We start from the raw sequence: 72,089 nt of genomic DNA on the forward strand, positions 1-72,089 counted from the left end.
TGAATTTTTTCTGAGCAAATTCTATTAACATGATTGGTGGTTAATAAATTAAAAAAAAATTAAATCCTAATCATATACTAACATTAAAACACATGTGGCATAAGATCTGTAAAAAATTAAAAGTGATCAGATCAAAAGAGGATTCTAATTCATAGTATATTTATCCTCTAGTATATTTAAACTTTTATTTTTCTATATTTTCTAGTTTGATATCATTTTACTAAAATGAGAAATCTCTTACTCAAAAAGGACTCTAAAAATAAATAAATTTTTGGATAATTTTAAAACTATTAATATCCAAATGATTGTGTTCAATAATATAAAATTTATCCTTAAAAGGATTGCTTCATAAGTTTTTGGATAATTTTGAAAATATTAATAATCAAATGATTGTTTTCAACAATACAAAATTTATCCTTAAAAAGATTGCTTAATTGATAGCCAATTAGTTGTAAAGGTAAAAACTCAAATATTTAATGTAGAGGGATTTATTTTAATATCAATGAATTAGTCTATAATTTATAAATTCTAAAAAGCATTAGTATTTGATGAGCCATAAAGTTTTAGGATATCTTCTGTCATTAAAAAAGAAAAAGTTGTTAATTTAGTAGTTTAGCATTGTAGCACTAGCAGTAAAGATGGCACAATAGATTATGACATGATTATACGAAAATAACTTTTTTCGCATTCATGTTGACAAATATTGACACTATTAACATAGGTCGACACAACACAACATAATAAAAAATCTTATTGAATTTATATTGGACCATCTCATCACGATTATACGTTCACTGACACAAATTTCAATTTACATAAGATAATATATTATTGAAAAAAAAATAATATACAATATACTAAACACTAAATTAATTATTTGTGTCATATTTATATTATATTATAAATTTATTCATGCCACATTTATGTCTTCTAAACTTATTTATGCCTATTTTCTAAGAATAATGTTGCCGTATTTTTTATTTTTTAAATTAGCTTTTCATTTTTTCTATTAAATGATTGCTCTTGTAGGGATCTATATCACAGAAATATAAAATATATAAAATTATTTGTAATTTCAATAAAATCATGGGGCCCAAGTTGTTACCCCACATTAAAGGTGGCCAATGGGCCAGACGGCACGAGGCACAGCACGGGCACCGCACGTGTCCGTACAGCACGGCACGGCACAAGCACATTTCGGTATAGCACGCGGCACGACATGTCACGCACGTGGACTGGGTCAGGCTTAGATTTTAGGCACGTGGGCCTTAAAAGCACAACACGATTAGAAATAGGCTAAAGTACGGCATGTAAAAAAGCACACAATAAGCACATTTCATTTTTTAATGAAAGTAAACTTAAAATTTTATGATTTTATAAATAACTTACAATTGAATCTTTTAATATATTTTATTAGCTCAAGTTTTTAAAATTTATTTAAATCTTAGTTTAAAAAAATGATTTATGTTTATAATTTATTAAATAAATAATTGATATCATGATTTTATAAATGTGTTTTAATATTATTATAAACTATGATATATGACTCTACGTAATTTCAAGTTAACAATTAAGTTAACCCTTAAAAAAAATTATTGTTGTTGTTGTTGTTGTTAAGTAATAAAAAAGAATTCTAATATAGAGTCAAACTTAGTAATTAATATTACATTCTCCTATTATTATTAATTTATTATTATTGAATATGAACTTGATTTTTGAATTCTTTATTCTATTAAATTTGAATAAAGGCACATGGATGCAAAAAAATACATAGACTTGAAAAAAATAAGACAACAACTTGGTATTAGGAAATAGTTAGCCTTTTTCTAGCGTGTATTGTAATTTTTGCGACTGCTTTAAATTACAGTGACTAAATTTGAGTAACTGTTTGTTTAGTTTTTGTAATTGTAACTATTAGAGTGTGTTAAGAATCATCTTAACTATTATCCGTATTACTACACTTACAAAGTTGAGATATAGTGTAAACAGACACGCATGTATGAGAAAGAACTGTAAGAAATACAGAGTAAAGAATGCAAGAGGCTGTCTTTTTTTTTTTTAATGGTAATATGGTATAGGCAAGCTATTTTTATTCTGCTTGTCTCTTCCTATCTTGCTCCTACACTTGGAAACGTTGAAAGTTGGCTAGTTCGAGGAAGCCAATCCCTCCCAGGTGAAATACAAGTATTTCTTTTATTAAAATGATTCCCCTTTTATTAATCAATCATGGCTTATTTATACAAGCTGAACAAAATAGAAACATAAACAAATAATCCCAACAAATCAGGAACTAGATACTAAGTTGATAATATCGCAACTAACTTGGACTTATTCAACTACTACTTCATTCAATTGGACCGAACATGACCATCAACTCAATAAGCATATCAACTCCCTCCCCCTTAAAATTCTCCTTTGTCCTCAAAGGTGATGTCTGGAAACTGTTCCTTGATAAAATTTCGATCTTCCCAAGTTGCTTCAGCTGGAGACATTCCTTGCCAGTGGACAAGAACCTCTTGCTTCTTCTTTCGGATTCGTCGATCAAGTATTGCTTGCAGCATAGGCATAATTTTCTCTTCATTAACTATCATCTTAGGCAACGGTTGTTGCACCTTTTTATGCTCCCTAATCTTCTTCTTAAGGAGTGAAACATGGAAAACCGGGTGAATGCGAGAACCCAAAGGCAACTCTAGCTTGTAGGCTACTGCTCCAATTCGTTGCAGTACTTTATAGGGACCATAATACCTGGGAGCTAATTTGAAATTTTTCCTCATAGATACTGAGAGTTGTCTACAAGGCTGCAGCTTCAGATACACCATATCTTCGAGTCATAGATGCGTTTCATCCTAGCCTGGGCTTTTTTAATCATCTCCTTGACTTCCTTGATAACTGCATACCTTTCCATCAACTCCTGTTCAACAGATGCGACTCTAGCTGTCCCTGCAACATAAGCCAATAGAGATGGAGGAGCTCTTCCATAGACTACTTCAAACGGCGTTTTCCAGATTGATGAATGATAGCTAGTATTGTAACAAAATTCTGCCCATGTCAACCATTTTACCCAATTCTGTGGTCGTGAGCCCGAAAAACATCTTAAATACATCTCAAGCGTACAATTCACCACTTCACTCTGCCCTTCTGTTTGAGGATGATAGGCGGAACTGTAGTTGAAAGAGGTGCCTTGAAGCTGAAATAGTTCTCTCCAAAATTCACTAGTAAAAGTTGGATCCCTATCACACACTATAGAATGAGGCATACCATGCAACCGAAATACTTGATCGAAGAAAATACGGGCAATACCCACAGCAGTATAGGGATGAGAGATGGCGATAAAATGTGCATATTTTGACAACCGATCCACAACAACTAATACAGTCGATTGACCATGAGAAAGTGGCAGCCCCTCAATGAAGTCCATGGCTATATCCTCCCATATTTGAGCTGGTACTGGAAGCGGCTGTAGAAGTCCCGCAGGCATCACTTGCTCAACCTTATTTTGCTGACAAACATCACAATTTCTAATGAAGGTTTTGATTCTATTTCGCATTCCCTTCCAATAGAAATTTGCACGAATCCGGTGGAAAGTCTTCAAAAAACCTTCATGTGTGCTGCTGTGAAATTGCCCCATGATGTCAGGAATGAGAGCTGAATCTTCTTCTAAATAAATATTTTCCTTAAAAAATAAAACCCTATCCTGCAACTTCCATGGACCTATGGCCTCACCATCCTTGACCCTATGCAATAGTTCCCGGAGAGAAATTTTAGATTGTATTCTTCTTTGACAGCTTCAACCCAATTAGGTAGCGGTTTAGAGATAGTATGATTTTCCCCTGAAACTTCCTCCTCCTCGTTTCTTCTAGAAAGTGCGTCAGCTACTGTATTTTCTTTTCCTCGTTTGTACTCAACTATAAAATCAAATCCCATTAATTTATAAAGCCATGTTTCCTACGCTCGGGTGGTAATCTGCTGAGAGCAGAGATGCTTAAGGCTCCGATGATCAGTACAAACTATAAACTGCCTACCAAGCAAATAAGGCCGCCATTTTTGTACGGCCAAGACAAGTGCTAGTATTTCCTTTTTGTAAGTGGACAACAATAAATTTTTCCCTTGGAGTGCCAAACTATAAGAGGCTATGGGTCTTTCTTGCAGCAACACAGCTCCTATTCCGGATCCGGAAGCATCACATTCAACAATGAATTTGTTTGTGAAATCTGGTAGCGCCAACACTGGTGCTTGTGTCATAGTTTTTTTAAGCCTCTGAAATGCTTCTTCAGCTGGCAGATCCCGTTGGAATGAATTTTTCTTCAACAGCCTTGTTAGTGGTCTAGCTATCTTTCCGTAATTTTGTATAAACTTACTGTAATAACCAGTTAATCCTAGAAAACCTTGAAGAGCTTTAAGTGTTTGAGGTTTGGGCCAACTCAACATTGCTTCTATCTTCTCATAATCAACAGCCACACCTGCATTTGATATTACATGACCGAGGTACTTGATTTGTTCTTGGCCAAAGCTACACTTTTCCATCTTTACATACAAAAGGTGAGATCTTAGAACAGAAAATACAATCTTTAAATGCTCAACATGATCAGCCCATGAGTTGCTGTATACTAAGATATCATCAAAGAAAATTAAAAAAAAATTCTTAAGTGAGCTTTAAATACCTCATTCATGAGGGACTGAAATGTTGATGGAGCATTTGTGAGACCGAACGGCATTACCAAGAACTCGTAGTGGCCCTCGTGACTTCTAAATGCAGTCTTTTCGACGTCGTCAGGATGAACTCTGATTTGATGGTATCCGAATCGAAAATCTAGCTTTGAGAAAACTTTTGCACCATGTAATTCATCCAAGAGTTCTTCAATTACTGGAATCGGAAATTTATCTTTGATAGTAACTCGATTCAAGGCCCTATAATCAACAAAAAAACACCAAGACCCATCTTGTTTCTTCACTAAGATAACTGGGGAAGAGTAAGGGCTGTTACTTGATTAAATGACACCTGATCTCAACATCTCAGCTACCATTTTCTCTATTTTTGCTTTCTGAAAATAAGGGTAACAATACGGCTTTACCGATACTGGTCCTTGTTTAGGTTGTAGTGGTATCTTGTGATCATGGGCACGCCTTGGAGGAAGGTCTTTAGGTTCTGAAACTACATCTCTGTAAGTGCTTAAAATTTGTTGCACTTGTTTCAACACTGGAAGGGTTTCATTTTGAGTGTTGGAAACATTTAGCTGTAGTAAAAAACCTTCTTTCTTTTTCCTCATTGCTTGTTGACATTGAAGGTGACCCACCAATTTATTTTGTGGAGTAGATAAACCCTGCAACACCACATCTTTCCCACCTACCTTGAACTTCATTAGCAGCTTAGAAAAATCCCATTCAATAGGACCCAATGTACTTAGCCACTGAGTGCCTAAAACAACATCATAGCCTTCAAGGGGTAACAAATAGAAATCCACAATTAATGGAACTCCTTGTAATTTAATTGGAGTTTGCGTACATGTACCTGGGATGCTCAATCTTTCACCGGATGCCACCATTGCATTTAGTTGCTTGATTGGTATTGGTTGCAGCCCCACCCTTTCGGCTAGCTCTTGTCGAACAAAATTGTGGGTGCTTCCGGAATCAATAAGTACTGTCACCACCTTTTGCACCAGCCTTCCCATAACTTGCATCGTTTCGGGAGTTTGAGTTCCAACCATGGCATGGAAAGAAATTTCAGGTGCTGTCTCAGTTTGTTCAACAGCCTCATCTCCCTCAATCTCCATCTCGACATCTTCATCACTATCTTCAAAGCTTGCTTGAATTAGGAACAACCTTTTGCAGCGACGGCCAGGGCTGAATTTTTCATTGCATTTGAAGCATCAGCGTTTCTTTTTCTGCTCGTTCAACTCTTCAATTGTCATCTTTTTCATTGGCACACGAGGCAAGCTTGTGGGTGCCACACTGCAAGATTGGGAACCCCCTTTTGCAGCAATAGAGGATTTGTGTCTAGAGATTTCTCTTGCTTTATATAACCGAGCCAACCCAATAGCCGAAGTCAAGTTGTCTGGCCGATTGGCTTGTACATCGGTACGAATTGATTCGCACAAACCGCTAATAAAACAGTTCACTTGGCGTGCTTGAGGTAGATGCCCGACTTTAGCTAAGAGTTTCTCAAATTTACTTTGATATTCCTCTACACTTCCAGTTTGCTGCAATTTGGTTAGCTCTCTGAAAAAATCAAGAAATTTGTTAGGACCATACCTTGAGTGAAGCCCTTCTTTAAATTCATTCCAAGATATGTAAACTGCTTCCTGTTTCAGCAGTTGGTACCATAGTTGTGCATCGCCCTCCAAGTGAAATGAAGCTAAGGAAACTCGATCGGCAGCAGGAGTTTCATGGATTTCAAAGAACTGTTCAGCTCTGCATAGCCAGCTTGTTGGATCCGCCCCACCATCAAATCTTGGAAAGTCCAATTTTACTGGTTTTGGTGCATAGTAGTGGCTGGAACTAGCTTGAGGTGTGTTGTCGTTGCCATTGCTATGTCCTCTTTGGACTCGCTGAGGCATCGAAGAATCTTCAACCTTATCGTTAGCTGCTTGAATTGATATTTGATCTATCCGTGCATTCACCCTTTCAAACATTAAGCTAATTTGGCTGAGGATTTCATTTTGGCTAGTCGTTAGTGACTCAATTCCTTTTTCAATCTGCTCCACTCTTTGATCCATAGCCAAGCTCTGATACCACTTTGGTACAGGCAAGCTATTTTTATTCTGCTTGTCTCTTCCAATCTTGCTCCTGCACTTGGAAACGTTGAAAGTTGGCTAGTTCGAGGAAGCCAATCCCTCCCAGGCGAAATACAAGTATTTCTTTGATTAAAATGATTCCCCTTTTATTAATCAACCATGGCTTATTTATACAAGCTGAACAAAATAGAAACATAAACAAACAATCCCAACAAATTAGGAACTAGATACTAAGTTGATAATATCCCAACTAACTTGGACTTATTCAACTACTACGGACCGAACATGACCATCAACTCAATAAGCATATCATAATATAAGACAGAAGATGACAACAGTTGCAAAAAGAGAGAATAACAGCAAAAGACACAGAAATTTTAACTGGATTAACAAACAAAAAAGTTCCAAAAAAAAGGCAAGGCAGAGAGATTCATGTGCAAATGGTTACACAATTACGGCACTCCCCACTTAACGAAACAAAAAAAAAAAGGAAAAAAAGAAAGGAAGTCAAAGCCAGCTATTTATCTCTAGTTCAGTTTTAAAGCAAAAGGAATATAAACAAACGATAAACCTGGCCACCGTGGCTCAAAGTCTTGAGGCGATTTTGTGGAGTATTGGCTGGCAGTGGCTGTGGCTCGATGCTGGGGCGCTAACTTGTGACAGCGTGAAAGAGGCTTGACGGCGTGAGATGGAAGAATCATTGCAGTCAAGAAATCCAAATTAACTGTAGATGATGAAGAATTATTAAAGCTCGAAGAATTCATTAACGAGATTGTCATTCTTTCGCAAATTAATCACAGGAATGTGGTTAAGCTCTTAGGATGTTGTTTGGAGACCGAAGTTCCGTTACTAGTTTATGAATTTATCCCCAATGGAACCCTTTACCAGCATCTTCATGATCGTCATCAAAATGAAGAGTTTCCGCTAACGTGGGAAATGCGTTTGCGGATTGCCACAGAAGTTGCGGGAGCACTTGCTTATTTGCACTTGGCAGCATCCTCTCCGATTTATCATCGAGACATCAAGTCGACGAATATACTCTTGGACCAAAGATACAGAGCAAAAGTTGCAGACTTTGGGACTTCAAAATTTATTGCTATGGATCAAACTCATGTGACAACAAAAATACAAGGGACCTTTGGGTACTTGGATCCAGAGTACCATCAATCAAGCCAATTGACGGATAAAAGTGATGTCTATAGTTTTGGAGTAGTTCTTGTTGAACTTTTAACAGGAAAGAAGCCAATATTTTCGGCAGGGAATACTTCACAAGAAAATGTAAGTTTGGCTGCATATTTTGTCCATTCTATGAGAAAGAATCGTCTGCATGATATTCTTGATGATCAACTGATGAAGCTGGGAGTGAAAAATCAGATCATGACATTTGCTAACCTTGCAAAAAGATGCTTAGACTTGAATGGTAAGAAAAGACCTACAATGGAAGAAGTTTCAATGGAGCTAAACGGAATTCGAGGATCTAGTAAAAAAAAGAGAGCAATGTTCAGTAAAATTATCCAGAGTTCTTGATTAATGAAAACATCCTTGGCAAATGCTTTCGCAGTTGTTCGTCTTTCATAAATCCAAGAATTTCACCTCTGACTATGAAATACAAAATGATTTACAGCACTGGTACCCTACTGAGATTGTTCTGGCTTATAAAATAAGCTCAGTTTAACTGTGTAGATGAAATAATTGCTAATGTATACAGAGCGTAGTGTTGCGGACCGCCCAATTCGCTAGCCCAATTGCCCACAATTTCGGGCTAGAGAGCCAACACAAGGCCAAGAGTGCTAGCTTGGCCCAATTCCGGAAGGTTCTAGGCAACTCTAGCACATGTGAACATGTAAATATTCTAGAATACTTTATACAATTCCAGCACATGCAAATAGCTAGGAAATTGTAAAATACTCTAGAGTTTGACCAAGTTTGGCAAAGTTAGGTGAAGTTAGGCAAAGTTAGGCAAAGCCTCCCCTATAAATATGGGATGGCATTAAGCATTTGTATCCAACAAACACTACAACAAGCACTGTAATCTCTCTTTGTGCAATACAAGTTTCTTTGGCTCAATTGCTCTCTTCTCTTGTTCGAGAATCTCTAGGCTTACTTAGCAACATTCGGCAAAGTTGTCTAAGTGCCGCACGGGTTAGCTGCGCAAAACACTCATCCCGTGACAAGTGGTATCAGAGCTAAGGTTTGCACGCACGCAAATTAGCTCACGAAGCAATGGCCAACCCTTCGAACGTAGCACAAGAGGGTGTTGTTGGTGTGGATGTTCCACCGGAACCAAGCCGTGGCCGAGAGGGAGAACGCGCCCAAGGCAAGACTCGCGGCAAGTCCAAGGCCCTATCCGTGGATGCGTTGGAGCCTCGTGTAGGCACTCTCGAAATAGCATTGTCCGCCGCTCAAGATAGCCTCGTGGGATTGGAGGAAAGAGTGGATGGTCTCGAGGGAGAATACGCCGAGTTCACGGTGGCCACAAAAGCTCTCATCCATGAGCAAGCGAACATTCTCCGAGGTGAGTTTCGTTCTTTCCATGATGAGTTGTTCAAACTTCGTAGTTTTGTTCAGGACGAACTACGTACTGTCCGTGCGGAAGTGGATGAAGTCCGCTCGGATTGGGCATGGCACAAGCGCACACTCTCCACAAGTCCAGCTTCCGCAAACTCGAGTGATGCGCGCCGCATTGACGTGCCAAAGCCTGACACCTACGATGGCACACGCAATGCCACCATCGTGGACAATTTCCTCTTTGGGCTGGATCAATACTTCGATGCCATGGGTGTCCGAGATGAGGCATCGAAAGTGGGCACTGCACCCACCTATCTTAGAGGCGCTGCACAACTATGGTGGCGTCGCAAGCATGGCGAGATGGGCAAGGGCATTTGCGCCATCGACACTTGGGCCGACTTCAAGCAAGAACTCCGAAAGCAGTTCGCCCCAAGCAATGCGGAGAAGGAAGCGCGAGTGCGCTTACGTCGCCTCAAGCAATCGGGTAGCATTCGGGACTACATCAACGAGTTCACTACCCTCATGTTGGAGATAAGCGACATGTCCGACAAGGATTCACTCTTCTACTTCCAAGATGGCCTCAAGGATTGGGCCAAGACCGAGCTTGATAGGCGTGGTGTTCAAACACTTGACGATGCCATTGCCGTTGCGGAGTCGCTCACCGAATACTCTACCCAATCCAAGGACAAAAAGGCCAACCAAGGCAAAGGTGGGGGAGAGAGTCGCAAGGACAAGGGCAACAACCGCAAAGATTGGGGGCAGAAAAAGCCGCCTAGCAACAAGAGTTGGCAAGGAAAATCGGAGGGCAAGAAGGAGGCGCCAAAGCCGCGAAGCCCATGCTTCATATGCAACGGACCTCATTGGGTACGCGACTGTCCGGAGAAGAGGTCGCTTAATGCTCTTGCTGCCCAACTCAAGAGCAACCCCACAATGTCCACGGAGGAACCCCAACTCAGCATGGGTTCTCTCCAACGCCTCGGCGCACTCAATCGCCAACAGCCCACACTCGTCAAGAAAGGGCTCATGTATGTAAGCGCAAAGGTAAACGGTCAGTCCGTTCGCACGCTGCTAGACACGGGAGCAACACACAATTTCGTGTCCGTAGATGAGGCCAAGCGTTTAGGCCTCAAGGCCACCAAGGAAGGAGGCACAATGAAGGCAGTAAACTCACCCGCCAAGCCAATTGCGGGAATTGCACAAGGCGTACACATCACACTTGGTACGTGGAGCGGAAAGCTTGATTTCTCCATTGTGCCCATGGATGACTTCAAGATGGTCCTCGGCATGGAATTCTTCGACCAAGTCCATGCCTTCCCGCTGCCCGCTACAAACTCCCTAAGTATCCTCGACGGGAGTAAGGCATGCATGGTTCCCACGGAACGAGGCAAGTCCGAGGAGAAGACACTCTCCGCCATGCAATTCAAGAAGGCTTTCAAAAAGGACCCAAGCTTCTTAGTCTCCATTCGGGAACTAAATGAGGAAGGAAATAGCGGAACTTCGCCAAGCCAAGTCCCTCCGCAAATTCAAGCCGTCCTCAATAAGTACAAGGATGTGATGCCTCCAGAACTTCCGAAGAAGCTCCCACCTCTGCGAGAGGTAGATCATGCGATCGAGCTGGAACAAGGCGCGAAGCCACCAGCCTTGGCGCCCTACCGCATGGCGCCACCCGAATTAGAGGAGTTGCGGAGACAACTCAAAGACTTGCTGGACGCAGGCTATATTCGCCCCTCAAAGGCCCCATTCGGTGCACCGGTCCTCTTCCAAAAGAAAAAGGATGGATCGCTGCGGATGTGCATCGACTATAGAGCGCTCAACAAGATCACTATCAAGAACAAGTATCCGATTCCCTTGATTGCGGACTTGTTCGACCAGCTTGGCAAAGCACGGTACTTCACCAAACTTGACTTGCGCTCCGGGTATTATCAAGTGCGCATCGCCAAGGGAGACGAACTGAAGACAGCGTGCACAACAAGGTACGGGTCTTTCGAATTCCTTGTGATGCCTTTTGGCCTTACTAATGCACCCGCCACATTTTGCACACTCATGAACAAGGTACTCCAACCATTCCTCGACCGCTTCGTGGTCGTGTACTTGGACGACATTGTGGTGTATAGCACCACACTCGAGGATCATGCCCAACACTTGCAACAAGTCCTCCAAGTACTTCGAGACAATGAGCTCTTCCTCAAACTAGAGAAGTGCTCGTTTGCCCAACAAGAGGTGGAGTTCCTTGGCCACAAGATTGCGGGCGGGAAGATCATGATGGAGAATGACAAAGTAAAGGCCATCCTCGATTGGGAGCCTCCCTCGAAAGTACCCGAGCTTCGCTCATTCCTTGGGCTGGTGAATTACTACCGCCGCTTCATTAAGGGCTATTCAGCCAAGGCGGCACCCTTGACGGATATGCTCAAGAAAAACAGAACGTGGCATTGGTCCGAAGAGTGTCAACGTGCATTCGAGGAGTTGAAGAAGGCAATTTCGGAGGAACCAGTCCTCGCTCTTCCGGACCACACCAAGCCCTTCGAAGTTCAAACGGATGCCTCAGATTTCGCCATAGGTGGAGTCCTTATGCAAGAAGGCCACCCAATAGCGTTCGAGAGTCGAAAGCTAAATGACACGGAACGCCGCTACACGGTGCAAGAGAAAGAGATGACAGCCATCATCCATTGTCTAAGAGTGTGGCGACATTACTTGCTTGGCTCACACTTCACGATCATGACGGACAACGTGGCGACAAGCTACTTTCAAACTCAAAAGAAGTTGAGTCCGAAGCAAGCACGGTGGCAAGATTTCCTTGCGGAATTCGACTATCGGCTAGAGTACAAACCGGGGAAAGCCAATGTTGTTGCGGACGCTCTAAGCCGCAAGGCGGAATTGGCAACACTTAGCATGAGCCAACCGAAGTCCGACCTTGTCTCACGCATCAAGGAAGGCCTCCAACAAGATCCGCTAGCAAAGGATTTGCTGGAGAAGGTGCTCGAAGGAAAGACAAGGCGGTTTTGGCAAGAGGAAGGCATCCTCCTCACCAAGGGAGATCGGCTGTTCGTGCCAAGGTGGGGAAACTTGCGGAAGGAAGTAATCAAGGAGTGCCACGACTCTAAGTGGGCTGGTCACCCAGGAATCGAGCGCACCACCGCACTAGTTCAAGCCTCGTATTTTTGACCGCACATGAGGGACGACATCGAGGCATATGTGCGAACTTGTCTTGTGTGCCAACAAGACAAGGTGGATCATCAACTTCCAGCGGGACTGTTAGAGCCGCTACCACTAGCAACAAGGCCATGGGAGAGTGTCTCCATGGACTTCATCACATCGCTGCCCAAGTCCGAAGGTTGCGGTAGCATCATGGTCGTTGTCGACCGATACAGCAAGTATGCTACATTCATTGCCGCACCCGTCGATTGCAAAGCGGACGAGGCAGCCCGCCTATTCGTCAAGCACATTGTGAAGCTTTGGGGAGTTCCGAAGAGCATTGTGAGCGACCGAGACCCTCGGTTTACTGGGCGGTTTTGGACGGAGCTCTTTAAGATGTTGGGGACCGATCTCAAGTTCTCGACAAGTTTCCACCCACAAACGGATGGGCAGACCGAGCGCATTAATGGCCTCCTCGAGATGTACCTGAGGCATTATGTGAGCGCTCACCAGCAGGATTGGGCGAAGCTACTCGACATCGCCCAATTTTCTTATAACTTACAGCGAAGCGAGGCTACAAGCAAGAGTCCGTTCGAGATCATCATGGGATTCCAGCCCATGACCCCCAATGCCATAGCCTCGACTTACGGAGGGAAAAGCCCCGCGGCACACAAGCTCGCCCGCGAATGGCATGAGGAAGCGGACATCACGCGAGCCTATCTCGACAAAGCCGCGAGGAAAATGAAGAAATGGGCTGATACAAGGAGACGGCATGTTGAGTACAAGGAAGGAGATCAAGTCATGATCAAGCTCCTACCCCAACAATTCAAGACTTTGCGGAAAGTTCACAAGGGGTTAGTGAGGCGCTACGAGGGACCCTTCCGAGTTGTTCGACGTGTAGGCAACGTTTCGTATCAACTCCAACTTCCGCCAAGACTCAAGATCCATCCGGTCTTCCATGTGAGCCTTCTCAAGCCATATCATGAAGACATGGGAGAACCAAGTCGCGGAGAATCGAGGCGCGCGCCAACTGCCGTTGTCACCGCGTTCGACAAAGATGTGGACTACATCATTGCGGACCGAACGGTTTCGAGGAGGGGTGTGCCAGCACATAGCGAGTACTTGGTGAAGTGGAAAAACCTCCCCGAGAGCGAAGCCACTTGGGAACGGGAAGATGATTTGTGGCAATTCGCTGAGCACATCCAGCACTTCAAGCACGAGAGCGCGACGAGGACGCCGCGAGCTTAGGTGGGGGAGGATGTTGCGGACCGCCCAATTCGCTAGCCCAATTGCCCACAATTTCGGGCTAGAGAGCCAACACAAGGCCAAGAGTGCTAGCTTGGCCCAATTCCGGAAGGTTCTAGGCAACTCTAGCACATGTGAACATGTAAATATTCTAGAATACTTTATACAATTCCAGCACATGAGTTTGACCAAGTTTGGCAAAGTTAGGTGAAGTTAGGTGAAGTTAGGCAAAGTTAGGCAAAGCCTCCCCTATAAATATGGGATGGCATTAAGCATTTGTATCCAACAAACACTACAACAAGCACTGTAATCTCTCTTTGTGCAATACAAGTTTCTTTGGCTCAATTGCTCTCTTCTCTTGTTCGAGAATCTCTAGGCTTACTTAGCAATATGCCGCACGGGTTAGCTGCGCAAAACACTCATCCCGTGACAGTAGGCTTGCTTTGAGCACTCTAATTTCTTCAAAGTAACAGCGCCTATCGTTTTAAGCTTCAACAGTAAGTATGTGTTTTATAATTTTTATTGTTAAAGTATTGTTTCATTGTATTACATAATTGTAGTAGAGTACTTAAATTTTCTTTGTAATACTCAATATAGTTGACATTTTTTAAAATAAGGGCTTGTTAAATTTAATTTAATGAAACTAAAAAACCATTTAAATAATATACCAGTAATTTTGGAATTTAATATTTAATATTCAATACTGGTTTAAGTAAATTATTGGATAAAATTTTGATATGTAATCTTATGTTGATACTGGTTCAAGTAAATTAATTGATTTAAAATTTTAAGATTTAATATAATATAAAATACTAGCATAAAAAATAATTATGAAGTTAAGTTTTTATAATTATTATATTTTAAATATTAGTTTAATTGAGAAAGAAAAGAGTGACGGATAGAACAAAGAAAAGAGTGATAAATAGAACAACAATTTTTCTCCTACTCTTATCACACCTAAACCCAAATGAAAAAAAGAATTAATAATCTCAATTAGTTTTGGACTAAAATTTGGGCCAATTTGCTAGTCCTAATAGCCAAACATGATATTAGATAGGATTAATTTTTTTGTCTTAAAGCAAATTCAATATAGATTTGGCAACTTAAGGGTCTGGACTGAGCTTTTCTAAACTTAGGCCTAAATCCTTTAAAAGCCATCCAAACTTAGACAAGTTGGGCTTGGGTCAACCTTGGACGGGCTAGACCGATATTAATATAATATTTAGATTAAAGATAATTATCTAATACATAATAAAATAATATTACCATATATAAAATAATAGTAACAAATTATAATAAATCATAAATATTAATATAATATTTTGAGTTTTTTTCTTTTTAAATTAATCCGTTCTTTTTTCCTAAACCCTTAACTAAACCCAATCTATGCAGGCTTTTTTGCCAACCCTAATTCAATCCCAAAATTTATCCAGCTCCCAAATACAGCCCTAGTTTTAGACTGAAATTTGGGCTAATCTACCAGTCCTACCAACCAAAAATGACATTGGATAGGATTAATCTTTTAGCCCTAAAATCTAATCTAATCTAATCGCACAATTTATCCCGCTCCCAAACATAGCCGAAAAGAATTAGTTATTTTTTGGGAAGAGAAATTTATCATTTTACTTTCTTCTTAATTCTTGGATAAATTTTTAGCCTAAAATATTTTGAATATTATATAATTCAATTGCTTACTGATTGAATAATAATATAATTATAAATTTACAAATGTAAATTTTTTAATGAAATTACATGAAAATATAAATTTATTTTTACGAGAATATTTTTAATATTCTTTTACAATAAAATTAGAATTAATATCAAACAGTTTGTACTATATTTAATTTATTTTTCAGTAAATTAAAGTTGAAAATCATACATACAATCCAACCCAATACCAGAGACTAACGTTTACACACAAGCCATATACTTAACTCGGCACATATTGCCGATACCGTAGAATTTTCTTTGCATTTATCTATATCTGATACGTGGAAAAAAAATTAAAAAATGAATAAGGTGATGTTAAAAATAAACTGTACTTATTAATCTATCAATTGATTACAATTTGCTTATAGACATAAAATAAAATAAATTTTGATTAAAGAATGAGTGTCAATGAATACTATAGAATCGATTCAAGGAGCCCATTAATCGATATTGTCGAAATTAACTTGTTCAGAAGACTTGAAAATATTTTACCAAATGAAACAACTACAATAGACATTATTTTAGCTTTTGTCCTTCCCGGGGGGCGGGGGGGAGATTATCAAAGTAAATTTATAAAATTGTAATGTAATATTATCATAAATTTTTTTTAAATAAGTACGAACTTAAGGAAAAAATAAATTCTTATGGGATTGGCTACCAGGGGATGAATGGATCTGCCCTTGGAAAATGAGCAGGATTTGTGCCTGCATTGAAAACATAAGCACTTGGGCATTTTATAAAAGGAGTTAGCAATCCTTTGCACTCCTAAATTTTTAACGATCTTATATCATATGTCATGTAATAATAGTGTATGAATATAATTTAATTTCTTTATATTTTAAATTTATTAACTACCAATTAATATGTAAATTATCAAAAGAGAGGATGCTAATCCTTTATAAAATATTTTTGACAAACAGAGTTTTAAAAAATTGTGGTTTGAATATCGTAGTCATAGCCGAACACAGTATGTTTTAGGAAAATATATACCACAAATATATAATTTCATTTTGAGTAATGTTACGTATACGTGAGGGAAAAAAAATTAATGTTAAGCGACCGCAACTTAAATCTGAAATGTTGGAAAGTGCATATAATAACCTCTTTCTCCTAGAAGAAGGACAAAAATGAAAGAATATATGCAAAAACCTAACATGGAAAGCTTTTATTGTGAAGCAAATGGAGAAAATGAGAATGCTAATATTAAGGCATCCAAGCTCGTATATTACATGCACACCCACATCACAACACCAGTTTTCGTTCTTACAGCGGCTTTTTTTGATTTTAAGCCTTAACGGTGTGGGAAAAATTTATCAATTAAAAATAAATGACAATTGAGTATTCTCGACTTTCAGTTTCTATTAACTTAATCAACTCATGCATGCCAAATTTTGCTTGCCAAGTTTTTCGTCAACATAAAAGGGCTTCACTTTTCACATTGTCCTCCCCTTTGAATCAATACCATCAACAGTCAGCATACCCACAGGCGGATAGAGACACGTTGGCACTGGCATCTTCGGAGGAAGAATAGGCAACGGAGCTTCAAAATTAAGCACACGAATTGCCTCCCCCATGGAACCCCTCAGACTTTCATCTGGATGAGCACACCATAGCCCAACCATCATCAAACGCCCGACCTCTTGCTCATCAAACTCTCCGCATAGTCTCGGATCAGCCCCCTGAAGGAGCTTTCCATCACTATAGAGCTCCCAAACCCACTGCAACAAAGACACATTTCCCTGTTTGTCCATTGTGTGGTCGATGGATTTTCTCCCGCAAGCGATTTCCAAAACAACAATGCCAAAGCTGTAGACATCAGATTCTTTGCTGGCTTTCCCTGACATGGCACATTCAGGCGCCATGTAGCCCAATGTTCCTGCCAAAACGGTTGTTTCAGAACCTTTGCTATGTTCTACAAGCCTTGCCAAGCCAAAATCTCCAATCTTGGCTTTGAAATTTGAATCTAACATGATGTTGCTTGATTTTATATCTCTAAGTAGTACACATTGATCCCATTCTTCTTGCAAGTAAAGTAATCCTGCAGCCAAGTTTTGAGCAATTTTATACCTCAACTCCCATGTTAAAAACCTATTTTCTTCGAAAAGATGTGAATCCAAGCTGCCATTAGGCATGAATTCATAAACAAGCAACAGCTCATTTTTCTCGTGGCACCAACCCAAAAGTTGCACTAAATTCCTATGCCTCAATCTACTAATGACTTTCACTTCAGAAGCATACTCCTTTAACCCCTGTTTCGAACCTTTTGACACTTTTTTCACTGCAACATAAGCGTTTGTTTCCCCTGAAATTCCTTTATAGACGCCACCGAAACCTCCCTGTCCTAGTTTCTGTTCATCACTGAAATTATTTGTTGCCTGAGACAATTCCTTGTACGAATACTTTCTCGGTCCTGATAGTTCAAATTCATAATCAACATACTCATTGAGTCCTTGATTATTGCCTTCATTATCATCCTCATCATATCTCTTCCTCCCAATGCCAGTAACCCAAATGATCAAAGCCAGCACACCAATCAAAACACCCCCACCAAGACTCAATCCAACAATTAGTATTGTTCTGTTTTTCCCTCTTCTTCTTGGTGGCAAGACTGGATTAGTACTAAAATTATCATCCATTTCTAAACTCGAACTAAACTCCCACGAGTGAATGCTAAAGACTGCATATGCACTTCCAGTCGCCATGGAGAAACCCAAAGTAACGTACTCTGGTAAGTGAAGCCTTAAATCAACTTGATAATCGAGGTATTGGATCACTGTTGTATTTTCTCTAAACCCAGTGAAAGCAACACTCAAATTATGCGTACTTGAATTATAATTGATCCATGCCTCGTTTCTTCTCCCACCTCCAACATCACTCCACCATGTTACAGTATTAACAGATTCCAGCGTATTGATATCAATACCAACATGGGTAGGAGGAGGATCCCAAGTGTTGTTAAAGATATCAAATTCCACTGCAAAAAATGGAACTGACGAATTCAATGGCTCGATATCTTTGGTAAGACCGAGTGAGCCTCCACCTTTGTCATCGTTTGCAATTGCCGGGGCACCTTGCGGAGCAAGAAAGAAGGCAAGCCCATCAGCACAAATGGTTCTTTTTTGAGAATCAATGACAAAGGAGAAGTGAGTGGTGAAATCTGCGAGATTCCGCGTGGTCTTGTCCCAAAGATGCATGGGTTTGTTGTATGTGGCACGGCCAGCCGTTGCAGGATTCGGAGGCAGTTGAATCACACGGTTGCTGTCGGGGTAAGCTCTCTGATAAGTTATGTTATCGTCAGATAGAGGACTGAAACTCGAATAGTTGAAGGATAACGCGCTTGCTAGTAATGGAATCAGTAAAGTAGAAAGCCATGTGGTGATTGTAAATAAATGGACAAGAAGAGCCATTTGTGGACGAAAGGATTAAGCTACTATTATCAAAATATTAGATGTCACTTATGTTTAATGGATACACATAAAAATCAAATACACATTTAGGCACAAGCATTTGCTCCATTTAACTAATAAAATCTCTTGAATGGTACGAGTCGTAATAAAAAAGAAAAAAATAGTCACAATTCATTACGTGTCATACATTGTTTCCTTACTTAATACAGCAAAAATCTTTCCATAATAATGAACTTATTCATTGTTTAAAAAAAAGTATTATGAAATTATTAAATTTAACAAATGAAATCTCTTGAAATAGTATGGGTCATAATAAAGAAGGAAAAAAAAAACAATTAACTATGTAGTCATACATTGTTTACTTAGTCAATACGGCCAATATCGTTCCATGATAAAGAACTTATTCATTGTTAAAAATAATTTTTTAATGTACAAAACGAAATTGTTTTGTAAAGTAACTTGAATTAATTATTAAAACTTGACCGCGAAAAGTTATTAAAAAAAATACTTTATAGACTTTGACAAATTAATCTTGACTGTTTTGTTTGGAAATTTTCGAATTAAGTGCGCCATTAATGCTATTTATAATTTAAACTAGTCTAGAAATCGTTCTCATTGTATAAGAAGTTTTCATATTTCATTATTCTATTGTGCTCGTTTAAGACATAACTACGAACTTGTAGTTCCAGGGTTTTAGCTGAGTGTCTGATTAGTTTTTAGCATCTTTAGCTAGCTCCATTTTCGAATCCTAAAAGAGAAATAGAATTAAAAAAATTAATTTAGACTTTTCCATCCTTTGCCTTAAAAAAAAAAACAAAAAGTTATGGAATTTTAAAAATTGATGCTAATTACTTCTATGAAAGAATATTCACTATAAATTCGTCGAAGCATGCTTTATCATTGCAAGGGTTATTAGGAGGTCTGATATAGGTTTGTTAATACAAATCAAAAACTTTTAGTACGGGTTTGGTAATTGTTAATATCAATGGAATACCTGAACCTGCATTTAAAAAAAAATAATATTTAATTTTAAATCTTAAAGGATCAAAACGACTAAAAAATTTAGCCTCGTGTTCTAATTTAATTTCTTCATCAGCCTAACTTGTATTCTTATTTGAGTGTTGTGCTATAGTTTATTACAAAGCATTCAAACTGACAAAAATTATTCTGATTTTGTTCATTTACTTGTGTTAGAGTTAGGCATGAAACCTCACGACTAATGAGCTTGTCTTGCACTTACAGAGGAGTTGTCTAGTTATCTTGAGATATTTATACTTTTTTTCTGCAGTTCTTCTAGTTTAGAGTATTCGTACTTGTATTAGGCAGATTCTATGCTGACCTCAATTTTGCATTAGCAAGTTTTGTTTCATGCAATGAATTAAGAAGGCATTTGACTATAGTTTTTTAAATGGATAGTGCAGATTTGTTTAGATTTCACATACCATAGATAGATCGAATTCGTAAATTTACAGCTTTTATATATTATATAATGAGTAATGATTTAGTGGGCAACGGACAGTATCACATGGTGTCGGTCTAATTAATCCATAACTTAAACACTAGTCATAAAGAGTTTTAAAATTCTACCTTGTATACAGATGCTCACCGTATAGCAGACACTGATGCTCACTTCATTTTCTTTGTGTAATTTATGTTTTTAGGTTTGATTGAATGTATTATTTTAGCATTTGCATTTGTATTTGAATTCCAGTAGTCCGCTCAATACCATATAAGTTGTTTGGGGCATAAAAAGATAGTTACTTGAGTTTGAGGAGAAAGTTATCTGGTCGCATGTGCAAGCACGACCAGCATTATGTGAGAAGACTAGAATCAAGTCGCATGGTTTTGTTTATATCTCATATTGTTGAGTTTCATTTGGAAGCTCATCCGTAACATATGTGCACTATCTGCTATAACGTTTAAAGTACAATCAAACGTTATAACGGTAACCCAATAATTACACAAACGGATATATTAATTCTTACATTCAAGTGGCGCATTCAATTTGATAACGGCCGTGCATTGAAGAACAACCGATACTTGTGGTTGTCTATAATAATCTAGAAAAATCCTGAAAGAGGGGTCTTTTTTTTGGCTAAGAGAAGATTAGATAAAAAGAAAAGAAAAAGAAAAAATTAAATCACAAGTGTGTGAGATTACTGTTTTTTCTAAAGAAAAACTCAATTACTGACTTGAGCATAGGAGAGTTTTTGTCAGAAAAAAGTCCAGTGCCTCTGACAGTTTTTTGTTGTTGCAGATCAAAGGAAGTATCAGTACAATCTGAATTCCAATATAGCAGCGAGTGACAGTATCCCATCAAAACAAATTAAAACACTGACGAGACAATCTATTCACCATTATCAGTTTGACCAGATTTCAGCATCAACATAAGCTATAGTAGGTTTGGTAATAAGCTATAAACCCACAACGGGCATGACAAGTTTTGGTAATTTTTTTTTTTTGGTGGTGCGGATTTGATTTTTTTAAAAAAATGCCGGTACCAAATCCTACCCCTTGTCAATTCATTCTTGAACATATTATTTAAAGACATATGGTATTTGTCCAAAATTTCTTGGAATTGAATTTAACGATTTTTTTTTTTTTTGGACGACAGCTCATCACCCGGATAAGAGTTGGTCGACGATGGCCATCTTTCGATTTTTGCGTGATTTTAAAAGGGAAAAAAAAGTCAAATTTTATTAATGTCGATAGTTTCCTTAGATTTGAAACTAGATATCAGCGTTGTTATTTAAATTTTTAAATGTACGAGTTGTTGAATTTTTCTTTTCTTTTTTCTTCTTTTCGTATGTCGTCAGTACACTGTTGAGCAACTCATCACTTACGCTGTGATATCTTCTACAAAGTATAAAAATATAAAATGACCTAGACTTTGAAAAGTAATTTCCAATATTGGAACAAATTCTAGAAGCTCTTTTAGTAGGTCAACTATGTTTTGGAATATGGTATTGATGTCCCAATAATCAAAGGACACATGATATTAATTAATAAAATTGTAAAGTTAAGTTTTCTTTTTGTATTTTGACCTATGATAAGTGCATATTTTTCATATATTTTGCTATTAATTTCTCCATCTTTTTCTTGTTTTGGTTTAAATATTCTAGTTATTTTAGTTAATTTTTAATTTAGTAAATTATATTTTTATTGTGTTAATTTTTATCTTAGTTTTTTTTATTTTGTTATTTTAGGTATTTTTTGGGATTAAAGAGAAATTAAATCGGAGCATTCAGGAAAGAAATCTGATTGAGAGAATCAGAATAAGAAAAGAATTGAAGATTGGGAGACAAAAGTGCACAAGAGATCAAGAATTGGAGAAATAAAGAATATTTTTCAATTAGAGCTTGTACGGGCCAAGCAAAATTAATTTTGCACATGGAGATAAAATTGGAAAAAGGAGATTGCCATCTAGCACTTGAGAGGAAGAAAAGAATAAACACTTTTGGCTTTAAGCATGGCCAATCAAAAGAGTTTGTTAATGAAGACGAAAAAGGAAGCAAATATTTTGCATGACGATTTAAATGGCAAGCACGTTATGAAAGTGGTGGTTTTGGCTTGGATTTAATTCTTTCCATGCAAGGATTTAAAAGCCACAATTGAAGCATTATATAAGGGCCAAGCGGAAGCAACACGAGGGGGATTTTATCGGCAGCAAGAGAAATTGAACAATTTGCAGCCACAAAGGAGAAGAAAAAAATCAGCAGCCGAAAGGAATTGAAGAAAAGGCAGCCGCTTGAATTAACCTCCATGATTGGTTTTATCAATTCTCTTATTCCCAATTTAATTATGTTAGGCTAGATTTTCTATTTGGTTGAGGGTGAATTCAAAACCCTAAACATGTCATATGATTAACGTTCAATTTCTATCATTCAATTTATTTAATTGAGATTGTTTATGTTCTTCTATAATTAATGTTTATGATTTTATTCTCGTCTTGTTTGAGTAGCCAATTAGATAGGACTTGAATAAATTCTATTGCTAGATTTAAAATTCTTGATCCGTAATTTTCTTGAGATTTTAATCATAAGTAGCAGGTTGGAATCAGTGATTTCAATTGGAGAACATAACCTAGGTTAAATAATCCGAGCTTGTGTGTTTATTGTCTAGATTAATCTAATATCTTTCTCTACTTAATACTTCAATTATCTTAAATTTAAAGAGCTTGTTTTAAATTATTTAATGGTTAGAGATTAGGTGAAGAGCTTGTTTTGCCTAACAACACACTAAAGAAAGATTGAGACTAACAGAGCTTATTGTTGTCTACGGTTAATAGTTTCAATAGAAATTGATAATATAATTGATATATTATGTGCATGTTTGGTGGTGGCGAATGATCCTTTAACCAAAGTTTTCATCATTATTATTATTTTTTTTTCCTTTAATTAGAGTTTTTATTAAATTTTTGTTTTCATAGTTTAATTTCTTTATTTCTTGCTATTTAGTTAAAAATTTAAAAACTCCCATTTTATTTATAATTGGCATTTTCTTTAGTTAGATTAATTTATATTAATTATTTCTATTATTATTTTATTTTAAGTCTTGCTTTAGAGTTGATAATAAATATAACTAGCATAGTCTCTGTGTGATCGATCATTACTCGTTATATACTAATTATTTATACTAGTAGTAAAATTTTAAATTTGGTGCACCCTAATGACACTACTAACCTATTTATTAATCTTTAAGGCCTCATTTGGCACGCATGATTGGATTGGACTAATTATTAAGATAAAACTTGATTATATTAGATTATATAATATTGTCTTATGTTTGGTACAATATTGGATTGGACTATATTAAGTTATTTTTTTAATGAAATTAAATAGCATTTAATTTCACATTTAAATATGAATGTGAACTATTTGTGAATATTTAATAATAAAATAATTATTAATATTAATTTAAAGGACAATTAATTAAGATTAAATACGCAGAAAATTAGTTATTGGGTAATCATAGTTATAATAAACAAATATAAGTTAGATTACGTTAAATTAAATTAAAAATTATTTAAACATTTGATTTAATTTTGTTAAATATTTTAAATATATTTTATTTGATCAAAAAGTTAGCAAATTATATAAAAGCAACCAATGACTAGTATTATTAATTTTCATGATTCATTTTAATATGGTATTTATTAAACTAAATATCCATTAGATATTCAAGTAATAATTATTTAAATAGACAATTGTTTTTAAGTTAATCCTAACTAAATCCATGTTTTTATTGGAATTGCTAATCCCATGATCTTAGGACTAAATTCAAATTTAGTCCCATGTGAAATACAAGTATGCAACCCAAGAGGGGGGGTGAATTGGGATTCTAAAAAATTATTCAATTTATTAAATAAAAACTTAATACAATTATAAATAAGATTCAAAGCAATAACAATTAAGATGATCACAATATAAAAAGATAAGGGAAGAGGGATTCAAACACCGAGATTTTTACGTGGTTCGGCCAACCTCGCCTACGTCCACGCCTCCAAGCTTTCCGGGCTTGAGGATTCCACTAAGCAAGCCTCCAAGGCTTCAAATGCTTACACTTGACTTCCAAGGTGTCAATGGACATTTACAACAAGAGATTATCCCCAATCTCTTAACCCAAATGTATCCCAACACTTACAATCACTCAAAGTAAAAGATTACAAACTGTTTTGCCTCTCACAATATATAAGATTACACAATGATGCTTAATATGTGAGTAGATGAAGCAAGAATGTGTTCTAAGCTCTATGAAGATTGTATTCTCAAATATTAGCTCAAAATGGTCGTGTTGTGATCAATCTTCTTTGAATTTGAATGAGCTTATTTATACTTGGATTTGAAAATCTAGCCGTTACAAACTGTCGGACAGAAAATGGTTCGCCGTTAACCATTAACGGTTAACCGTTTCGGTTGGTCAAAGTTACCGTTGGGCCAGATTTCAAATAAACAGTTTGCCGTTTAGGATTGCCCCTTCGCCATTAACTTCTAGAGACCTGCAAGAAGAGCATTTGTTATCCATTTACACTAAACGGTTAAGGACTTGCATGAAGTAACGTTTCTGGATATTATCGGTTAACCGTTTGAAATAATCAGTTAGCCGTTTGTCTCCAGTAACCTGCAAAATGAACATTAGTTAATCCGTTTTCATTTAGCGGTTAAGGGATTGCATAAAGTGGCTTCTCTGGGTATTATCAGTTGACCGTTTAAAATAAACGGTTTGCCGTTTGGCTCCAGTAACCTGCACAACAATTCAGCCTTATCAGTTTTCGTTAATCAGTGCCAGAGGAGGACAACCATCAATTCTGGACGTTATCGGTTAACCGTTTAAAATAAACGGTTCATCGTTAGGTTCCAGTAGCCTTCCCATCTTGGGTGATTTCTGTTAAGCATAACCGGTTAGAGCTTAGGTAATATGTTGCTCTCTGGTGATAATCGGTTAACCGTTTAAAATAAAACGGTTTACCGTTAATTTCCAGTAGCCTCCCTATCTTTTGTGTTTTCCGTTTTTCATAAACGGTTAGAGGTTTAGGGAAAATGTTTGCTCTCTGGCTGTTATCGGTTAACCGTTTAAATAAACGGTGAACCGTTTATAACCAGAATTGCATTTTAAACCAGTTTTTGCGGAGAATCTTTTTTTTTTTTAATTTTAAAGTCCATCTTTTATGAAGCATGAATGGAATGATTACTAAGGCTCTCGTTTATTAAGAAATAGCTCCAATACTTTTATCAAAAATCATTTAAAATTTGTTATCATCAAAATCAATATTATTAACATATTTATGTTAACACCATGATCTAATCCAAAATGGAGCATGCCAAACATAAAATAAACAATTAGTCCCAAAATTAATCCAATCCTATACTTAATCCTACGTCCCAAACATAACCTAAATTCATTATTTTTTCCATTAATATCTTTTTTAAAGCACAATATTTTCTCTCCGTTCCCCAACTCTTTCCTTCAATAGCAATCCTTTCATTATCCCAAAACATTGAAACTACTTAAATACTTTCATTATATTTGTCTCTCAAAACTCTTAAAAGCATAAATGGTACTTTGAAGGCCAGGGTAGAAAGTACTAATTCCCAAAGGAGAACAGGAAACATGAGAACTATATTGGGTAATTGATTAATTAATTAATAGTGGAGGTACTCAAATAGTTAATTAAATAAAATTATTTGAAAATCTCGATCATATTCTTGAAAATAAAAATGTACGATAAATTTCTCGCTAATGCTCTTAGGATGTATATTTCATGTAGCTGTTTGGAATTCGAACATCAATCGAACGAGTGAAGATGGAATTGAATTGCCAATTTACCCGTCTAGCTATTTTTATTTTTATTTTTCAGAAAAGGTCTGTTTAATGTTTTGGTCCATTTGCATTGCATGCAGGCTTTATCATGCCCAAATTCCGGCCCATTTCTTTGGCTCTCCTGCGGAAGCCGGATCAACCCGACATTTTCGCGCCATATCAACCCAACAGTTTCGCGCTCTTATCATTTATCAACCCGATATTTTCCCGGTCTTATCATTTATCAGGCCGATAAATTCGTGGCCTTTTTATTTATCAACCCAATAGTTTTGCTCTGGCAAAATTCGGATCTCGACATGGACATTTTGATCCGCATTAAAGTTTTAATATTTGGACCCATAAAAAAAATATACGGAATTAGATGCAGATAATATCCATATGAATTGCGGGAAGATTTTTCAAATATTTGGATTTTTATAATAATAAATTTAAATATAATTTTAAATTTTAACACGTTACTTAATAATATCAAATAAAATTCAATTATAATTCAATAATCAACAATTCAACATAAATAACATACAACAATACTATAAATCTACGAATTATTATTATTATATTATTTTAGTTTCTTAACATATTTTTCATATTCAAGGAAGATTATAAAATTAATTACGTTTATACATATTAAATAAATAATTTAATTATACATATTAAATGAATAATTTAATAAATAAATAATTTAACTTAGATATTTTTCAATTGAAATTTAATTAAATAAATAATTTAATTAAAAAAGTGTAAAATCCAAATATCCAATTTTTCGCATACACTTAGACAAATCTGAATTTAAATCTACACAATTTTAGATTTTGAATTTCGAATCCATAATTTTTAATATATGAATCCGAATCTTCCAGAATTTTGTGGATGCAGGCCGAAATAAGATTTTTTTGCACTCCCTATTTTGCTCCGAGCTTATGGTCCAGTAGCTGAACCCGTTTTACATAACCTTTGCCCAAAGTCAAAACAGAATTAACCCATTTGAGTCGTTACCTTCTATAAACATTAAAGAAAACATAGATGATTTCAACTATTTCTAATGGGTCCTCATTGATTTTTTCTTCAAAGAATTCATTAATTATTTTAAATTTTTATTCAAAAAATAATAACTTTTCATCTTGATCCATCCTTTTAGCAAAATATAGACTAAACAAGAAGACAAGAGGAAAAAAAAGGCACTCTAACGTAGTATGTTTATCCTTTAGTATTTTTAAACTTTTATTTTTCAATCTCTTCTAGTTTGGTAGTATTTTACTAAAACGAGAAATCTCTTAATCGAAAGGGGCTCTAAAAATAAATAAATTTTTAGATAATTTTAAAAATACTAACATTCAAATGATTGTGTTCAATAACATTTTTTTTCAATAATACAAAATTTATCCTTAAAAGATTGCTTAATTGATTGCCTCTCAACTGTAAGAACAAAATCTCGAATATTTAAATATAAAGGGATACGTTTAATATCGATAAATTAACTTATAATTTATAAATTTTAAAAAATCATTGGTAATTGATGAGCCATAAAAGTTTTAGGATATCTTGTGTTATTAAAAAGGGAAAAGTCGGTTACATAGGTGGCTTTAAGTATAGGCGAACAAGGAGGTCGCCTAAGGCTCCAAATTTTAGAAAGACCTCATTTTTTTAGTATTAGTAATAATTCTCTAGTTAATAAAGTTTTTTTAAAAAAATATTATGTGTGGTAGAAAAGCCTATTAGACATCTCTCTAATTAATAATTATCTTATAATTAATAATTATTATTTTTATATAAAAACCTATAATTGGTTATCTTATTGTCAAAGAGATATAATTAATAATATTGTCTAACCATTAATTTATTCATTATTAGTTTTTCCAATAAAAATAAGTAAATTTTTTACCTTTTCAACTTCTTAAAAAAGTTCAATTATTCAACATTAGAATCTTTGACTCTGAGTATTCCTTTTAATTTCTATTAAAAATCTTATAATCTAGAAAATCATAGATGAAAATTTTCTTGTTCTCTTCTCTACAATGAAGATTATTACATGCATTAGTTCATTCAAAAAAGAAAAAAAATTAGTTATTTGAAATACAAAGTCCATATCCATTATCTAACCATCAATTCATTATCTTAACTTTCATGTGCTACAATTCTAAATATTTCTATTTGAAAATAGTATTGTTCTCGTTTATTCGTTGGTTTATTTTTGTATAATTTCTAATGGTAAATTTTTGATTTTGTTTTTGAAAATTTTTAGAATCTTCTTGATTATTTGTTGAAATTCAAGAACTAAAATTGAAATGGATTTTCAGCTCTTTTTTTGTTTTATTGAGTATTGAAGTTGTTAATTAAAAAGAGACCTTATAAAAAAAAAATTCGCCTAAGGCCTCTGATACTCTAAAACCGGCCTTGGTCAATTAATACTATTAATAATTTAGTAGTTTAACATTGTAGCACTAGTTAAACAATAAAGGTGGCACAATGGATCATGACATGTTTATACGAAAATAATTTTTCATATTCATGTTGACAAATATTGACACTATTAACAAATGAGTTGACACAACACGATATAATAAATAATCGTATTGAATCTATCTTAGACCATCTCATCACAATTATATGTTTATTGACACAAATTTCAATTTATATATGGTAATATAATATTGAAAAAATAACTAATATACAACACTAAATTAATTATTTATGTGATATTTATATTATGTTATAAACTTATTCACACCATATGTATGTCTTGTTAATTTATTTATGACCTATTTTTTGAGAATAATGTTGCCATATTTCTTATTTTTAATTAATTTTTAACTTTTTTCTAGTAGATATATTAAATGGGTTGATATGATTAATATGTTATTTATTCATGTTTTGATAGCTTAATATGATTAATAAATTAGTCGTATATGTGTTTGCTTAAATTTGATACATATTATTAGACATGATTGCTCTAGCGTTAGCGGGGACCTATATGACAGGAATATAAAATATATAACATTATTTGTGATTTCAATAAAATTATGGGGCCCAAGTTGTCAACCCAAATCGATAAAATATTGGTAGATCCTCTCTCCATCAATCGATCGTAATCCTCCCCTTTCCATCCTCACTTCACTCAAATCTCTCGTTTCCCAGTTCTCCGATCTTCCCACATTCGATCACCGGTCATCGGTATCCGATCTCCGACATAAAACAAGATCTTGTTTTTTCTTAAGGTCAGTGCATGGAAGTTGATTTTTTCCCCTTCATTTTCATGAAAAATATTATCTGTTGTGAATTTTAATGGGTATCATGCTGCTTTTATTCTTATTTTTGGGTTAATTTTGGTGGGTATTTCTTAAATTCGTTATCCTGCATGTGACACATGACCTTTTGTTGTATTTAGTAAATAGTTAGTCGTTTTCTATCGCGTATTGTAATTTTTGCTACTGCTTTAAATTACAGTGACTAAACTTGAGTCACTGTTTTTTTAGTTTTTGTAATTGAATCCATTGGAGTGTGTTGAGAATCATCTTAACTATTATCGGGATTACTACACTTACAAAGTTGAGGTATAGTGTTTGGAATGTGGCGGATGACATCATCTTGTGGTTATTAACCTTATCATTTGCCACAAAAGTACTCTGACGGAGCCAAAAATTTCATCTAGAGGGATAATTTTTAACAACAATAGATGCTGAATTTTCAACAAAATATATTAGTTTTGGGGATGGTGAGTTTTGGCCTTTTATGTTACTGGAAACCATAGAATTCTTTAACTTTTAAAGGAGCAGAGGGCAAAAGGCTTTGACTTAATGAGGGCAGTGATCATGAGTCTTGGGGACAGAAGCTTAATTAGGTTCATCAGGATCAAGGTTTTTTTTTTTTTTTGATAAGTTGGGCGGGGACATCTGTCCTGCTTTCCCTTAAAAACCTCTTTCTCTAACAGTACTTAGTAATAATGGCATTTCAATGATGTCATCTACCATATAAGTTGGGATACAAACTGTGACGTTAGGGTTATTTTTATTAATACATGTATATAGCTAATAAGGTCAGTTATATTATGCAGGTATTTATGTTTAGAGTTTTCTTAGATTTATTTTTAACTTTTTATCACGGCAGTTGTAACTGAGGTTTTGGAAACAACATTCACTCTTAAACACACATTTATTATTATTCCATTCAGGAGAGTAGACATCCAAGTAGGACTATATTCAATCGTTTTGGATGCAAGTCAAGTCACTAAACCATGGCATACAAGTACAGAGAAAATGAAACGGGATAATAGACCACAATTTTAGCTGAATATCTCACATAATGCCGTGAGGCAGGGTATGGGCATTAGTGAGAGAAATGATGTGTATTTAATATATAGCTTTAGTTTAAGTAAAGTTTATGCTTTTTTGAGTCTACTTATTCTGATAATTACTTATCCCTTTGAATCATATTTGAATTTGACCTTTGTGAAAGTTTAAATATATTTTCAGAAATTGATTTTTGCCAAGTAATCGAGGAGCAAGCTAATGAAATTGGACAAGGTGCTATTACCGGCACGAGAGCATCATCAGATCAATGGAATGCCTGCAGGTATGATTTGGCAATGAAGAGGTGCAGTGACCGGTCCTAAAACAGGAGTCATTAGTCTTTTTCTTTTCTTATATCTATAAGCTAATTTTAAGGAATTTTGTAAATTTCAAACTGTTATATGAGTATGAAGGATGATGTAGTTGAGTTGTTTTCCTTTTCCTCCTTGCTGATGTTTACTGGATTTTAAAGTTATGGCCACTGTAATTATTGAATATTTTTAATTTGACTGCAGCTGCTCGCAGGGCAAGTAATTGAGTAGTATGTGAGTTTATTTTACAGTTGCCAAATGGTTTTATATTGCTGTTTAAGAATTATTTTGCTTTTGTGTTGTTATTTATAGCTTTCTTGAGCGAGTATTAATATATTACTTTAATGGTATAGCCTATTACCTTTTAATCTTTTATGCTTCGGCATTCCTGTTTCTGATTCTGTTCTCGCTTATTACTCCTTGATTAAGCAACACATATTAGATGCGGTGCTATATTTATCTAAGTCTAACACTTCTATATAATAAATCATTTAGTAACTTCTTTTAGCTCAAAAAACATATTTGTAACAATGTGTATTCTAACAGGAATTGATAGCGCAAAGAAAGGAACCGATTCTAAAAATAGAGGACTTAGGCGTGTATGGACCACGAAGGAAGAAGAAGCATTATTAAGCATATTGGAAAAAGCAGTTGCAGAGGGTTCTCGTTGTGATAATGGTACTTTCAAAGCCGGTACTATGACTCAAATTGAAAAGGAATTAAATTTGTTATTACCAAATTCGGGATTGAAGGCTAACCCACACATTGATTCTAAGCAAAGAAAATGGAAAAAGCAGCATAGATTAATTTTCAATATGTTGAAGACAAGTGGATTTAGATGGAATCATGTAAAGAAATGTGTAGAGGTTGACGATGACGCGGTTTGGCAGTCGTTTGTGCAGGTTAGTGTGCTCTATATGCTATTTGGCTTGAGAAGAAATTAGCAAATTGATTATTATTGACTTGTGAAACCGAATGTAGATCCACAGTGAGGCAAGAGGATGGAAAGACAGGCCATTTCCAATCTATGAAAGGCTTGTCAATATCTATGGAAAGGACCATGTAACTACACATGGGGCTGAAGCTCCAGTCGATATGGTTGACGAAATTAACCGAGAGGAGATTCGAGAGGAAAATGGTGTTGATATTATTGTGGTTGAAAAACCGAGTTCTCCCCTGTCAGTGCACCAACCCTCAAGTTCTCATCAAATCGACCGAGTTAGCTCTGAAACATCTAGTAGGAAGAGGAGAAAAGCCCAAACTGGCTCCAAAACATCAAATGAGAAGAGGAGATCTGATAGCAGTCTGACTGCTGGTATTGAAAAGATTTGTTCAACAATCGAGCAAGTTTTTACCTTATATAATCAAAACATGGAGATACTGGTTAAGCGAATATTGGACAATAGAGAAGATCGAAGTGATATTGTTGATGAGCTTGCGACAATGGGACTTGAACAAGATGAGGAAATTCGAGCTTTAATTCTCATACTAGATAAGCCTTCTAACATTTCTGCTTTCAAGTCTTTGAAAGGTGAATTTAGACTAGCATTTGTTAAAATGCTGCTTGACGGTAGACTAGCTCGATGTTAAACTACTAGGCTGTTCTCGATGATGCTTATTTGTCTCGGTTGATGGTAGTTTTGTTTAGGATCATGTTTTCATCTTAGAGCATTAAACTTTTATGGTAGTTGTAAAATAAGCATTAGTTTTTATTTAGAAAAATAAACAAAAGTTGTGTATAGTCCAATATGACAATGTGCCAAACATAGTATCTTAAAATCACCTACGATGCAATAGCTTCGGTTAGAGCAAAGCCCAAAATGGCATAACCAAATGATTGTTTAGCCAATGATGGATTTCGTGCCATGGAGTGAAACTTTACAAGCTTCAAGTCCTGAAAAAAAAAAAAAAATTGTTTTTAACATGGCTTTGCAGGAAATCTAACGCCGTTTTAGTTAGTAGAGACAGTACGAGAGGTGTAGGGTCTTTTAAAAGGGCAGGGAAATATTATTCTCAATGGAGCTATATGTGTTGTGTTCACGTCGGGTGGAGGTATCTTTATTTGGATTATGATATGTTACATCCTATATAACATATAATAATCTTTGAATTGTCACTTAAAATTAAAAGATTACATGTGAGATAATTGGGTTGTTATCGGTGACCATTCATGGGTCAGTACGTTATATTAATATATTATAGGGAAAATATTCATTGTCCATATTTTTTTTAACTTTTTTAAAAATACATAATTTTTTTTTATTAGAATTCACCTAGTGTTATATTTTGTTTCACTTTTCTACTTCCGTTTGAAATCCGTTAAGAAAATTAACGGAAATTTAAAAAATGACAATTTTACCCCTCAAAATGAAAATTACAATTTCACACTAAAAAATACAAAAAATAATCAGATTTAATGATGAATATCATTATTGGTACGTTAATGAAGTACAAAAAAACTTAACTACTAGAGATTATAACTCAATGAATAATAAAACTCTACTTATCTTAAATTCAATTGATAGTTTGTGAGATTAAGCTATTTTTAATACTATTGTTATAATTTAACATTCTAATTACAGACATATTTAAAAAAAAAACTTGTATTTGATGGCTGTGAAATTAATTTCTTTATTGACCGATGAGAGAAATAATTTGATTTAATCTGATTATTTTTTACACTTTTAGGATGAATTTATAATTTTAGTTTTGGGGGGGTAAAATGATCATTTATTTAAGTTTCCGTTAGTTTACTTAACGGATTTCAAACGGAAGCAGAAAAATAAAGTAAAATATAATTTTAGGTGGATTCCAGTAAAAAAAATTATGTATTTTAAAAAAAAAATTAAAAAAAATAGGTGGACGTCATATATTTTCTTATATTATATGTAACATGATCTAGTCTTCCGTGTTGATATTTTGCCTTCGATTCAAGGATTTTCTTTCTTGTCAGTCGATAAGAGGTCAATGGTTCTCCTATTATATCACCGTCATGGATTTGATAGTTGATGTAAAAAGCCTGTTGTCGACTTGTTTTATAATTAATAGGGTCTCTATCCTTAAGGAATGGAGTTTATATTTGTTCCCTTAAAAAAAGCAAGTGTGAAACAGACAAAATAAATAAGATAATATGCAAAAATTCTTCTGCGGTCGCTTTCGATTGCACTCATTCCCCGTCCCTTCCCCCCTTTTTAATAGTGTTTTTTGAGTTTCATGAAACTGAAAAATAGAAATAGAATGATAAAATTTTGATATTTTGTATTTTAACAATAAAGAAATCTATTTATCAGTCTATTTTAGAGCAAATATTAATAGAAACCAAAATAAATTTATTTATCCGTCTATTTTAACAATAGAGAAATTTAATGAATTTTGAAACATGAGAGGGAAAAAATGATTAATTTTCTGAAACAAAACAATAAATATTTTTATCATTTTATTTTGCATAATTGAATGGGAGTTTGTTAGGTGGTGGATACAAAAAAGTTGTAGAGACAACTTTTTTTTTTTAAATAATAATGCGAGTAATTTTGCTTTAAACTATTTTTTTTTTCTTTTGGCCGCCCGCGTTATAAATGAATAAAGGTGTAGTTTATTTTAATTAACCAGTACATTTTACTGCTTCCTCTTTACCTCAAGCCAAACGTTAACTGATTAAAATTTCATAGATTCGACTAGTTTCTACTAATACGTTAGTTATGAAAAAAAAAAAGCTATAGCTAATAGATAAAAATTAATAATATACCGATAAATAAGTATTTTAGTTAATAAATATATTTTTTCATCACAAATGTAGATAAAATTAAATTCACTTTTAAATCATGGCGACAAAGGTTTATTAAATTTCCAGCCACAATACCAATAGCATTTTCATCTCATGTCTCTCTTTTCCACTTTCTTTTTGGTCTTTTCTCGTCTTTTTGTTAAAAGTCTTTCCTTACTTTGACACACGGCGCTCTGGCCCTTTTTCCCAGCAGAAGGATGAGAAAAGTTATTATAGGTTAAAGAAAAATGCTAAAGAAAGAGAAAGACGAGAGAGTGTATCGAAAAAAAAGAGAGAGAAAGTGGGCTGGGTAAAGAGAGAAAGTAAAATTCTCTTATTTTCTCTCGACTTTCTCACTCTTTAGCATTGCTCTAGGTTAAAATTTCATATCCATTTTATTACTATAAGAGTAGTTTCAATGGTAGATGCTATTATTTGATAATTAACACTACACTCCCTCTAGTACACTGAAATTTTTAAAAAATTAAATGTTTCAAAATATTGACACATAAATCCAAATTATTTTAAATTTGAAATTAATTTAAACAATTAAAAATTTGACATACAACTAAACATCAGTATCTAACTCTATTTGTTTTAATCTAAGGAGTGAGGTAAGTGACAACTTGATATTGAAACTCAATTAATAAATTAGCTTAAAAGATAAAACTAGCATGACATTACTAAAAATAAATAAATAAATAAATAATTATAAAAACTATGCATAAAAATAAATAAATAATTATAATTATTAAATAATTATACCATCTGTCATAACCCAACCCTGACCTAATAAGATATTATATGCTTTGATCCTTAATTAGACTCGTACGGTTTTGTTCCTAGGGCACTTATACACCTCAAAATACGTCTTGCTAATTAAAGTGTAGATCACTCCTTATAAACCCAACATCGCTCTGTGCTTTGCGGATGTGAGATTCGCCTAGGGTGCTATATACACCCCCTTCAGGGACTCAACGTTCTCACTGAAGTTTGCCCCACCATCGCTCAAGAGGACACGCAGAGCTGCTCTGATACCATCTTTCATGACTCAATTTAGACCTGCCAAGATATTGTCCGCTTTGGGCCTTAACAAGGCCCATACGGTTTTATTTCTAGGGCGCCCATACACCCCAAAATGCGTCTTGCTAATTAAGGTGTGGATCATCCCTTATAAACCCAACATCTCTCCCGTGTTTTGCTGATGTGGGACTCGCTTAGGGTGTTACATTCATCCCCCCTTAAGGACTCAGTGTCCTCGCAGAGGTTTTCCCCACCATCGTCCAAGAGGACACGCGGGGCTGCTCTAATACCATATGTCATGACTCAACCCAGACCTGGTAAGATTTTGTCCACTTTGGGCCTTAACAAGACCCGTATTGTATTGTTTCTAGGGCGCCCATACACCCCAAAATGCGTTTTGGCAATTAAAATATGGATCACCCCTTATAAACCCAACATCTCTCTTGTGCTTTACCAATGTGAGATTCGCCTAGGGTATTAGAAACTATGTATTTTATCTTCTTTCCTTACATTTTGGTTGCCACTTTAAAATATGTGCAAATTGAAATTTAAATACAAAATAACTACAATACAATTTAATTTCAAAGTTATTAGTTACTCGAAAATAACAAAAATTAAATTTCATCCATAAATCTAAGTCAATATGACATCAATCAATCACTTATAACTGGTAGATTTGATTTGTTGTTTTAATTTATTCAATTACCATAGCTTACAATTGCTATCTAAATAGTCAATTCAAGTTACTGCATTTTGTCTTGATTGTAATTTGAAAAATAATTGAGGTAATTGATTGATTATGATATTATTATTGGAAAGGGGTTGCTAACTAATAATTGATTAATTATTTAAATGAAGAAAAAGGGACAGAATATCTAAATACAGAGGAGAGGAAAAGAAAATGAAAAATAAAATTATCATAAATTTATAAATTAATTATAAATAAAAAAAGTAGGGATCAAAAAATAAAAGATAAAAAGGTGGTACTGTGCAACAATTATATCACACAGTTTTGTCCAATTAAGAAATAGGCAGCATTAAGGGAAAGGCACATAAGCAGTTAGTTGACCTAGAAAGGCTTATTAACAGCCAGAAAGACTTGTATAGGCTGGTCTTATTGTCCACCGAGGTGGTAAGACCAGTCATTAATATTCTGTCACTTAATGGAGTAATTAATGAGTTTTATTGTGGGATCTATATTTATTTTAATATAAAACTTTAATTTATTTTAATATAGAACTTTTTTGGTTCTTAATATGGGAATCACTTAAAGTCTACAATAGAATCACTTCACAGAGCGCCAATGGATGATCCTACCACCTTAGAAGGCTTCGTTGATATTAACGGCCTATGTAATTTTTTCTCCCAAATTACTGAGGGCAAGCTACCGACATAATTTGGCTTCAAAATCCAACAAGAATGATTTCTAAGTATTTGAAAAATGAAGAAGAAGCATAGAAATAACCATTTGTCTTTCCTTTTAAATTCAAAGTGCTAGACAGCTCTTTTAGATTTCTATCTCACAGTTAACACATAGCAAAAGAGTAACAGATTGAAAAATGATCGCGCAGTTGGTGTTTCAGGCTTTTATTGCTGCTTCCATGTCCAATAAAATTAGCGGCCGAAGCAGCGGCGGCGGCACCAACAGCAAATCCTAACTGTCCGTCCAGTTACAATTCCATTTCCATTCGGAATTGGAGAAAACTGTTATTTGGATCAGCATTATGCAATAGACTACAAATCCAATAAAAGAACAAGTTGTTGACAAACTACGGTTTTGCTCACTTCTATACATAAAAACGAAAAATTACCATAAAGAACAAAACCAAATATAAAAAATTTCTAATGCCTGAAATAGAAAGAACAAAAAAAATGGCATGCAATTTTGAATTCTAGAAATAAAATTAAAAATCCGGAAAAAGCCTAAAAATTAGGCAAAAGTTTTCAAATTATAATTAAAAATGGAATTTCTGAAAAATTGGCTGATGGTTTATAGTAATGTACAATTGATATCTGATTACATAAGACTCCATTTGATACAACATTTCAAATAAAACTTATTTAAATAGAGTTTTGTTAGTAGACAAAAAATTTTAGTTATTTCGTTGTCAGTGAGAGTTTTATTAGAAATTCATAAAATTACTTTAATAGGAAAATTTTTAAAGTTATATTATCAAAAGAATAAAATAAAATTGTCAAATAAGTAGATGATATTTTATATATGTCAACATTTAAAAAAAAAATTTAACCTCTACTCCCAAAAATGCAAAATTTGAATTTTTTTTAATAGAAGTAAAATAACTTATTTAAACTTTAAAAGTTCTACTATAAGAACAACCAAACAACAACAAAAATTACGACAAAAAATTATGAGATGAGATAAATTATATCAAATAGGCACATAGTCAATAACTAACAATATCCACAATTTCACAGCCTTGTAATTAAAAACATCAGCATCGAATTTAAATATCTTTTGTTTAATTCTCTAATGTGTAAAGTCTGTCACTTTGGTCTCGATGCACCTTTCACATCACGTGCGAAACCATTGCTTTTTGGTAATTGGATTGCTTTTCTTTTTTAATTTTCAAGTGTTCTGTGCAACTTGACTGTAAATTAAAGGGCTGCTGCATCTAAGAAGCAGCCGAGAAACTGCTCTGTTTTGCTCTGATAAAATCTCGTCCTACCCCCCACCCGCCCCCCCAGTAGCAAAAAACGGTGACAGCTGATTGAAAAATGAATCTGCAGTTGCTGTTTCAAGTTATAATATTGCTGCTTCCATGGCCAATAAAATCAATAGCTAAAGCACCACCACATTTAACAAAGCCAAATTGTCCATCCAATTGTGGAAACAATGTTACAATTCCATTTCCATTCGGAACTGGGGAAAATTGTTACTTTGATCAACGTTATGCAATAGATTGCAAATCCAATAAGCCAATCCTGAGAATTATCAACCTGGAAGTGCTTGAATTCTTTCTTGAAAAGAGCACAATGAGTGTAAATCAATCAGTGATCAGATCTTGTCAGGATAAAATTACAGAAGCAAGTTTTGTAAACCTGGAGAAGCTCCCTTTTTACTTCTCTTATCATGACAATATATTCTCCGGCATCGGCTGCAACAACCTTGCCTCAATGTCACCAGCTGATCATGACTTCATTCTTGGTGGTTGCTTGTCTATTTGTGATCCAAGAAACAAGACAGATGATGATAGCTGCAATGGAATTGGGTGCTGCAAAGCAGGGGTCCCTTGGGCTCTCAAAAGTTTTAATATTTCTATACGCAGCATAAATACTGCAACAAGTAGCAGCAGCGGCAGCCAGGAGGAGGGGAAATGCAAATATACATTTATGGTAGAAAAAGAATAGTTTGAAAGCAATTTTAAGAGTGCTGAAGCTGTTCAAGATTGGAATCAAGTACCTGTTATACTGGATTGGTGGATTCCCAATTCATCTTTTGGCAAGTTGGAAAAGGACGAATCTCATTGTGAAAGTGATGAAAGTGGGCCTTTAAGATGTTCATGCAAGGAAAAATACCATGGGAATCCCTATCTCCACGGCTGTCAAGGTAAATTTCTTAGTTAAATTATATTCTAGCTTAATTAAGCTAAGCTTGGAATCTTTTCCACGGATTGGGTTCCTTAAGTACATTTCGGGATAAAATGTTATGAATGATACTAGAGCCAGCTTGACAGGGTTGGATTCTTAAAGCACGCTTGGTTTTTGTCAATTAAGGATCCAGTCGGTATTGTGGTATTTTAGGCTTTAAATCATAATTGTTGTGAAATAGAAGCCGTAACTTTAACGCTGCTTTTACTAAACAGGAATTGAAATGAGCTGGAATCGGAATGGGCTAGAATCAAAATGGGCTGGAATGGGAATAGACAAAAAGAATTAAAATAAGTTGTTTACTTGAACTGTATGAATCGAAATCGGAATGAGCTGGATTGCCATTAATGTGTTTACTTTGTCTTGGAATCAGAATCAGAATCGGAATGAGTTAGATTGTAACAAATTACTAAAAAGTACTTAATAGATTATTGTCATAGTTATTGTTAACTAATATATTAATTAATTGTAAAAAAATTTAATTAATTAATTATAATAACTATATTAACAATTATTATAAAAATATATTAACTAATAATATTAATATTAATTACTTAATTAAAACAATATATTAATTATTGTGATTATTTATTAAAAAATTATAATTATTAATAATTATTGTTAATAATATAATAATATATTAATTAGTAGTAATAATTATATTATTTATTTATTTAATAATATTAATTAATTAATAATAATATATGAATTAATTATAATAATTATACTAATAGTCATTATAATAGTATATTAATTAATTAATTAATTAAAATAATAATATATTAATTATTGTGATTATTTATTCAAAAATTATAATTATTAATAATTATTGTTAATAATATATTAATATATTAATTATTAGTAATAAATACATTATTTAATTAATTATAATATATGAATTAATTATAATAACTATATTAATAATTATTATAATAGTATATTAAATGATTAATTATAATAATGATATTAATTATGTGATTATTTATTTAGGAACTATAATTATTAATATATTATTGTTAATAATATATTAATTAATAGTAATAATTATATTAATTCATTAAAAATAATATATTAATTAATTAAATAAAAATAATAATAAATTAATTATTGTGATGATTTATTCAAAAATAATAATAATAATTAATCATTATTATTAATAATATGTTAATATATTAATTAATAGTAATAATTATATTAATTAATTAATAATAATATATGAATTAATTATAACATTAATAATATTGATAATTACTATAATAGCATATTAATTAATTAACTATAATAATATATTAATTATTTTGATTATTTATTTAAGAACTATAATTTTTAATAATTATAGTTAATAATATATTTATATATTAATTAATCATAATATATTAATTAATTATAAAAGAGAACAAAGTAGGCATTTTTAATTTTGGGGAGGGCAAAATGTTCAATCCTGGGAATGAGAGACTCATTCTCACCTCCCCATGAGAATCAATCTCCCATTTCCCATTCCCAAATAGTAGTGGGCCCCACCATTCTAATTCCGATTCCTGCTCCATATTTACGAAGTAAACGCCGTTAATCATTCCGATTCTGGATTCCGATTCCCTAATTCGGGGAGTGAACGCACCATAAAATAAATTGATATGACTTTAAATGATAATTTAAACGAAATTAGTGACATTAATATAGGTTTTTCAAAATTGGAGATTGGTTTGAAGGCAACTTTAAGAGTGCTAAAGGTATGTTCAAAATTGGAGGCTAGTTCCTGTTATATTGGATTGGAGGATTTCCAATTCATCCGTTGGCAAGTTAGAAATCAGTGAATCCGCAAAATATAAATCAACATCTCACTGTGAAATTGATAGAAGTGGGTTTCTAGATGTTCTTGCAAGGAAAATTACCTTAAAATTAATTTCAAATGTCAATTTAATTCCATATCGCTAAAGTGATTTCTAATTGTTTCTAAGGCTTGGCTTAAGTTTTGTCTTTTGGATCTAAAATTTGTAAATAGTACGTACCAGATAACCGGCTTAGCTTCTGTCAATTAAGTAAATTAGTTTTAGAGCGGATTTTTTTTTTCCTTTTCTCATTTTGAAGAGGGAGCGGAAAAAATCTTCTTAGTGATGGAATCACAAAACTCTTTCACCGAAGGAAATTTCTTGTTAACTCTATAGTTAATTTTTTTCACGACAGATATTGATGAGTATGAGGATAGAACTGCCACTTGCTCTGAAAATTTGCTCTGTGAAAACTATGAAGGAGGCTACCGTTGCATTACTCCCAAACGGAAGGTTTACATAATCGTCAGTTTAGGTATGCCTAACGTTTTTACACTAAAATAGATCCTAATTATTTGGCAACTTAGCTTCTGCTAAATAAACAAGTTTTACTGCTTGCTTGGGGCTCTATTGGGGATTATATATATATATATATATATTCCGGAAGTAGTGGCATGGCTCTTTTTATAAAACAAGAGAGAATGGCTTGTCTAGAGTTTGCTACTGCGTTTTAATTATCAGGATATGTTCAAAAATTAATATTAAGAGAACTATGCGACAGGTAGACGTCAGATATTGATATCTATGTATAAAATTTCATTTACCTAATTAGTTTAATAATCTGGTAAAATTTCCTTTCATGTTGATCGTGGAGTTTTTGGTTAGAGAAAGTTTCTCAATTTCGTATTTTCATGGAAAACTTACTTTTAACTCTTATTATTTCCGAATGCATGACTCCAAAGCAATTAATAGAAGAAATTCAATAACATGAAAAGAAAATTGTCAAACATTATAAAGGATTAATCTTCCAAATTTTACGTGCACATAATGTTCTTGATTCTTGCCATATGTGAATGACACAATGGTCTTGATTCTTGCTATATGTACAATAATGATCTTAAATCTTATGATCTATGCATCACATAATGGTTTTGACTCCTGCCATTTGTATATATCATGATGCTCTTGATATTAACAAATGTTAATAGCATTATATACTTGCCATATGTGTGTCTCATAATAATATTGATTCCTATTATATGTGCACGTCAAAATTGCATATTCTTCTGATTCTTGAAAAAAAAGAAAATTCAAATTGAATGTTGAAGGTATTGGCTCGGGTCTTTTGGGTTCTTTTCTATTTGCTGGAGTCTGGTGGCTGCGTATCTGGGTAAAGAAAAGAGAGGACATCAAGCTTAAAGAAAAGTTCTTCAAACGGAACGGTGGTTTACTTTTACAGAAACAGCTAACTTCATTTGACGGCAGTATTGATAGATGCAAATTATTCACAACAAAGGAGTTAGACAAAGCCACTGATCATTTCAATGTGAATAGAATACTCGGGCAAGGAGGCCAAGGTACCGTTTATAAAGGAATGTTGGCAGATGGAAGGATTGTTGCCGTAAAAAAATCCAAAATAGTTCATGAAGGGAAGCTTGAAGAATTCATTAATGAAGTTGTTATTCTGTTGCAAATTAACCACAGAAATGTGGTTAAACTTTTGGGTTGCTGTTTGGAGACTGAAGTTCCATTATTAGTTTATGAATTCATCTCCAATGGAACCCTTTTCCAATATCTTCACGATCAAAATGAAGAGTTTCCGCTGACATGGGAAATGCGTTTGCGGATTGCCACTGAAGTTGCGGGGTCGCTTTCTTACTTGCACTCAGCAGCTTCCATGCCTATTTATCATCGAGATATAAAGTCTACAAACATACTCTTGGGTGAAAAATATAAGGCAAAAGTAGCAGACTTCGGGACTTCGAAATTTATTGCTATTGATCAAACTCATGTGACCACAAAAGTACAAGGGACCTTTGGTTACTTGGATCCAGAGTACTTTCGTTCAGGCCAATTCACTGATAAAAGCGATGTTTATAGCTTTGGAGTTGTCCTTGTCGAGCTTTTAACTGGACAAAAACCAATTATTTTAACAGGGTCTAAAGAAGCTACAGGTTTAGCAGCTTATTTTATTTTATCTATGGAGGAGAACCGGCTGTATGATTTTCTTGATGATCAAGCACTAAAGGTCGGCCAGAAAGAAGAAATCATGACAATTGCTAACCTCGCAACAAGATGCTTAAACTTGAGCGGAAAGAGAAGACCTACAATGAAAGAAGTAGCAATGGAGCTGGAACGAATTCAGAACGAATTCAAGCATTACAAAAAGATATCAATGTTAAGCAAATTTGTGATGAGATTGGGTCTTGTGATATAGTTTCCACTTCAACAGATACTTCTACTTGTGACAATATTGTTCCATCAGTACTCCATATTGAATGAAACGAAAGATATATATATGTATTGCCTAATGGTCAGCTGTGTATCAGAAAGTACTTTCAATAATCATTTCAGGATATTTAATCGTTTTAATTTAAAACTTATAACAACTCCTTTCAATTCTAAGAAAACTCCCATGCCGCGCAACATATACAACTAGCTCCACCAATCCAAGCGAATCCACTGCTGCTTGCAGTATATCTTCATCTTCAGGGACTTGCAGCGCATTGAGAAAGTTGAAAAAACTTCCACACTCTTCAGTTTTAGTAATTGGCTAAGCATTCTTCAATCCATTCTTTGGTTATCTTCTTACGAGCTTATGTGTCGAGCATTTTCTTGGAAACCGTTCAATCTTCGTCCCTGTAGCTTTTTGAAGAATGGGCTTTTGTCAAGATAAGAGTTCTTGAAGTGTGGATTGGGGTCCGAGTAGAATTCAAGCTTGAAGCCCTTATTAGGATCATCATTTGCAAACCACTTAATGTCTGTAAGATATATAAGAGCCATATCATTACTCGCACTAATTAATTTTATATCATTATTTTTCTTTGTACACTTAAACAAATAATGTTGTACAAATTGATGTGGCAAATATAATTAGTTAATTATAATATAAATAATGAAATAAATTACATATATTTTTTTTCTTAATTCAGTTATAATAATAATGTGATTAATCATTAATAATGATCAAGGAATCTTAACATCAATAATTAAGATTTGTCTCTATATTTTTTCTTTCCCTTTTCAGCGTTAATTGAGTCCAACTCATACTTACCATTCTTTTGTTTCTTCTCGCGTTCTTCTGAAAGAAGAGAATCACTGGCTAATTTTTTTTTTTTTTTAACTTCTCGTCCCATCTATCCTTAAATGTAACGACAAATCTTTACTTGTTGAAGTGTGAGCTTTAAAACTGAATTCCAGAGAAAGTATCAACTTGTCGATTTGATGATTAAGTGTCGATTGCTTAATCAGTTGCTTGGCTAAGTGACATGTCGTTGGAATAGATGATATTGCAGAAGACAAATCAACTGAGCTCTTTAAGTGAAGCATGTGTGTATCACGTGCATGAACTTATACAACTTTGCATGAAATGATAGTCTTTAGGAGCGTTTTGAGACTACTTATTCACAACACAAGTTTATCACGTGTCTAAGGCCGTTAAGAGGTTGTTAATTGTAGCGGGAAATCTCTGGGGAGTTCAGTAGAAACAGACCCTGTTCACAGCTGGTGTAGAGGGAATCTTTTTTTAGAATTCTCTAAGGGGTTCTATAAATAGTTTGTATCTTCTTCATAAGGCTTGTATCTTGTAATCAGTGAATGAAATAAAAACTGCAGCTTTGTTCTTTAGTTGATGTAGGCTGCTCCAGCCGAACCACTTAACCTTGAGTCCTTTGGTTGATTGTTTCTGTGTGTGTATTCTAAGTGTGTTGTTGTGATAAGTTTCTTTAATCAAAGTTTAGAGAGTTTAGAATTGATCGTGGGGTTTCTTGATCGGTGTCAAAGCTGATCTTAAATCAACAAATTGGTATCAGAGCCACAACTCTTATATTTGATTTAAGAAATGGCAACATCTAAGTTTGAGGTGGAGAAATTTACTGGTGAAAACGATTTTCATCTTTGGAGGCTTAAGATGAGAGCATTGTTGGTTCATCAAGGTTTAGAGGAGACATTGGGTGAGCCAAGAACTAGAAAGAAACCAAGCAAGCTCACAGATGAAGAATTACATGATGGTATAGATAAGGCTCACAACACCTTAATTTTGAGCCTTGGAGATGGGGTACTTAAGGAGGTGGGAGATCAAACGAGTGCAGCAGGCCTCTAGAAGAAGTTAGAAGATTTATATACCAAGAAGTCCCTAACCAAGAGGCTTTGTACAAAGAAGAGACTGTATACTCTATAAATGGAGGAAGGCAACTCATTAGCAAATCACATTGACAATTTTAACACGATTATTCTTGATCTTGAAGACATCAATGTGAAATTGGAAGATGAGGACAAAGCAATCATTCTGTTATCATCTCTGCCACTATCCTATGAGCACTTTGTTGACACACTGCTATATGGGAGGCAATTGATAACTATGGCAGATGTAAAAGACTCATTAAGTTCCAAAGAAGTCACAAAGAAAGCAGAAACAAAAGATGGAGAAGGTCTGATGGCAAAGGGGAGCCTTGAGAAGAGAGAAAACTACAAAGGGAAGAAAAAGGGAAAATCTAAGTCCAAGGATAAGGTCTTGAAATGCTTCCACTGTAAAAAATAAGGGCATTTCAAGAGGGGCTATCCAGATAAAAAGAACAAGAGCAAAGAAGGGCGTGGAAAGAAAGCAGATGCTGCTGTTGCATCTGAGGATGAAGGCTATGACTCAACTGGTGTACTTTTGGCTTCTGAAACTCAGACAAATAGTAAGTGGATTCTTGATTTTGGATGTTCATATCACATGTGTCCTGACTAAAGTCTTTTTACTACCTATAAACCTTTTAATGGAGGAGAGGTGGTGATGAGGAATAACTCACTATGTAAGGTAGTTGGGTTAGGGACCATTAGATTTAACATTTTTGATGAAATGATTAGAGAGCTAAGAGAGGTAAGGCATGTTCCTGATCTTAAGAGGAATCTAATTTCCCTAGGCACTCTAGATCAACTTGCCTGCTCCATTAAGATGGAATCTGATGTAATGAAGGTTATTAGAGGGTCCATTGTGGTAATGAAGGGGAATATGCACAATAGTCTATATGTGCTTCAAGGCACTGCTGTAACAGGTGATGTCAGTGTCTCATCTAATATGGGTTTAGATAAGACTCTTATGTGGCATTTAAGGCTGGGACATATGAGTGAGAAGGGGCTAAGAGTGTTAGAAAAACAGGGAGTCTTTGGGGATGATAAGTTGGGGTCTCTTGAGTTCTATGAGGTTTGTGTCCTAGGTAAATCCTCTAGAACTAGTTTAAAAAATGCAGTGCATAACACAAAAGGGACTTAGATTACATCCATTATGATCAGTGGGGGCCAACACAGATAGTTTCTCTAGGTGGAGCAAAATATTTCCTTTCCTTTATAGATGACTATTCTAGAATGGTTTGGATGTATGTCTTGAAGAGAAAAGATGAGATCTTTGAGAAGTTTAAGCAATAGAAAACATTGGTTGAGACTCAAAGTTGCAAGAAAGTTAAGAGGCTAAAAACTGACAATGGGTTAGAGTTTTGGAACCAGCAGTTTGAGGGTTTCTGTAATCAGAATGGTATAGCTAGACATATAACAGTAACTAATACTCCACAGAAAAATGGGTTAGCAGAGAGAATGAATAGAACCTTGATGGAGAAAGTTAGGTGTTTGCTGATACCCTCAAAGCTACCTAAGACCTTGTAGGCTGAAACTTTAATGACAACATGCTACCTAGTTAATAGGAGTTCATCCAATGCCTTAAGCTTAAAAAAACCAATAGAAATTTGGTCAGGCAAGGCAGCAAATTATTTGGGTTTGAAGATTTTTGGTTGCGCTGCTTATGCACATGTAAAGCAAGGAAAATTGGAGCCCAGAGCATTGAAATGTGTTTTCTTAGGTTATCTAAAAGGTGTGAAAGGCTATAAGCTCTGGTGTACTGACTTGAAACCATCAAGGTGCATCAATAGTAGAGATGTTGTTTTCAATGAATTAGAAATGTTGAGTAAAAGACATGCAACAGAACTTGGAGATTCAGAAGAAGGTTCAGACTCACAAGGACAATATCTGCAGGTGGAGTTTTCAGGAAAGTTAAATCAGGGATACCATGATTCATTAACAAATGAAGGATGGAAGAGACTGAGGATGTCAGTGAATCATCTGGTGGACAAACAGAAATCCAAGACTACCAGCTTGTCAGGGATAGGCAAAGAAGAGAGATTAAAGCATCTAAGAGATATGTATATGCACACCTAATAGCATATGCTTTAACAGCAGCTTATGAACTAGAGAATGATGAACCAAGAACTTACAAGGAAGCTGTCTCAGGTAGAGATTCAGAAAGGTGGATTAAAGCTATGAAGGAGGAAATAAAGTCATTATACAAAAACAACACTTGGAAGCTTGTAAAGAAACCAGATAACAGGAAGGTGGTAGGATGTAAATGGATATATAAAATCAAACCAGGCATACCAGGAGTTGAACCTGAAAGGTCTAAAGCCAAGCTGTTTGCCAAAGGCTATACACAAAAGGAGGGTATTGATTTTATAGAAGTCTTTTCCCATGTGGTTAGACATGCCTCAATTAGATTGATTCTATCACTTGTAACTATTAACAACATGCATCTTGAACAAATGGATGTCAAAACGACATTCTTCCATGGTGAGCTGAAAGAAGAAATAATAATGACTCAACTAGAAGATTTTGTTGATTAGTAGAGAGTTGAGTATGTGTGCCTTCTAAAGAAATCTTTATATGGCCTCAAGCAGTCACCTAGGCAATGGTATCTCAGGTTTGACAATTTCATGCTGAAGCTTTGTTTTCAAAGGTGTAATCTGGATTGTTGTGTGTATTATAGAGAAATGTCTGGGGAGAAGATCTACTTGGTTTTATATGTAGATGATATGTTTATTGCCAGCAAGAACATGTATCAGATAGATCTCTTGAAACAACAACTCATAAGTGAATATAAGATGGAGGATTTAAGGCCAGCTAAAAAAATACTGGGAATGCAACCGATCAGGGATAGAAAGTCTAGAAGCTTGTTTCTTACACAGGAGGATTACATCAACAAAGTGCTTGATAGGTTTGAAATAGGAACTGCAAAACCAGTTCAAACTCCTTTACCAGCTCATTTCAGGTTGTCAGAACAACAGTTCCTATAACTGAAGCTGATAAATCTAAGATGATGAAGGTTCCTTATGCAGGTGTTGTGGGGTGTTTAATGTATGCTATGGTCCTCACCAGACTTGGTATAGCATATGCCGTAAATGTAGTAAGCAGATATATGACAAACCTTAGAAAAGAGCATTGGAAAGATGTAAAATGGATACTTAGGTATCTAAGAGGAACATCTGGATATAGATTAATGTATGGAGGACAGAGGACAGATGATAGTTTGATTGTAGGTTATGTGGATGCAAACTATGCAGGGGACCTGGATAAGAGAAGATTCTTTACAGGGTATTTATTCACATTTGACAACTGCACTATAAACTTGAAAGCACAATTACAGAGTGTAGTTGCTCTGTCAACTACTGAAGCTAAGTATACTACTACTGAGGCAATTAAAGAAGCAATATGGTTAAAGGGTATGTTGAAGGAACTTGGGGTGGAGCAGAAATCAATGGTGATTCATTGTGACAGCCAAAGTGCTATATGCTTAAGCAAGAATCAAACTCACCTTGAAAGGACCAAGCACATTGACATCAAGCTTCACTTTATCAGGTTGGAAGTATCAAAAGCCACCGTAAAGCTTCAGAAAATCCATACAGATAATAATGTTGCAGATATGTTAACCAAGGCTATACCAGGAGCTAAGTTCATGTTCTGTTTGAACTTAGCTAGTATCTATAGTAGATGAATTCCAGATGGATGAAGAGAAGAGTAGCAAGTTCAGGAGGTTTTTCAAGCTCAAGGTGGAGAATGTTGAAGTGTGAGCTTTAAAACTGAATCTTAAAGAAAGTATCAACTTGTCAGTTTGTGATTAAGTGTTGATTGCTTAATCTGTTGCTTGGCTAAGTGACACGTCGTTGGAATAGATGATATTGCAGATGACAAATCAGCTGAGCGCTTTAAGTGAAGCATGTGTGTATCACGTGCATGAACTTATACAGCTTTGCATGAAACGACAGTCATTAGGAGCGTTTTGAGACTACTTATTTACAACACAAGTTTATCATGTGTCTAAGGTCGTTAAGAGGCTGTTAATTGGAGTGGCAAATCTCTGGGGAGTTCAGTAGAAACAGACCCTGGTCACAGCTGGTGTAGAGGGAATCTTTTTCCAGAATTCTCTAAGGGGTTGTATAAATAACTTGTATCTCTTCATAAAGCTTGTATCTTGTAATCAGTGAATGAAATAAAAACTGCAGCTATGTTCTTCAGTGGATGTAGACTGCTCCAGTTGAACCACTTAACTTTGAGTCCTTTGGTTGATTGTTTCTGTGTGTGTATTCTGAGTGTGTTGTTGTGATAAGTTTCTTTAATCAAAGTTTAGAGAGTTTAGAATTGATTGTGGAGTTTCTTGATCGGTGTCAACGCTGATCTTGAATCAACATTACTGCAAAATTAGTGATTATCCCTCTTTATTGTATTTTTGGAGTGCTGTAATTATTGAGTAGCTTTACTTTGACAGCAGCTTCCCACAAGGTAAGTAATTGAGTAATTCATGATTTTATTTTGGAGTTGCCAAATTTGTTTCCTCTATGTAATGAAATGCGTTTATATTTCTGTTTAAGGATTATTTTGTTTTTGTGTTGTTTCTTTAATGGTGTAACATGTTAATTTTTAATGTTTTATGCTTCGGCATTCCTGCTTTTAAACTTGTTCTCGCTGATTACTCCTTGATTAATCAACAAATATTAGCTCGAAAGCATACTTGCAAGAGTGCGAATTCTAACAGGAATTGATAGTGCAAAGAAAGGAACATATTCTAAAAGTAAAGGACCTAGCTATGGACTACAAAGGAAGAAGAAGCACTATTAACCATATTGGAAAAAGCAGTTACAAAGGGTTCTTGTTGTGAAAATGGTACTTTGAAAGCCGGTATTGTGACTCTAATTAAAAAGGGATTATTACCAAATTATGTATTGAAGGCTGACCTAGACATTGATTCTAAGCGAAGAAAACAGAAAAAACAGTATAGATTAATTTTCATTATGCTGAAAGGAAGTGGATTTTGTTGAAAAGTCAAAATTGGTGATTTGTTTATTCAAATTGGTTGAAAAAAAAAAAAGGTGAGCCACATGCATAATTGACACTTGGAGGAGTTAGGAACCGCACGCATGATTTCTTTTAAAAATGAAGAATTTTTGCAACTTTATGAAGACATTTTTGATGCATTTGAAGAGTTTTTCAAAAGGTAGAAATGGTGGCCGAAATCATTGAAATAATTGCATGCAAATTGGATGTTAGGTGCAAGCTTGGTGCATATAAATAGAGAGCATTTCTTCATTCCATTTCATCCTAAATTTTGAGAGGTTAAGAGGAATTGTAAGTGAAGTAATTCTAGAGTTTTGAGAGTGTGTGTAAGAGTACTAGGTGTATTTGGATTCTGGAAAAGTGAGGTTTCTCTACTTAAATTTGTACTATAATAATTGTTAGTAATACAATTATTTTTCTTTTACTCCCGTGGACGTAGGCATATTGCCAAACCACGTAAAATTTTGTGTCCTTTATTTTTTGGTGATTATTTGGTACACTTAATTCCGCATTCCACGTGCAACAAGTGGTATCAGAGCCGACGGTTCGTATTTAGGGGGATATGGTATTGTTCACGTATACGTTACTATTTCTGTATACGATACTATTCCTATATATGGTACTATTCATGTACGGTCCTGTTCACGAATACAGTGGAGACGACCATTTATACTTGGGAGACAGTCTATTGTAAGTAGTGTATATTTTTGCATGTCTAGGAAAGTTCTGTCAACAAAGCGATAAGAGTCTAAGGAGTATGAGTTTTATGTGGAACCATTGTGACTCCTCTATTCTCCTGGGAACTTTCCTGGTGCATTTATTCACGCAAAATTAACATCATAGAGGCTGTTTTTCAAGTGGAAATAGTTTGTTGAGAAAATGGTAGAAGGTGAAACTTCCACAATTTGGGAGAGAGATCTACCCACACTATTTCAGGAGACACTTCAGGTGGGAGGTGAGATTTTTTAAATCGCTATTCAACACTCGTTATAGGAGGGCAAAAGATCGATGCTAAAAAGTTTGATGGGAAAATCAACTTCGGCATATGAAGGCTCGAAGTTATGGATGCCCTTATTCAAATCGATCTCGATATTGTTATGAAAAATAAAAGACACTTGTATGATAAAGAAACTTAGGGTATGAATGAGAAAGCCTATGGTCAGATCAAATCTTGTTTGACTAAGGAGGTGAAATACTTAGTGAAAGATGAGGAGTGTGCGATGACTTTGTGGCGTACATTGGAGGAGAAGTAACTACTGAAAGATCCTGAAAATCGCCTTCATGCAATGAGCCAAGTATATGACTTTCAAATGAAGCGTGTGGTGTCAATGCATGATCATGTCTCAAGATTTGAAAAGTTACTTGTTGATTTGAAGAATGTTGGTGAAGATATTAAGGATGAAGTCAAGGCTATGATTATGTTACACTCACTACCAGAGGAATATAGCTATTTTGTGACTACCTTGATATATGGGAAAAGCGTGATCATCTTCAAAGGTGTTTGCACAGCATTGACCAATTTAAAAATTCGGAATAATGATAAACATTCCGAAAGAGTATCGTCTGAAACTTTATTTGCTAGAGAAAGGACGATGGAGAAAAAAAAGAAGCATGGTGGAAAGAATTCTCGATCTAAATTGAAAAGCAGAAATATAGCTCGAGATGAGTGTGCCTTTTGCCATGAAAAGGGCCATTGGAGGAAAGATTGTCCAAAGCCTCAAAAGAGAGATGGTAAGAAACCAGTACCAGCAAACATGGCACGTAAAGATGAGGACTCTGATTATTCACTAAGTATTACTCCTGCAGCATACGTGGCTAGTTCGAGCGAGTGGATACTTGATACTGGAGCAACCTATCATTTGTGTCCTATTAAGGAATGGTTTATGAATTTTCGTACTCTGAAATCTAATGCAGTTGTGATGGGGAATGATCAACCTTGTCGCACAATGAGGATAGGAACAATTCGCTCAAAATGTTTGATGAAATGACCAGAAAAGTGAAAGAGGTTAGATATGTTCCAACTTAAAAAAAAAAACTAATTTTTGTGGGTGCTCTAGAAGCTAAAGGCTACAAGGTTATTAAGAAAATGGCACAATAAAGCTTACACATGGGGCTATGGTTATTCAGTAAGGGGTTTGGCGTTACAATCTGTACTATTTGAAGGGAAGTACAACTAATGAAACAAATGCTGTTGAGGCACACAGTGATACCACCAAGCTATTGTATGTACGATTGGGATATGCTGGAGAAAAGTCTTTGCAAACTCTGATGGGACATGGACTCTTAAAAGGTACTTAAACCTGTAAATTAAAGTCTTATGAGCATTGTGTGGTAGGCAAGAAAACAAGGGTCAAGTTTGGCACGGCTAATCACGATACTCGTGAGATCTTTTAATATGTTTATAGTGATATATGGAGACCAACCAAGACTTCATCAATTGGTGGAAGCCATTATTTTGTTACATTTGTTGATGATTTCTCTAGACGTGTGTGGGTGTACACCACCTGAGTAAATGATGAGGTTCTAGAGATTTTCGTGAGATGGAAGAAACTGGTGGACACTCAAACTGGCAGAAAGATCAAAGTATTACGATATGATAATAGGGGTGAATATACTTCTGATCCATTCTTGCAAGTATGTTAGAACGGGGGTATTAAAAGATATTTCACGGTGAGACATATTTCGCAACAAAATGGTGTGGCTGATCGTATGAATCGTACTTTACTGGAGAAGGTACGATGTATGTTATCTAATGCTGATTTAAATAAAAAGTTTTGGGCTGAAGCTATGAGTTACGCAAGTCACTTAATAAACCAGTTGCCTTCTGCTGCAATTGGAGCTAAAACTCCTATGGAAATGTGGTCTGGAAAGCATGTACAAGACTACGATTCCCTTCGTATATTCAGGTGTCCAACTTATTATCATGTCAAAGATGATAAACTGGATCCTCGTGCTAGAAAAACTATCTTTGTGGAATTCAAAAGTGGAGTAAAAGGCTTCAAGCTTTGGAATCTCGAAGATAAAAAGTTTATGTAGTAGAGATGTCACGTTTGATGAAGCTTCGAAGATGAAAGTTTCAAGTTCTCAGCAGGTGGATAACAAGTCTACAGAGGTATTGTAGTGGGTGGAGTTTAATGCAACTCCATATGTACCAGTTAGTTCTACATCAGAAAAGGGTTCAACTATGGAGGTGACACCCAGAGTTGAAGAAGAGGTTGTTTCTTCTGATGTCCCACAAAATGAAGAAACAACTGATGATGTAGATAATGATGATTCTATAGCAACGAGGAGGCTAAGAAGAGAGATAAAGAAACTCAAATGACTTACTAAAGACATGGTGGTAGCCTATGCACTTCTAGTTATTGATGATGACATCCTCAACTCTTTTGGTGAAGTATTACGCAACAGTGAAAATGATTAGTGGAAGTTACCCATGGAGGAAGAGATGAAGTCTCTCCATTAAAACCAGACTTGGGAACTTATAGAGTTACCAAAGGGGAAAAAGGTTATTGGCAATAAATGGGTCTACACCAAAAAGCAAGGATCTCCAAATCAATCAACTCTCCAATACAAGGCAAGGCTCGTAGCAAAAGGATTTGGTCAAAAGGAAGGTATTGACTATAATGAAGTGTTCTCTCTAGTTGTGAAACATACTTCCATTAGGATCCTACTTGCCTTAGTAGCTGAATATGAGTTAGAGTTGGCTCAATTGGATGTTAAGACGATATTCTTACATTGAGATTTGGAGGAAGAAATCTATATGACTCACCCTTGTGGTTTCAAAGTTGCTAGAAAGGAGAATTATGCGAGAGAGATTATCGAGAGCAGTGTTGTGTTGCTGAGAAAGATCGATACCAAAGATAATCCATCAAACATGTTGACAAAGATGATTTCTAGAGTTAAGTTTCAACACTTCTTAAAACTAATTGAAATCCTTCGAATGTATTGAGTTCGAAAAATTTTGAACTACGGTTGGCTTAATCCTAAATTTTGGGTACGTAGGTAGTCACAGAGATGCAGCCACTTTAGGGATGATGATTTATTGATAATTGGCTTAGATTTGGACAAATCTTCCCTGAAGTGGAGAATTATTGAAATGTTGAAATTGGAGATTTGTTTATTAAAATTGGTTGAAAAAAAAAAGAGGTGAGCCACATGCATAATTGACATTTGGAAAAGTTAGGAACCATATACATGGTTTCTTTCAAAAATGAAGAATTTTTGCAAATTTATGAAGATTTTTTTTAATGCAATTGAAGAGTTTTTCAAAAGGTAGAAATGGTGGCTGAAATCATTGAAATAATTGTATGCAAATTGGATGTTAGGTGCAAGCTTGGTGCCTATAAATAGAGAGCATTTCTTAATTCCATTTCATCCCAAAATTTGAAAGGTTAAGAGGAATTGCAAGTGAAGCAATTTTAGAGTTCTGAGAGTGTAAACAATTAGAGAGTGTGTGTAAGAGTACTAGGTGTATTTGGATTATGGAAAAGTGAGGTTTCTCTACTTAAATTTGTACTATAATAATTGTTAGTAATACAATTATTTTTCTCTTACTCCCGTGGACGTAGGCATATTGCCGAACCACGTAAAAATTTTTCTGTGATTATTTAGTGCGCTTGATTCCGCATTCTGCGTGCAACAAATTTGGATGGAATCAAGTAAATAAGTGTGTAGAGATTTGTTCAACAATCGAGCATTTTTTGCCTTATAGATAATCGAGCCATGGAGATGCTGGTTAAGCGTATCTTGGATGATAGAGAAGATCGAAGTGACATTGTTGATGAGCTTGAAACAATGGGACTGGAACATGATGATGAAATCGGAGCTTTAACTCTCATACTTGATAAGCCTTGTAACATTTCTGCTTTTCAAGTCTGTAAAGGGTGAACGTAGACTAGCATTTGTTAAAATTCTACTTCACGGTAGACATTGTCAAACTACTAGGCTGTTCTAGACGATGCTTATTCATTTTGGTTCATGTTGGTTTTGTTAGGATCGTGTTTTCGTTTTAGAATATTTAATTTATGATAGTTGTAAAAATACATATTAGTTTTATATTTAAAAATAAGTAAATAAAAGTCGCATATAGTCCTATTTTGTAATGTACCAAACATAGTATCCTATAATGGCCTATGAATATGATTGTTGCCAGAAGCCTAGGAGTTTAGTCATTATATAAATTCACCGTTGTAACAGCCAAAGCAATGTTAAACAGAAAATATTATTCTAGATTTGAAGCTTTTAAGTTTCATATCTGGAAACTATAGGATATATATCTAACACTGTTTCATTTAGTAAAACCAAAATGAGAGGTGTTAGGGTCTTTTAAAAGAACAGAGGAGCGTTCTTCTTAATGTAACTGTAATGGGTTCTGTGCACGTTGGTTGGGTGGAGGTATTTTTATTGATTTCTTGATGCACAGATTTCGTCTTTTTCTGGTCGATAAAAAGTTCAATGGTTTCTCCAAGCTTTTACCGTAATAGATTTGATTGTTGATATTTGATTTTTTTAAAAAAAACCGAAACAGTCAACTTCGAAAAGAAAATGTTTTTTCGATTTTTTTTAATTTCATCAAATTAAAAGATAGAAATAGAATCCTGAAATTACCTTAACAAACTGTGGAGTAAAATGGTGTTGAGAGGTTGAAGAAACAAAAGGAAAAAAAGAAAAAAGAAGAAGAGAGGAGTAGAAAGGAGAGGGGGGGGGGGAAAGAAAGGATAGATTTCAATTTCATTAATTGGTTTGACATGAAATTTATATTTTCTCGCCTTATTTTTTTTCAACTCTGTTCCTCTTCTCTCCTCTCAATTTCATTTTGTTAGAAATTTAGATCTATTAGAAATAGATATAGGTAATTAAAAACTAAAAATTAAGAACTTAATTTTTTTTTCCGGAAGTACTGTTTACGGTTACTGTTCACCACTACTGTTTACCGCAACTGTTCACTGTTATTGTTTACCAATACTGTTCATCTGCGTCAAAAATATTAATTTTCAAAAACATAATAAAATGTAGAAAATAAATGACACAAAGATTTTTACGTGGTTCAGATTAACCAATCCTAAATCCACGAGGCCACACCCAGATGAAAAGCAATTCACTAAGTTGAGATGTTACAACCTATGGATTTACCAAACTTAAGACTCTTACTTACAGTTTATCACCATACAGTTTACTCAACCTTAGACTGAATCTGCTTCTCTTGAATAATCGCTACCCCTCTTGATCCACGATCCTCAAGGCACTTCGCAAAGTGATCAATAGCAATTCTTCAATTATTCAATGTCTAGTGATCCAAGATCCACATAGACTCTCCGCAGAGATGAACAGAAGATAAGAAACAAATCAACACAACATGATGCGCCAAATCCGGATTCTCTGGAGAGGAGGCCGAATTTTGCTTTTCTGCTTTATGCTCTGTGTTGTGCCATCACCCTTCAATTGTGAAATACCTCTCTTTATATAGGCACTAGGGTTTCATCAAAATAGCAAGTCTTAAAAGACTTAGATTCTTTCCAAATAAGAGTTTCTTTCCTCTTATAATTCCCATGAATCTGAATAGGAATAAATCTGATCTTCTTGCCTTACTTGTCTCCCAAAAAATATCTAGAGCATTTAATGACTTCCTGTTTGAACCAACTTCTTGCTCTAAATAGATCTCATACGCCAATTATAGAATCCTACCATTAATAGACTTGCTAAAATAGACATCTAATTAAATTAGGAAACAAATATTGCTAATAAATTGGAATCTCACTAAATTAGGGAATTAATAAATTAATCCCTATTACAAGATATGCAATAAATAAACTTCCAATTTAACTAGACTTGTCATAAAATGCCAACTCTATAAATAATGGACTTAACACATTTCTTTAAACCAAACATGCCATAAGGCCCCATTTTAGTAAATGGTTCACTAATTCTTCATAAGATGGAGCTATTGAACCACAAGAATACTTTTTATATCCATTTATTTGTAAAATTTAATATTATGAAAAGTCTGATAAGGAAAATCACTATTAAGTGCAAAGTATAATATAACTATAATTAGAATAATAATAGAGCCCATAATTATAACGTTTATAATTTTTCAGCTGATCTCTTCATAAAAAAAATTACCTCGATTAATCAATTTTATTTAATCTCGGGACTGATACATGAATATACATTACTTGTCGTGCTAATCGCAAAAAAAAAAAAAAACTAATTTCAACCAACAGATACTTATAGCAAAACTTGAAATTAATTAATTATACACATCCTTCACGTTAAGTTGGACTTGCTTACACTTTCTTACAAATATTTCTCATAATTAAAACACTTCTCGTTGGATAAAAATTTGGTCCCCCGAGCTTTAATAAATTCAAAATGATTCTCATATGTATAGAATAATATTGACTTGTTGTGACTCGTAATTGTGAGATACAATCACACTGCAATAGAGACTTTCTCTATATTCAATTTAAGGTTAAAAATTATCAATGGCGATGATCTTTAACAAGTTGGTGCAAAACGTCATGTAGATGCAAAGTAACTATAAAACGACTATTCATTTCTACAGTCCAATTGGAAGATGTCAAAAAGATTCAAATGACTGGAAACTCCATGGAAATAGTGTGTATGTGATAAAAACTCAAGTACTCTGTGTTTGGCAAGTGAGAAAGATAAAGGAAAGTTAAAAGAAAATGAAAGAAAATCTCATAATGGAATCTTGTAGAAGCTTCTCATTATTTCGAATGAGTGCAGCTTACACATATATATAGTAAGTGAGTAACTTGTTACAAATTGTTTGTAATTTGTTACACACGTGAGATTGCTTAAACCAAAACAACTAACTAAGCCACGTCAAGGCCAGACTGCTTGGAATGTTAATTAATACAATTTCTAGTGAAGTTCATGGAGTAAGGGATGCAGCAGTTTTGTGTTCGATCATATATGTTCAAGTATCGAGTGCAAATCGAGTCTCCGTAGTCTTGTGGTTTGTCCTTTCTTTTTTTTTTTTTGAAAATTGGTTGTGCCCTTTTTACCATGGAATATGGATGTCGGCCCTGTGCTGAACTACATAAAATTCTTCAATATTCTTAGTAGTTAATATTTTCACTGTTCATGGCTTGAAATCATCACAAAGAGACTTTGATTTATACTTTAATTTACACTTTTTATGACTGAATGTCGGAAAAGGATATTTGCACCCCAAATTTTTAATAACAAAACACCAAACCCCCTTTTAACTATAATTCTGTTTGGCTCTACTGATTCAAAAAAATTAACTCCAACATTTTATCATAAATAGAAATGCAATATTAAAATAAATATAACAATATATGCATTTTAAAATAATTTCAATATTTAAAAAATAAATTTAATACTTTACAATCTTAAATTACATTAAAATAAATTTTATTATGAAAGAGAAACATAATATTAAAATAAAGATATAAAAATTTAAATTATTTTCAATATTATATAAAATAATTTAAATATTATTAATACATGAAATATATTTTATTAAGTGTAAAATCTATTTAACCCATTATAATTTTTATAATAAACACAAACATATTATTAAAATAAATATAAAAATTTACATTTTAAAAATTATTTTATATATTAAAAATATTATAATATTATTAGTCTAATAGACAAATTAAGCTTGTTAAATTATATTTACATTTATTAAAAGAATTTAAAGTTAATTTTTTTTGTTACAATCTGCAAAGAGTATTATAGTCAAAATTAAGAGGGGTTTGGTATCCCTTATTAAAATCTTGAAGGTCTACATGACTATGTTCCCAAATCTTGGGAATATAGATGTTCTTTTCTCTTCAATAAATGATAAGTGCATGTTTAAATAGAGTACATATAACAAAAAGAACCAACTATATATGATTAGATGAACCAGTGGCGGCTTTAGTGCTAGGCGAACTAGGCAATTGCTTAAGGCCCCGTTTTTAGGAAGGCCCCAATTTTTAGGTATCTATTATTAATTAATATAATTAATTTTTTTAAGATTAAAAAAAATTAAGTTATGTAGATATTTTTTTTTGTACAGTAAAAAAAGCCTAATTTGTAGGCTTTACCCTATCATTACTCTCATTCATAATTATCACTCTTATTTGATAATCTTTACCTTAAATATAAGATATATTTTTATGTATAATAATTATTTTGAACGTTACTTCTTTATTTTCTTTTACTATTTCCCAAAAAAAAATCAATGTTTTCCCTTTCCAAAAAAAAACTCTTATTAAAATTAGTAACGTCAGATTTTTAGAGCTAACTTTTAGTATTCTATTAAAATATATTTGAAAACTCATTATCTATAGACCGATACACATTGAATCAAAGCTACTTTCAGCAAAAAGTTTGTGCTCTCTTCTCTTTCTCTACAAAATTCATTGTCATCATCATCTTTATCTCAACTAGTCAATTGACTCAATTCCAAGTGCTATCATTCTATTTTTTCTATTTTTTATTGTTACTGTTCTTATCCTTAAGGAGATTATTTAAAGTTCACAGGAAAATTATGGTTGTGGCTGATGAAGTTTTAGAGCGTCTTAAGGAGATGGAATTTGTGGAAGACAAAATTAGTTAATATTCGTGTGGAAATAAATAGATATCTTTTCGATTATTATTATTATTATTTGGATCTTGTTAATAATTGTTGTAATTCAAGATATTATTGATTGAGAGTTTTTTTAAGTTATTTAATGTTCTTGTGAGAGTTGATATTTTAACATCAAAAGACCTGAAATAAAATTTCGCTTAAGACCCCCAATTGGTTAAAGTTGGCCCTGAGATGAATGATAAAAGACTTACTATTAGGTTGGATATTAGAACAATGGGTTCGACTACATTGGAGTTGCTCCACTTTGGAGCCACTGATGATGACCGGAAAATCATAGTAATATGTATAAATTTAATATTTATCTCTATAACCATAGTGTCATCATCAATAGTCCAATGTAGAGCAACTCGACATAGTCTTGCTTAGAACAATATGTGCATGACTAAAAAGTTTTAAATGGTTTACTTAGCACTGCGCATAAGATGACTAATTCTAACCGTTCACAATCTTTTTAACGAAATTGAGTTGTTTTGAGAAGACAAAATGATTAAAAATGAATTCTGAAAATATGGGAGGAAATTAAATTGTATAATTAAAATTGCCCACATTATATTACCGCATAGGCACATTAAAGATTTGATAGGATATTAGCCTTGAACAATATTCAAATTATCGTCAAGTTATCGTGACTGTGGTGTCGTGATCTTGGTCATTGCAGATAGATAATCTTGGTGATTATAGGGATCATAATTTTGGTGATTGCGGTGGTCATGTTGTCTCCCAATCTTGCAGTAAGCTTCAAAAGTAACTCCTAGAAAACCCAAGACATATGGGACCTGAAAATAATCAAAATCTTAAATCTTAAAAATACCAAAATCTAAAAATCTAACACAATTCACACACGTTTATGAGTCGGTGCAACAAATGTTGACAACGGCCAAAAAAAAAAAAAAACCAAGATTTATGGGAGGAGCTAAACAAGAATTATGGGAGGAGCTTACACCAAATGAACTGATCCAACAACCATAAATTATGGACGGATCTAATTAAGGCCCACAAAAAGTCGTGGACTTTTAAATTATGGGAGGAGCAACAATTATTTAATAATACGGTAATTTTGTGTTGCGTCCGGATCCATAACACGGTAATGAGTAAGAGTTGGACTATTGGCACCCTTCCAAAATTCTTTTAAAACCCCTCTTCTGTTATAATTACATTTAAGGATAAATACTCTAATATATTTCATATTTATTTTATCTCATCTCAAATTTTTGTATTTTCTCTCTTAAAAAAAAAACTCTTGTATTTTCTCTGCTATCAAACTCACACATGTAATTATTTTTTCTAAATTCTCTATAAAGTTTTCTTCAATTACTAAGACAATCTATTGATAATAAACAAAACACATTCTGATAAAATTATTTATCTTTTTTTAAGGCTCATAATAAAACTTTTTACATCATAATTTTATAGATATTTTATTTAGTTAATTGATTTTTATCAAGAAGTTTGTCACCCATAAAAGTTTGTTTGTGAAGAGCGAGAAAATAATAAAAAATTAAAAGATTTACAAATTAAACAAATTTATTTAGAAATAAGGGTATTTTTGGCATTAAGCTTAGCATTATTGAAAAAAGAGTTTCGGAAGAATTTTGGAAGGGTGCCAATAGTCCAACTCAATGAGTAAATGTCAGTTATTGACAGCTCTTGGTCACAACAGAAAAGTTATACCATTACAGTAATTACTTGATAATTCTAGTAATTACTTAATATTACGGTTATAAATAAATGTCGGTTATTGAAATCCCTTCGCTACAACAAAAGAGTTATAATGTAATAAGCAAACTACTTGCTTTCAGCTTTCATACAAACATTTCTTCATAAATTAAAACACGTCTCCTTTCATAAAAATTTTGGTCCCCCTAAGCGTTTATAAATTCAAAATGATTCACTAAAAACCTATTCCTACAAGGAACAAGCTTTATATATGTCCAGCATTTTTGGCCATATCACACATGGAAAGCAATTGGGACTTTCTCTATATTCAATTTAACAAGTTGGTGCAAAACATCACGCAAATGTAAATGTAACTATAACATGACAATTCATTTCTCCAATTCAATTGGAAGACGTCAAAAAGATTCAAACTAACTAGAAGCTCCACGGAAATAGTTTATATATATATATAACTTCTAAAACAAGTAGCCACAAATTAGAAGTCTCATTAGATTTAGGCGATCACCGTCTTCACTAAATCATCTCGGGCATTTAAACACCGACTTTGTAATACCTCATTTTGCCACACATTCAAAATCCAGTTATGATTTTGTAAGTCTTCTGAAGGGAGAGAGTAGGAACAAGAATAAAACATTGATAGGTATACTTAATTACACGTTATATTTACCCCAAAAAAAAATTTCTACACAATTTTTTTTAAGAGTTACCTTGCACTTCACCTCTTCCCAACCCCCAAAATAAACGTATAACATAGGGTTTGAATATTTAAACTTTTATTTCACTTAGCTATCTTTTGGAGATCATCTTATTGCCGTTGTAATAAATTTTCTTATGTTAATCAACAAGCGCGTAGATCAACTGGTATGAGGTTGTTCTATCTTAACCAAGGTCCTCGGTTCGAGACTTGGGAATGCAGCTGCGTTAAGTACTTGTTGGGAGAGCTTTGCCGCTTTAGTGGTCCTACCCAACTCAAATCTGGATTAATCGGGATCCAATGTGGTCTTCGGATACCAAATGTTTTAATACACTGATTTTTTTTTTCTTATGTTCATTTGTGAATGTACGTCTTAGTTTACGATAAATTTACAAGACACAACGAATAATTTTTTACGGTTAAAATATACTACGGTTATAAAGTAGTTTAACTTTATTTTGTGATTAAATGATTCCTATAATAACTTGTTAGAGTTTATGATGACCTAAAGAAGACTTATGACTTTTTCTCAGCAACACCTTACGATCGGTATTATATATATATAACTTCGTCAACATCAAATTCTTCTATCCATCTATCGATCTCCTCCTCCAGAATCTTAATTTAATCTTCACTAACTTTCCATCAAAACCACCAAACTTAAAAATTTTCAACTTCCATACTCCAAAAAAATGTCTTTAAGACAAAGGCCTACAACATCCTCCGAGCAGCAACAACCACCCATCTCATCAGCTCAATCATCAACTTCACCAACCTCAATCACCCCCACTGCCACCACTCCGGCAACCTCAATACCGCCATCATCATCAACGTCTCTATCGCGACGAGCACTCTCACAAACCCTAACTAGCACAGCAAACCTAGCAAACCTTCTCCCCACAGGAACCCTCCTAGCATTCCAACTCCTCACTCCCATCTTCACCAACAATGGGTCCTGTGACGCCGCTACAGGCCCCTTAACGCTCCTCCTCCTCCTCCTCCTCGCCGCGTCTTGCTTACTCGCCTCCTTCACCGACAGTGTCAAGTCATCATCCAGCGGACAAGTCTACTACGGTTTTGCCACCTTCAAAGGGTTGTTTTTATTTGATTATATTCAAAACCCTAATGCCTCAGATCATGATCTGCCAGATTTAATCAAGTACAGGATCAGATTCATCGACGGTGTGCATGCAGTTTCGTCTGTCCTTGTGTTTGCTGCTGTGGCTTTGAGAGACAAGAACGTTTTGTCTTGCTTTTTCCCGACGCCGAAACATGAAACTCAAGAGGTTTTGGACATTGTTCCTGTCGGAATAGGGCTTATTTGCAGCTTGTTGTTTGTGATTTTTCCCACTAGAAGGCACGGAATTGGGTATCCGATTACTCCAGGCAAATATTAACTGTTTATTCTTTTCTTAATCTCCCTTTTTTTTTAAAATTTCCTTTTGTTATTAATTTGTTGCACGTGGAAGTCATTCTGGCAATAGTTAGGTATTAGGTTATTAATGATTTCGTTAAGCAAGAAAACATTTCAGTTTGTTTTCTTGTTGGTCATGCTTTAGCTACTTCCTTGTTTGTAATATTAATTTTTTTTTTTAGCATTATTGACTTTGATTCATCACAGCAACCAAACTTGCGTTATCCAAAATTTTCGTGGCTGGCTTATGTGGGGAAGAAAGCATTATTTTATTCAAGGGTGAGCTAAAATTCAATTGATAAAATCTACTTATAATAATGCTATGAGGACTTTGTAGTCGATTGTGTGTTTCTATTTTAATTTTTTTCAATTGTGAAAGATTTTATAATTAAGTTTGTAAGGTTTTGTGAATGCATACAACTATATATTATTATCCCATAAATACCAATTGCATTTGGTAGAGGGGTCAGTTCACCTTAGCACTAAACCTAAATATCAATAGACGGCTAATTTAAGTAGGATTAAAAATTCTCTCATTGTCGGGCTAATTGGATTGTTATAAAAGTCTGGTGGCCAAGAATCTACCCAATCGAGCCTTGTTGCCCAAAAACTGAATTCAAACCAAGCCCATTATGAATGTAGGCTATTTAGACCCCTTTATCGGAAAGCCCATTGGAAAGCTTGGGCGGTTGGATGATTATTGACATGGAAACAATTCTCGGAAAATTAAAATACAATTCAATTTGATGATTGAAATGTACATGAAAGGATTGATTTGTAAAACATCATATCAGTGCGTGCCGGATTTTGTAAGGAATAATATTAATTTATAAGATTATTAATGTATCAGTTTTTGTTATGTTACATAATCATGTAACATACATGATTATGCCGTAGCTGTTGGATGAAAATCCAACGGTTGTGGAAATAACATGATTTATTATCTTATATTTCCACAATCGTTGGATTTTCATCCAACAACTGCTACATAATCATGTATGTTACATGATTAAGTAACACAACAATCTCCTAATGTATCACCATTTGTAGATGAAATCAGCAATTAATTTGTAGGATTATTAATGTACCTTCTCTAGTTAATGAAATTGAAGAATGGAGATGAAATCAGCAACAGAAGCCATTATATGAAACCAAAAAGGTAAAAGCAAGTCAAGTGTTGAAACGACGCGCCCGAATCCTTAGGGCGACTCTATCTAGTCTCATCAAAATTTGATTGATAATAATCTAATTGGTAAAGATTTTGTCGAAAATTTGGCAAACTTTCCTTTATAAATATAACACACCCACCCCGCAAATATGTAAAACAAGTACTCTTAAAATAATTCAATATACAACCAACCCTAATGACCAACATCCTCAACTAAAATACTGAGTTTTACACAAAATATCTCTAGATTATCAAAAGATTATATTATAACTAATATTAACATACATTGGTTTATTCTTAATCTCAAAAGAATAATACAAGAAAATTATACAATCCCAAAAAAAAAAAAATATGATTAGGATACCCCAACAAAAATCATCTATAACTTCTAACACCATCACGTGAACAAAATTCAAAATATCTACAGTCGCTGAGTCGATTTGGTGTACTTGCAACCTCCTGTTAGGGGGCAAAAATATAATAAAACGAGATAAGTATAAAACTTAGTAAACTCAGTGAGTGGATAGTAGTTTTTGAAAATAAACGTACTTCAAAATAATTATATCGTTTCAATAAATAACTTTACCAAAATATCATAAGAAAACTTAAATAAACTCATTTAATTATAAATCATATACTGATATAAACATAAGATGAAATACCACATAAAATCAAGGAAGTTATAAACACTTGTAATCTCAAATACTGAATTCTGAAAGCTGTCTCTAAACAAGTACCCAGGAGAATAATCTTGTCATACCCTAACCTCAACGGGCGGGCTATGACGTAATATCAAGGAATCATCATGCCCCAGAGCTGCAACGGGTAGACAAGGAAATTTTATCTCTTATCTTATCATATTTGTGCATGAATAAACTAGTCCCCAAAGGACAAAGGCGCCCAAGTACACGGCCCAAAGTCTCTGTATGTACTTAAACAGGCCCCAAAGGCCTGTATCTCATCTATATCATCAGTATCAACTGTATCTCAATATCAGTATCTCTGTAATCATTATACTACATATATAAGCCCCCAAAAGGTAAAAGTGCCCAAACACACAGCTTAAAACCTCTATGTTTGTTCAGATGAGCCCCAAAGGCCTATCATCATATTTGTCGCCATAACTTAAGGGGAAGGGTACTGTCCAATGATTTTTAAAAATAATTCTTTATACACATATTCATATACCTTTTTATCATACTTTAAATCATACTCTTCTTTTTATTAGCACATTCGAATCCATTTTTCTTGTCTTTAAAATATTATCATGCTTTATTCAAAATCAATACAGAAACCATTTACCATATACTTTTTAACAACATATCAATACGTGAAATAAAATCCATTTCGAGAAAATCATTAAGTCCGAGTATTTAAAATACTTATTTCACAAACATGCTTTACTATCATAATAAACTATGAAAATAAGTTTTAGATATTCCACTCAGAGTGACGATACTTAAACTCGATTATTGTCCAAGCCCGCGAACTGGTTCTTGCTCGCATATCCTACTAAATCAAGGAAACAACATAATTATTTTCTATAAATTGAAATTAGTACTAAATTTACCTAATAAAGCTCGAAACGAACATCTATCCATAATTTATAACTCCCATATTGATAAAATTTCTAAAATACCCTCGAATCCATAAATCATTAAAATACTCCGAAATCGTAAATCACCGAATTACCCTCGGAATCGTAATTTCCAACCTAACCTTAATTTCAGAAATTACTAAAATATCTATAGGGTTCAAATTACAAAATTGACCTCAAAATATGAAACTACTGAATTGCCATCACTGATCAATGATGACAAGAATTCAACCGACGGTGACGGGGAAGCTCGAGCTGGACACTTCTGGCTGAGCTGAGTTCAATGGTACCGGTGGTGAGCTTCCACGCACGACGATAGCACTGGAATCTAGCTCGACATCCATGAGCACCCCAACAATTGGCTGGAAGCGAATTGGTGGCTTCTGGTGTCTGTGGATGGTCGGAAATGAAAGTTGGTGATGTGTGGAGTTAAACTCAGCCGGTGGAGTAGCTGGAAACCAACCAAATCGCGGTGAACAAAGGCGGCGATTCCGCGGTTCTTCACTGCTTCGATTGGTAGCCTTTTGGCTATTTTCCAGTGGAAATGACAAAAAAAAAAAAAACCAGCGGCTCAAGGGCTTTCAATTGATACCTCTCTTGGTCAGTGGGCTGGTCAGAAACAGAAATGGTGGCAGGGTTGGTTTTGCAGGTTTGGGTCAAGTTTCCGAGTCGGTTTGACAGCTTTCCCTCTTTCAAAGTTTTAGAGAAAGCATGCCTGCATAAATCAGACCACAAACAATTTATAATTTAAATTATTCCCGTAGTTTCCTAATAACTAGCTCGCGGTTATAATGTCTAGTGCAGAAAGCAGAATTGGCATACTAAAGATCAGTGTATAATTAGAGATGGCCAATGGGTTGTGCCGGCTACCAAAGTAAAGTCCCTGCGTGCTTATACCCGTGCCGTGCAATGCTTAAATATTTTTGCTTAAGCTCAGCCCAGCACACATGCGTGCCGTGTACCCCACCGAAACGTGCTCGTGTCGTGCCGTGCTGTATGGACACGTACCGTACCCGTGCCGTGCCACATGCCGTCCTCTCCATTGGCCATCTCTATGTGTAGTCCTTGAGGCAAATTTTATGAAGTAAAGCATACAAGTCGAAAGATAGCCAAACCGTAAATACAAGTCCAAAGCTTAACTGGAGTTAGGTCTTAAAACACAAAACATGTGACAGCAAATCCTTAAATTCTGGCTGTAGTTGCGACGTTTCCTCCTATGATTTTACCTACATAAATGTAAAGGAAAATAAATATCAGAAATGAAAATCTGCTTTTAGTTATATTTTTTCTTTTTAATTGCTATTGATTAACAGTTACTACGATTGCGATTTCGGCTAGCTCTTATTTGAGTACGGAGAGATCTTTCTCTGCCGAAATGTATGAAAATCCAATTAGACTGGCACTTGTACAACCATCTTAATTAATTGTAAACCTTTAGTTCGTATCTATTGAGAAAGTGGGAAAATGCATACCAAATTAAGCAAGTAAGGTTGAGTTATTAGAGGAAAGAGTAAAAACTCATCCATAAGGATATATTTGGATGTCATAAGGCCACTCCATTTCCTCGAAAGCCCGTAGACTTTTTCTCAATTCCGGCTGAGGCCAATGCATCTCTAATTTGTGTAAGCTCTCTATGATACATAGCTCTTCAGGAAGCATTTTCAAGTTAGCACAAGGGTTGATAATTAAGCTTTCAAGTTTTGGCAGGGCTCCTGCCCCATCATCCACTTTTAAAAGCTTTTAAGTTTTAACAACATAAACAAATAGTTAAAACCTAGAAGATCAGTTCAAAAATCCTCTTAAAATGTTGGAAGATAATCACAAAATAATGAAGTGATATAATTGTTATAACATATTCACTAACAAAATGAATTGTGCTAAATAGTCCAAGTAAAAGTTCCGTAGTATATTTAATAATATTTTATATTGTTATTTATATTATTATTAATTTTAAATTAATATTATTTAAATTTATTCATATTTAAATATTTATTATTAGTTATATTAAATAATTTAAAAATAATTAATTTTTATGTATATTGTTGTAATATAATTAAATCATGTAATATTATATTATATTTGTATATATTATTTAAGTACGTATTATTAGTTATATTAACTTATTGAATATTAATCAATTTTATATATTAATTATTATAATATAATTAAATAATACACCACTTAGTTATATTTTAACTAAAATGAAAATGAAAATATGTTATAATATTATTGAATAATAAATTATACATTTATTAACTAACAATTATAATGTAAAAATAAAATATAATATTATATTGGCTTAAAAAACTATATTTATTTATTTATTATTATAAAAACAAAAAATATGTATATATAATGCATCTACGGTTGCATTAGCTAAACCCCACTCGAAGTTGGGTTTAGCTAATGTAGCCACTTGGTGCACCAAAAATGGGGTTGCATTGCTTCTCATGTAAGTAGGGGTACGAAACCCCCAAGGTATATTAATTTGTAATGTAAAATCATGTTTTGTTGAACATGAACTTTAGGATATGTAATAATATTTTATTTTATTATTTATACTATTATTAATTTTAAATTAATATTATTCAAATTTATTAGTATTCAAGTATTTATTGTCAGTAATATTAAATTGCTAAACAATAATAAACTTTTATATATCAATTACTATAATGTATCTAAATAACATAATATTATGTTATATTTTTATTTTTATATATTAATTATAACTAAATAGTACATTACTTAGTTATATTTTAATATATGAAAAATATTATTTATTATTATTAAATAATAAAATAATTACAATAATGTAAAAATTAAAGAAAATTAAAATTAAAATTTTATATTTATTTATTATTATAACAAAGAAAAAAAAGACTAATGTGACAACTACCGCATTAGCTAAATCCCACTCCCAATCGAGTTTAGCTAATGCAGCCAATTGCTGTAACAAACATGAGGTTGCATTACACTCATGTTAATGAGGGGTGCCAAGCACTCCCTAATAGGGATATAAAAAATACCTGCTCGGTTTGGACCCGAATCGGGTATCACTTGATAAGTCTAGATCTAAACTAGAACCTGGATTTTATTGAAAAATATTATAAAATATATATTATTTTAAATAATTGTATTTATTTGATCCATATATTACATATATGCAAAGTTTTAAACACCTAAAGTTCATATTTTCATGCCTAATTTCATTGAAATAAATTTAAAAATTATAAAATAAAAAAAGTATAAATATATAATATTAAAAAAATAAAATTCAGGTGTCTAAAAAATACATCCGGACGGTGTCTGGACATCACCATATCCAGATCTAGACCTGGGTTTTTCCAACCATTTCCCCTTAACCTACAATTTGTATGATGACAAACCAGGATCCACTGATGTTTATTAACCTAGAATTTTTAGCTTAACGTTCATAAGAATATATCCTAATTTACTAGATTTTTATTTGAAGCTAGTACAACTATTCAAATAGATCAGTTAGTTTAAGTAGTTGATTTTTCGTTAAATCTTTACTCTTCTTTTAATTCTAAAACTTAGAGCGTCATCAAAAGGCTTTTTGAATTTTACTTTTTAAATTTCTATTTGCTTATTTATATAGCAAATAAAAGAGTGGAAAAATAAGTTTTTTCCCCCAAAAGATTCTTCAAAAAGGAACAAATTGATATTATTTGAATCAAATCCTTATTTTTAAATAATTTTGTGTTTATTTTAAATGTCACTGTCATTATGTTTTAAATATGTTTACCTTTTTAATAACTGTATTGATGTGTTTTTAATATGATTTTCTGTTTATGTTTGTCCATTTTTATTGCTAGTAAAAAATAGTAATTAATAAATTAAATATTAATATTAATTATAAAATTCCTTGAAAACATACTATAATTTGAAAAAAAAAATGCAATGAGATGTGTATTAGTTTAAATTAGTTTTTAAAATATTAACATGCTGAGAAAAAATACTATCAAATCTTTAAAATTACTTGAAAAATATTATTAGGTTTTATAGTTATTTTTTCTCTTCAATAAAAAAATAATAAAATATTAATAAAAGAGAGAATCTTAATGAGCAATATTGAGTAGGGAAAAAAGTTGTTAATGCTTTTAGACAATTTTCAGTTTCTGTTGTAAATAAAGAAAAAATTACTCTGCATGTTAAAAGAGGCACAATAACTTCCTGCTTTTGCTGATGGGGCCCAAGGATGTGAAACGTCAAGCAACCATTACTTGTAGTTTGTTCTTTTCAAAAGTCAAGAATCTGAAAAGTCAAGGAACTTTATACTTTTTCTGTCCAATCAGACCTTTAATTATATGCTTCTTTTAGCTTCAACGGATATCTACCAAGACTATGAACCCTCACCGTATTAATTCCAAAATGTCAAGTTGTCAACCTTATCTCTAGAAAAATTCAATACACGAGGATTGACGAAGAAATTTAACACTTGTCAGATATGTTTGTGTAATGTTAAATTAATTCAATTGCAATAAGTGAGTGGCATATCAAATAAAACAAATAATCTATTTCATCACGTCCTCTGTCATACATCAATTGACATGAAAATTCCATCCATTAAATTTCTTTTGCAGGTCAACAAGAAATTTGACATAACAAACCATAACAAATTAATTAAGATGACATCAATTGATTAGTGAAGGCATGAAATTAGGCCAAATTAATGGAAGGCACACATGCAAACGAGTTATCCACCGTGAGGTCAAAAATCAATGTGTAATTGGTCCAAATGTGTTGCTATTCAGATTTTAAATAGCTTAACTATTGGGGCAGTGATCCGTCAAATCAGCTCGGAATTATACATGCTTCGTTTAGCACCAACGGAGAACTACAAAGAATATGGGCCGTCACGGTACCACAAAAGTGCCAACCTATCAATTCTGAAAAATTAAAACTGATGCTTGAATAGAAGGACATGATATAATAATGACAAAAAAATTATAAAATCGTATCATATTATAGTATTAAGTAAAAAATTAATATTATTTTCTAAATAACACCATATCACCATACGATTTTACTGTTATTTTTTTATTGTTGTTGTGTCACTATAAAGGCTAGTATTATTTTCCTAAAAATTTAATGCACGAGGGTTGATGAAGAAATTTAATATGATAAGTTCCATTTTTAAAAAATACAAATGTGACAAATTGTGTACGTAAACAACAAGCAACTCATGATGTAGATAATTATGTCATTTCAGTATTCATATTTTGTAGTCCATATATTTTTCTTTTAGGGTGCATTTGTTATATAGGATTAAATTGAATGTAGGTTGGATTATAAAATATTGTTTTATGTTTGGTATAATATCGGATTAGATAATGTTAAGTTATATTTAAATGAAAAAAAAGCAATATTAAGGAAAAGAGGAGAATCACTTGCTATTTTACTCTTTTTCCTTCCTGTATAATCGATCCTTAAAACAAACTTATATTTCATCAGGAGCATTTTGAAGACAAAAAAAAAAAAAAAAAAAATATTAACGAAAGAAACTCCAAATGTGAATTATTAAATGATGATTTGTAAATGGATTAAGAGAAGCTGATTTAGAGTGTTTTATTTTAATCTCTTTTCTAAAGTGCTTGAAGCAGGAAGTTGATTTTTATACTTATTTTTCCACTGCCCTAATTTTTCAAAATATGAAGAAGTGGTAGAAGACAGATTTTAAAAGCCTAAATTCTAGGACTAAAGTAAATTGAAAAAGGGC

General features: G+C 33.9%; 4 protein-coding genes and 2 pseudogenes across 4 annotated transcripts; 5 read left to right on the forward strand and 1 right to left on the reverse strand.

Moving 5' to 3' along the window:
* The first annotated feature begins 7,059 nt into the window (after positions 1–7,059).
* Positions 7,060–8,258, forward strand: LOC18042351 (annotated as a pseudogene).
* Positions 8,259–8,452: 194 nt separating this feature from the next.
* On the forward strand, positions 8,453–10,135 carry LOC112097820. The gene is made up of 2 exons (XM_024183401.1): positions 8,453–10,023; positions 10,125–10,135. Exons 1-2 carry the CDS (start codon positions 8,955–8,957, stop codon positions 10,133–10,135), a joined length of 1,080 nt encoding a protein of 359 aa, XP_024039169.1. The 5' UTR covers positions 8,453–8,954.
* A 6,624-nt stretch (positions 10,136–16,759) lies between these two features.
* On the reverse strand, positions 16,760–18,733 carry LOC18042200 (L-type lectin-domain containing receptor kinase IX.1). Its single transcript, XM_006431603.1, has one exon. It carries the CDS (start codon positions 18,731–18,733, stop codon positions 16,760–16,762), a length of 1,974 nt encoding a protein of 657 aa, XP_006431666.1.
* Positions 18,734–29,145: 10,412 nt separating this feature from the next.
* On the forward strand, positions 29,146–32,427 carry LOC112097693. The gene is made up of 4 exons (XM_024183020.1): positions 29,146–29,268; positions 30,523–30,622; positions 31,197–31,552; positions 31,632–32,427. Exons 2-4 carry the CDS (start codon positions 30,559–30,561, stop codon positions 32,238–32,240), a joined length of 1,029 nt encoding a protein of 342 aa, XP_024038788.1. The 5' UTR covers positions 29,146–29,268; positions 30,523–30,558; the 3' UTR covers positions 32,241–32,427.
* A 5,745-nt stretch (positions 32,428–38,172) lies between these two features.
* Positions 38,173–46,290, forward strand: LOC18042201 (annotated as a pseudogene).
* A 16,549-nt stretch (positions 46,291–62,839) lies between these two features.
* Positions 62,840–63,586, forward strand: LOC18041943 (protein DMP3). Its single transcript, XM_006431606.2, has one exon. It carries the CDS (start codon positions 62,863–62,865, stop codon positions 63,565–63,567), a length of 705 nt encoding a protein of 234 aa, XP_006431669.1. The 5' UTR covers positions 62,840–62,862; the 3' UTR covers positions 63,568–63,586.
* Positions 63,587–72,089: the final 8,503 nt, after the last annotated feature.

Source organism: Citrus clementina, unplaced genomic scaffold, assembly GCF_000493195.1.
Source record: "Citrus clementina cultivar Clemenules unplaced genomic scaffold, Citrus_clementina_v1.0 scaffold_5, whole genome shotgun sequence".
In the NCBI taxonomy this organism is placed as follows: domain Eukaryota; kingdom Viridiplantae; phylum Streptophyta; class Magnoliopsida; order Sapindales; family Rutaceae; genus Citrus; species Citrus x clementina.

Coding starts and splice junctions, on each gene's coding strand:
- LOC112097693 (XM_024183020.1), top strand. CDS start 30,559: ATGAAATTGGACAAGGTGCTATTACCGGCACGAGAGCATCATCAGATC. Junction 30,623..31,196: donor GATCAATGGAATGCCTGCAG/GTATGATTTGGC, acceptor GTATTCTAACAG/GAATTGATAGCGCAAAGAAA. Junction 31,553..31,631: donor TTTGGCAGTCGTTTGTGCAG/GTTAGTGTGCTC, acceptor AACCGAATGTAG/ATCCACAGTGAGGCAAGAGG.
- LOC18042200 (XM_006431603.1), bottom strand. CDS start 18,733: ATGGCTCTTCTTGTCCATTTATTTACAATCACCACATGGCTTTCTACT.
- LOC112097820 (XM_024183401.1), top strand. CDS start 8,955: ATGGCCAACCCTTCGAACGTAGCACAAGAGGGTGTTGTTGGTGTGGAT.
- LOC18041943 (XM_006431606.2), top strand. CDS start 62,863: ATGTCTTTAAGACAAAGGCCTACAACATCCTCCGAGCAGCAACAACCA.